General features: G+C 38.8%; 4 protein-coding genes and 1 pseudogene across 5 annotated transcripts; 4 read left to right on the top strand and 1 right to left on the bottom strand.

The window, feature by feature from the left end:
* Nucleotides 1-683: 683 nt before the first annotated feature.
* LOC122094820 (probable aspartic proteinase GIP2) lies at nucleotides 684-1,188 on the bottom strand. Its single transcript, XM_042665415.1, has 2 exons — nucleotides 1,058-1,188; nucleotides 684-1,011 (listed from the first exon to the last, which is right to left on the bottom strand). Exons 1-2 carry the CDS (start codon nucleotides 1,186-1,188, stop codon nucleotides 684-686), a joined length of 459 nt encoding a protein of 152 aa, XP_042521349.1.
* Nucleotides 1,189-5,753: 4,565 nt separating this feature from the next.
* On the top strand, nucleotides 5,754-7,322 carry LOC122057488 (probable aspartic proteinase GIP2). Its single transcript, XM_042619604.1, has one exon. The coding sequence runs from the start codon at nucleotides 5,879-5,881 to the stop codon at nucleotides 7,220-7,222; it is 1,344 nt and encodes a 447-aa protein (XP_042475538.1). The 5' UTR covers nucleotides 5,754-5,878; the 3' UTR covers nucleotides 7,223-7,322.
* Nucleotides 7,323-10,882: 3,560 nt separating this feature from the next.
* Nucleotides 10,883-13,427, top strand: LOC122057167 (transcription factor MUTE-like). The gene is made up of 3 exons (XM_042619179.1): nucleotides 10,883-11,024; nucleotides 11,113-11,577; nucleotides 13,033-13,427. The coding sequence occupies exons 1-3, from the start codon at nucleotides 10,929-10,931 to the stop codon at nucleotides 13,117-13,119; spliced, it is 648 nt and encodes a 215-aa protein (XP_042475113.1). The 5' UTR covers nucleotides 10,883-10,928; the 3' UTR covers nucleotides 13,120-13,427.
* A 5,875-nt stretch (nucleotides 13,428-19,302) lies between these two features.
* On the top strand, nucleotides 19,303-25,266 carry LOC122094821 (annotated as a pseudogene).
* A 13,197-nt stretch (nucleotides 25,267-38,463) lies between these two features.
* On the top strand, nucleotides 38,464-50,350 carry LOC122057279 (cytochrome P450 71B10-like). 2 transcript variants are annotated; one of them, XM_042619332.1, is made up of 3 exons: nucleotides 38,464-38,598; nucleotides 48,310-49,235; nucleotides 49,513-50,350. In XM_042619332.1, the coding sequence occupies exons 2-3, from the start codon at nucleotides 48,330-48,332 to the stop codon at nucleotides 50,137-50,139; spliced, it is 1,533 nt and encodes a 510-aa protein (XP_042475266.1). In that variant the 5' UTR covers nucleotides 38,464-38,598; nucleotides 48,310-48,329; the 3' UTR covers nucleotides 50,140-50,350. The 2 variants fall into 2 exon arrangements, with proteins under 2 accessions (XP_042475266.1, XP_042475265.1); XM_042619331.1 differs by having other exon boundaries at nucleotides 38,472-38,571; nucleotides 48,283-49,235.
* The last annotated feature ends 711 nt before the right edge of the window (nucleotides 50,351-51,061 follow it).

Below are 51,061 nucleotides of genomic sequence, written 5' to 3' on the forward strand. Positions count from 1 at the left end.
AATCTCTCACACTTCTACAAAAAAAAAAAAAATCTCACCCCATTTTTGTTTGACTAAGTCTTACAGTCGTTATTCTCTCTCTAGTCTTTCATGTGAACATGCATGGTGGGTGACGTGGGTTTAGCTGAATTTGTGCTCAATCCCACCTCTCAGTCTCTCTTTTTCTGATTCAATTATTTGAGTAATAGGAAATGAATTTAGAAAAATAAAAAGAACTAAATATTATATTTTTATCTTTAAAATTAAAATTTTTAATTTTTATATCATTTGTATGTTATATACATATAATAATTGATAGATAATATCAAACAAGTATTACAAATATTAAAAATAACATCCGAACTTTTTATTTTTGTAAATGGATAATTCCCGAATCCGAATCTAAAGTCAAATTTTATTATCACTGCTATTTTTACTGATATTTTGATCGAATCGTTGAATTAATGAAACGAATTAATCTGGATCATTCTCAAATCCGAATTTATTAACTATGCATGAGAACGACAAAATGAAAAAAGTGTGAAAAAAAAAAAAAAGTTACCTTTGATGTGAGGACCCTCCGGGAGGACTTAGAACAAGTCGATTGTCTGCTCAATAGCGAGGAAGAGAAGCCTAAACTAGAACTGGCCATATCAATCTGTAGAAGATTATTCTCCAATTGATATCCCCCAACCATAATCGAGCTAATGGGTCTCCATCCCCCATCTAGCATCGCCAAGCACAGCACATCCTCGTTTTCCCTTACCATAGAATTTGAGCCCCAAATTCTCCAAAACACCATCTCTCTCTGCTAACACCAGATCAATGGTAGGCACTTCCGGCCCAGTTCTGGCTCTACCTATATTGTTTGAACTGAAACATAACTGGAAAGGTGGCACAGATTCTACTCTAGTCATGTTAAAGATGTTGATCGCTGCTTCACTGAAAGCTTCTGTAAGGCTATCAAAGATTGAGGTTTCCATTTTGGTGTAAGGAACAACTGTGCTTATCTTCGTTCCTCCTATTCCTTCACTGTCGATCAATAGCAAAGATGCATTCAGAGGTAAAGATTTTCCACTTGATTGATTTCACTCCGACGAAGTGGTCGGCGGAGGAATCACGACCTGCAACTCCCTGTTCAATGGAAACTGCCCTGGTCACCGGATTTTCGATCAGTGGAGTGTACATAAAATACTTTGAGGCATCCATGTCAGGATGCAACATATAAGGTCCATCACCGAAAAAAATAACACCTTGTGATGCTTTCGCCGGCAAGCAGATGGCGAATTTCCGGTGAAGCCAAAGGTTGCAGAGATCTGTGATGGAAGGGAGATTCGGCTGTTTCCAAGGCTATTTCCAAGGCCTAGCATTCCTTTGGCACCGATGGGTAGGCTTCTCAACAACAATGTTGGGGCACAAGAGAAGAGGAATCTTGTGTGGGTGATAGATTTGGAACCCACTTGTGTGAATGGGAGTGGAAGGGTGAGGATATCTTCCACGAGCTCCCCTGCGGCGGCCTTGTGGGATATGGTATTTTGTGGATACAGACGACATATATATCGTTGTTGCAGTCGCAGGTTCCACCTCCGGTGGGTCTGGCGGCGGAGCATTGGATGGCACCGGACGGGGATAGAGGATGGGGAATAGTAGCCGGAGTGGCAGTCAAGCCATAAGAAAAGGCCTCCAAGATCTATGACCAGCCTGAGGGAGATGGGCAGAGTACCTTGATTAATGTGGGTTCCATACTGGAGGGTTCTAGCATCTTTCCAGACAGGAATGGGTAGAGTCTGGTGTGGAGAGAGAGAATTGCGAGAAGAAAAGGAGGCCGGAGAAGAAGAAGAAGAGAAGGAATTGAAGAGTAGTGATACTATTAGGTCTGGCAATAGAAGCCATGGAATTGAGGAATCGAAGGAAGTGTCTGAGTCTGAAGGAAAGAATGAGATGTGAAGTGAAGAACCGAAGACGAAGGATAAAGAGCAGATGGAGTTCGTGAAGTTAGGCGGTGGCCCGCCACGTACGGCTGAGACTTTCAAAAGAGATGATGATATATGAAATAGGAGTGTAGGACAAAGGAACTTTCCACCTCAACATCAGATCAATATCACAATGAACGGATAAGATCAAAAGACCTAAACCTGAGTTTTTTTTTTTTTTTGATAAAACTAATCTGTTTTTTCCAACTTGACTTTGACGCTTTTCCCATTTTCCATTCCCCACAGCTCCACTCAGAAACTGTGCTTTGAAGTTTGACCAACTTGCTTTTTTAATTTAAATATTTTAAACAAAAAAGAATTTAAATGTTTTAAATGTTCACCAAGATGTAAGGGTGTCAATTTTAACTTGAAAGCAAATACTGAAATTGAAATTGAAATTGAAACCAAATCGAATTAATTGGATCGAAGCTGAACCAAATTTATTCAGTTTAAATTTCAGTTTGATTATGTGAGCATGTTATTTGGTTCGACTCAATTTTGGTTTAGGTTGTCAGAATCATCGATTCGAATTAAAATCGAACCGAAACCAAATCGAATTACTCTTATCATTCAAGAGTTTTTTTTTTTTTTAATGTGATAAGTGTTTTTTACAATTTATCATTACATATTTACAAGCTAAGATAATTTTGGAGTTAGCAATGGCCATAAAGCTTATAACTTGGGCCCATTATGGCTTTTGGTTAATCATAGTCATGGTTCAAAAGTGAAACCGTTTTTATAACCGAATTTAAATCGAGGTATAAAACTGAATTAAAATTATATATCGAAACTGAATTGGAATCGAGTTGAATTGAATAGATTTGAATATCTAAATATAGAACCGTGTTGGTTTTCGATTCGGTTATGATCTACCGTATTATCATTTGGAATAGAACTGAAACCAAACCAAATAATTCGAAACCGAACCATTTGACACTCTTACCAAGATGATACCTAATTCTAACGTTGACATCCTCCCAACTCCCAAGGTAAGTTGATAAGTGATCGTTTATCCGGTTCTTTCTTACAAAAAAAAAAAAAAAATCCGATTCAAATGTTCAAATTGGGATGGTATTTAAAAAACTTGAGAGAATATTTGCGGATTGAAAGGGGGAGTGAATTATTCTATGAGCCTAGATTGCGGGAAAGTTATTGCAATTGAAGAGTAACAAAATTTTTTCCATGACAACCATATATTTTGATGAGACTTTCTTAGTTGATTATAAGGCCCACCTACTCATTGAAAGAGTTGACCTATTAACCAGCTTTTCCTTCGTCTTCAAGACTATATAAATGGTGATCTTCTGCGATGAGTATTCCGGAAGATAAGCTTGTGATCGAAGAGGTTTAAAAATTCTAATTGGGGAGACTTGTAGAGGGAATGAAATGTCATCTTCAGGGGATGGAAAGATCCTTATGGGTTGGAACTGTTGGGGGTTCCATGTGGATGACAACATAATAATTACACATTGAAAGTAGGTGGTCTGATGTGGAAATTTATTGACCTTTAACATCTTTTTTTTGATGGCTAAGGTTTGGGATTGGAATCCTCTCCTGAACAGTAATCACCTGGGCTTGTCCATAATTACTTGGGTGATCGACACATGTCTAAGAGGTGATCCAATGACTTTAGGTGCGATGCCTTTGTTCTGATCAATAGAAGCACAACTTTTAAATCACCGTTTGGACACATGGTTCAAATAACTTCGGACTAACCTAGACAGTCAACGCTTAAAAGAAGAGCCGGATTCTAACTTTTGAGAATAAATTATACTTAAGTGCCTGTCTACTAATTTTAAAGCCAAGGTTTAAAAGGGCGCTCTCCTTAATGACTTTTTTTTTTTTTTTTTTATAATGCGCGTCTATATTGCTGCTCTTGCGAAGTTGAAGGCTAGCTTTGATCTTCTTCAATCCATCTGGGTTTAAACTTTTCATACATCACACTTCATCAATTAATTGGTAAGATTAGTAAAAGTATCTCAACCAGCTGGGTTTTATCCAAAGGTTATAGATTGCAACTCAATCTTCGCTTGAACTCCCTTTGGGAATGGGAGGTGAAAACTATGAACCAATTTTTCTGCCAACCCAATATCTAGAAGATTTCTGATTTGAAGTTGAAGGATTGTTTATTCTAGAAGGACAACCAATCTCCAAATTCAATGTAAGCACACGGATTAATGATAACACATACAAGTTGGGACTTTCACAACTGGGCTCATACTTAATGTAATGAAAGTCAAAATTCTAAAATATTTTGTCTGGTTATTAATAAAGAAGAGTCAAATTTCGGACTAAATTTTTCTTGGTTGTAACATTCATGTTTAGATTATGCATGGATTCGTCATTAACTTTCATCTCCTTATTATTTATATTTTGAAATACTTTTCTTTGGTTCAATCAGAAAATGGTTAGACGATGAGATTCTCCTTCTAACTTGGGTCGCAAAACTGCGATATTAAAATTGAGGAAACTTATTCTATTTATTAAAACCCAAAAGACTTGAAGTTTTCCATTGGATTTGCCTCCTGCCTTCAAATATGTTATGTCTTGGATTAGTTACCTTAGCAATCATCACTAAGGATTGCCACTATTTTCCAATCTACACTAAAAATTTTAATTATATACAAAAAATTAGTGTACTAAAGATGATTGATGAAGTGATATGCATGCAATCGTTTGCATGTCTTGAAATGTTTTAGGAAATTTATTTATATACTATTTTGGAAATAAAAAAAAAAAAAAAAATAATAATAATAGTAATAATAATAATAAAAAAAATAAATAATAATGATAATGATTACTTTTAGGCTATGTTTGGCAGCCAAGAGAAGAAAAGAAAAAGAAAAAAGAATCTAGAAAAGAAAAGAAAAGAAAAGAAAAGAGAAGAAATGGTGAGAAAATAAAAAGAGTATGTATGTTTGGTTACCAAGAGAAGAATGGAAAAGAAAAGAAAAAATTCAAAAAATTTTGAATTTTAATAGAGAGATAGACACATAGGAAATCATTTGTGTAATCATTCATTTTTTGTTTTATTATCTTTTCATATTTTCTCATGTTTCTTGTGTTTTTAGCAAGAAAATTTTTGGGGAAACAAAAGAAAATTTCCCAATTCCCAAAAGCAATTTGGAATTTGAAAAGGGGAATCTTTTATTCGGTGAAAACATACCAAGTTCAAAAAAAAATTCTTAACCCAAAAAAATTGTACTTTTTTCACTCAGTATCCTAAATTTCCCTTAGGAGTACAAAAAATAAAGCTGGGCTGACTATTTTTTAAATCCCCAATCCAGTCCTTGTTTCCCTTGTATTGGTGTGTACATGTACTATTGGGTAGCATTATCTTGCCTTTTGTATACAAAAGCCCTGCTCGAACTCATGGCAGGCTTGGGTGGGCTCCGGTTTGCTGGGCCAATTCCCTTTATAAGATATATGATAAGCCTCTTAAATGTCTCTTCAATTCAGTCCAGTAAATGCCTCTTAAATTTTTTCTATCAAACTAAAAATGTCTCTTAAATCCGACTTTACTAAAAATGGGTCCAGTACTCATAATTTAAATCTTGGTGATGTGAAACTACTCTCCGATTCAAGCTGAATCATCTAAATCAGATTCAGGAAACCATGGGATATATAAATTTCCAAAATCTAAGCAACCATGCAAAATTAGAGTATATCCCACACACCCAGAACATTTCTGAAACTGCTAAAATATTATGCCCAACTGGCATTGAAAATTTGAAATATAAAAGGCTAGCTTTCCCAATTCGCATTTCGCTTTTTATTTTTCTGTTGGCTTTGGATTAAGACACTAGCTCCTTTAACTGGCTTTATTCTATTTATTACGAGCTAACCAGCTTCACCGGCCTCCCAAGCAGAATCATTATTATCAGAATTCAAAAAGCTAGTGAAGTCATTCTCAATCATCGTCTCCCATGGCAGTCCTCTCTAGCTCCTACCTCTTCTGCTTACTGTTCTTCTTCCTTCCCTGCTTATACTCATCAGCCTCTTTACCCAAAGCCCTTCTCATACCCATCACGAAAGACCACTCCACCCTCCAGTACACAACCAAAATCAAGCAGAGAACTCCCCTGCAACCCACAAATCTAGTCGTCGACCTGGGTGCTTCTTTCAATTGGGTCAACTGCGAGAAGAACTATCAATCCTCTACTTACAAACCCATCTCCTGCAACTCCTCTCTCTGCGCCTCCCTCAAATCCTTGGCTTGCTCCAACTGCTACGAACCCCCTCACCCTGGCTGCGCAAACAACTCCTGCGCCCTCTTCCCCGAGAATTCCGTGACTCGGAAGTCCACCATAGGCGACGCTCTCATCGATGCCATTGCCTTACCCACCACCGACGGAAGCAAACCTGGTCCACTCGCTCTGATCTCCGATTTCGTCTTCTCCTGTTCTCGAACTTTCCTCCTCAAAGGCCTGGCCAAGGGCGTTGCCGGAGTTGCCGCGTTGGGTCGTTCAAATTTCTCCCTCCCAGCTCAGATTAGCACCTCTTGCTCTTCTCCGTACTTGTTTGCGCTTTGCCTGTCCGGTTCACCCACGGCTCCGGGTGTTGCTTTCTTAGGCACCGGTGGGCCCTACGTGTTCGTCCCACAACAGGTGGACCTTTCCAACTCCCTGATGTACACACCTCTCATCCTTAACCCTGTCGGTGACACCGTCATCACCTATTATCGCCAGCCGTCTGATGAGTACTTCATAGGGGTCACAGCCGTTAAAGTAAACGGAAAGGCCGTGAATTTGAACGAGACGCTCCTGGCCATCGATGATGAGACCGGCTTCGGTGGGACCAAGATCAGCACCGTAGTACCGTACACCACCATGGAAAGTTCCATCTACAAGGTCTTCACGGAGGCTTTCATCAGCGAAGCCGCGGCACTGAACCTTACCCTGACCAAATCCGTGAAGCCGTTCGATGTGTGTTATCCGGTGGATGAGGTGGGGAGCACGAGGGTGGGACCAGCGGTGCCGACCGTAGATCTGGTGATGGAGCAGAAGGAGTATGTGTTTTGGAGGATATTTGGTGCTAATTCGATGGTGAGCATGTTGGGGGAAGAGGGAGAGGAGACATGGTGTTTGGCTTTCGTGGATGGTGGGATTGGCCCAAGGACATCGATCGTGATAGGTGCTCATCAGATGGAGGACAATCTCCTACAATTTGATGTTGGGTCCAAGAGGCTTGGGTTTAGCTCTTCGCTCCTACTCAAGCAAACTACCTGCTCTAACTTCAACTTCACATCCTCCTACAACAACAACCGTTAATAAAGCACCTGGGGTTGTTCACTTTGTTTGCCAGTCGTTGGATTTTTTTGTTTACAGCCATTTTCCCATAAATCAAACATGAATTTATTACCGAGGGAAACTTGTGAACTCACTTCTTTGATGGCCTGATAGATATCACAGGCTTGGCCCAAATTAGGGCTAAGATGGGCTCTATCTTCAGCACAAAATTTAGACTTGGCCAACTCCTGGCCTGGGCTTGGATAACTTCAAAGTTGCCTGACCCATTTTCTTCGGCCACTTATTAATACTGGCCTTTCTTGTTAGAAGCTTGACTTTTCTCCAGGCCCAGGCAAACCCCGAGCGTTAGTCTAGATTTTTAGATGTAAAAATTCATTAGGACGTACAGGTCATCCTCAAAGCTTAATAGGGTGGCCCACCAAATTTTAGCCACGTTGTGGGATGATGTGGCAATCTTGATTATTGGATAGATAGGTTAAGGGGTTAGATTAGCCACATATCTAAATTTCAAGAACTAATTCAATCAAAAACCCTTGTGTGCTGGTATGGATCCTTGTATTTTTTCAGTCATCCATGTATGCTCATGCACTCTCTTGCAATACCGAGTTTTTTTTGGAGTTTCATTAAGCCACATGGAAATCTCTATAGAGACTGAAACTTGACATGTAGGTTGAGGAACTTGAGGTCTACATGTATATAGAATTTGGGTCCATCCCATACCGATATTTGTAACCATGATTGCTACTCCTAACTTGATGGTGCCAATCTGCAACTCTGTAATCAAGTGGCAAGGAACTCGTAACTTCTACAGATATTATATATATATATATATACTTTTTTTTTTTCCAAGGAAGAACTTTTCCATGACGACCACTCCATCCAAGGGTTCACAAACCCCTTTCGAGTTTTAGAATCTCCCAAAAATACCCCCGATAGCACCCTCATGCTCGTGGATCTTCCACGGTGATTGGATTCCCATGCCGAATGGATTCCCATTGGTCATGGGTGTTGAGAAACTTGGTCCTTCACTCCTTCCAACAATAAACAGTCTAACTTTAATATTTGACAGAGCATCCAACCATAGCCTTTAACTTTTGTTAATTTACATTGCAAGGCATGAGCAGCCTTATTAATTGCTGAGAACCAGCCCTCCTTCAAAGGGTCTCTGATTCATCTCTTCAAGGGTAATTCAGATGAGCAATTAAGCACTTGTACTTCTATATAAGATCTTACACTACAGAATAAAAAGGTTCCAGCTTTTGCCTGTGAGTGGGTGTGAAGGAGTTTGTGTTTGTCCTTCCCAACCCAATGGGAGTATTCATTTCCTCACGGGCATTACCTCGTTTGGCTTACTATTATACTATATGGTTGCAGTCACCTAGTCTCTGTGTGTTTATTTCCCCCACAATAAATATATAAATAAAGCCTATGTGCCTAACAAGCATCTCTTCCCCTAACAACCTTGGCAAACAACACCCTATGGTTTCAATTGTGTATGACACTTGGCCATTTTGGAGATTAAATGTGAATATCATCCATACTCCATCATCCTCTAGGCATGCACCGATTAGTGGTTCCCATATAAAAGATCTTTCACTAAAGCCGCAGAGCGAGAAGATTTTTTTTTTTTTGGGGGGGGGGGTTACTACATTTATCAAAAGGCAAAGATTTCATTCATTTAGGTTCACCCATGAATCTAAGGTCATTATTCTTATTTTTTTTTTCTTTTTTCTTTTTCTATATTTTTGGTTTTCTGTTTCTATATTTTTGGTTTTCTGTCATTGATTCAAGTTTCAGTACCTTAATTCGGGATTACTTATCGTACCTTAATTTTGTTAGAGAATGTTAATAAATTCCACAACACATTTCATCGTCTTGTAGCTACAACCGTCTTTTTGATCAGTACTACAATAGCTCTTTGGTCGGTATTGGAGCAATATTATCTATTGATAAATCTTTAACTTTGAAGTCTTTTTCAAATTGGTTCAACTATAAAGAAAGATATGTAATAAGTCATTGGTGAAGAAATTATGTGGTTTGAGGAAAACTCTATCCTTTACGGAAATGGGTAAGATAGGGACCCACAAGGGTCTAGCAAGGGGGTTCACTGAGCTACACTTATTATCACTATGATACTACTATTATTTTAAGAAAGTTGGTGGGTGGGAGGGGGAGGGGTTGGAGGGTCGAAGTCTCGACCTTCCCTAGGCTTACGTTAGACCCAACTACCTAGCCACCCGCCACTTAGCTAGAAGCTCAACCAGGATTTCTGCCATAATCTATGAACCCCATAAATGAGTATTAATATTGGGCGTAGATTCCCTCTGACGCCGTGTGGAATTTCAGGTGTTGGAGGGGGAGTATTACGGGAAACTCATCAAATAGGGGAATATTTAGATCATTTCCTCGGGGAGGTGCAGTAATGTACATGGGTGGGGGTGTATAATTTTAATTTTGTTCTGGAGTCGTGGGATCGATCTTTTCCCATTAATATTTTTGGTATTTGGATATGCTTGTGTTCTCAAACGCTTGCATTCATATAAGCACCTAGATTTGCATGGGATGAAAAGAACTGTGAAAGGTATAGATGATGAATGATAGAAATAAGAAAGAAAAATAAGGTGATTTTTTTTTTCGAAGGGGGAAGACAGAATCTCTTTATATATAGTGATTTGAGCTACAATTAGGACAGTGATTCTCATCGTTAATTTTCACCCTTATTGAAGTAGGTACGAAATATACTTCTTTAATTATATCATAAGGTTAGATCCAAATCCTAGAACCCTGACCAAAGAGATTCTCTCTTCATGAATTTCCCTACCATGAGTGGAGATACTAAGTCAAAAAAAAAAAGAATTCAAAAATGATAGTGGGGCGAAAGGCAATGTGGTCGTTTTGCTTAGACACTAGACGCATAGGGGGCAAAATGACCACCTCACCCCTCATGAAAATAGAAGGTCCCACCCTTATTGATACTTTCGCACACTTCCATCGACACTCATGCTAGTGTAGGGACCATGCTGCCCTCGTGGATCCCTTTCCCAATAATAGTTGATTTGTAGTAGTAGTCTCATCAGCCTATAATTTAAAACCTTTCTCCCACTTCTCATTCCATGGGGCCAGCAAAAGCGACCTTGCGATCGGTTCTCTCTCAACTTTCCTACACAGGTTCAGAGAAAATGATTAACCGAAAAAGAGAGAGAAGGACGAAACTGGGAGTACTGAACAATGCAGAATAAACCTAATTGATCAGTTGGAGTTGAGGATGCAATGTACAGTGGATGGTCGAGACAATTAAGGAAGAACAGTGGATGAGCGACTGCATGAGACAGACAAGAAATTTTCTTCCTCCATGTTGTGCATTTTTATGATCTCACATGGCCACGTAATGAGCCCATAATATTAAACGTGAGATGTAATATATACACGAGTGAACGAGAAAGAGAGAGAGAGAGAGAGAGAGAGAGAGAGAGAGAGAGAGAGAGAGAGAGAGAGAGAGAGAGAGAGAGTCAGAGAGTCACGAGAGTGCAGCATAAGCATTTAATGAGGACCTAGATGAGTCTCGACCTAGACATGGTTCTCCTCGAGAGGAGTAGAGAGGAGTTTAGTTGCACCGTCTCTGTTCTCTTATCTTGTTGTATATAAATAGACGAAACCATGATTTGGAAGAAAAAGGCCCAACAAGAACACAAAAGTGAATAACACTTGGGAATTTTAATACCTGAAGATGTCTCACATAGCTGTGGAGAGGAACAGGAGAAGGCAAATGAACGAGCATCTCAAGGTTTTACGCGATTTGACACCATGCTTCTATATTAAGAGGGTAATCTCTCTCTCTCTCTCTCTCTCTCTCTCTCTCTCTCTCTCTTTTCTGTGTATAAACCCTAAACCTTCTACTTGTCTCTATCAAGGGCGACCAAGCATCCATCGTAGGAGGAGTAATAGAATTCATCAAGGAGTTGGACCAGGTCCTTCAATCTTTGGAGTCCAAGAAGCGCAGGAAGAGCTTAAGCCCTAGCCCTAGTCCTAGCCCAAGGCAACTCCCTACTCCTAGTCCAAGACAAGTATTCCAACGACCTCCTCCCTCTCTTCCTCTTCTTCTTCCTCCTCCTCCACCTCCTACTCCTACTCCCACTCCTGAGAGTACCTTTGGGCTTGAAAATATTGAAGACCTGGGGGCGGCGTGCTTCAATTCTCAGGTTGCAGAAGTTGAGGCCAAGATCTCTGGTTCCAATGTCATTCTCAGAACAATATCTAAGAGAATCCCGGGACAAATTGTGAAAATTATAAGCCTCTTAGAGAAACTTGCCTTCGAGATCCTCCATATCAGCATCAGTAGCATGGAAGACACTGTTTTATGCTCATTCGTTATTAAGGTATGTTAATTATTTCCTAAAATATATACTCTTATTATCTTAGCCATTAGAAACAACTAACAGTTCTCTTCTTCTTCCTCTAAGGTGCAAACTAGTCTGTGGACGAACATATACATTATTTCAAGACAAGTAATAACTTTTATTAGTTGAAAACAAAGACCCTCAAACATGCAGAAACATTTTTTTTTTTAATGATTCCACATGGGTTAATCCTTATGTCTGTTCAAGGGAAGTGCAATTTGATCAAGTGATATGGACTTTGTATTTCTATATTGTAGGTGGTGTCAAAGGTTTTTTTTCATATGCAGACAATATATATATATATATATATTTTTTTTTTCTTGTCAACCAAGGTGTTCGGGTCAGCTTACGATCACCTCAAGTAATCCTCAGGGAGACTAGCGCACCAACCCACCAGACAATATGCTTATCCATGAAATTTTCAACCTTAAGGACTGAGTATAGAATAGGTCAATGATTTAGGAGGGTTTCCTCTCAGTCACAGGATCAATCTTTCCTTCCCCTCCCCTTTTTTTTTTTTATAGATGATACTGAAATTTCATTAAAGATAAGCAAGTTTACAATCTTTTACAAATATAACGATTAGCATGATTTTGAACAAGAATAGCCAAATATGATGAGAAAGCATTAGGAAAAATAAACAATTCTTCACCTCCATAAGAGAGAGAAACAATATAGTCTGATGGCTGGTTCACCTCTCTCCAAATATGTCATAGAAACCAACATAGAACTCAAATGAGAAATAGCGGCTCCTTAGGTATAAGAACCCACGAGGGCAATGATCCTCTTCCCTTTGTTTTTCTTCTGTCTTTTGGCCCTAGTATGGTGGGCAGTACTCTCAGTGATTTAGAAAGAAAGGGCCTCATCTTACCAGTGAATTTGGAAGCTCATTGTTGTCCTTTCAATGGGCATTAGCTAATAGTGCTTCTTAGCCAAACATGGATTTAACATGTAGGGGGAGAGCTTGACAAACTCTTAGAAACCAGATAACCAAATATGTTTTTTGAAAATGCAGAATCATTAGAAGAAAAGTGATCATCACACAATTATAATAGAGAATAAAAATGATTCATGAGTTTATAAAGTCACAATATGAATTTACCTTAAAATAAATTTTGTGACCACAAGTGAAATCAAATGCCCTCGACTGGGACTTTCTATGTCCTTAATAGAAAATTCTTTAACTTATCCCAAAAAAAAAAAAAAAAAAAGAAATGTAGGATTGGCATGCAAAAAGGGGAAAAAAAAGATGATATGAAGAAAATATCGAGTTCTATTTTTTTTTTTTTTTTAAAGTTAAATGCTCATGTGTTTCCTAGTGAACAAATTGCATTAGATAATGTAACACATTATCAATAAAAAGGTATCCATTTAACTCTAATGTCAATTTGGTTCACCTCCCTATCCCCTTTGTATCTTCTTATTTATGGGCAGATTGGGCTCGAATGCCAGCTAAGTTTGGAGGATCTAGCTGCTGAAGTTCAACAGAGTTTTTGCCAAGATGTTAGTTTTGTCAATTAGACAGGTTTGTAAGATTGATCAGACATATTTTCTAATAAGAATGTTGTAATTATGTAAAGTAGAACAATTTATTTCTTTTGCATACTTGAGCTGCTGAGTGGTGACAATTCTTTCTACTCTTTGAAGTTATCCGATAAAGATAGAGAAGGAAAGCGTGGCCCTTGTGCATGGAATGATAAGCATAAAAGAGAAATGCAGATTGCTAACCTCTCCTCATCCTCATTTTTCCATGAAAAATATTTATTGTAGTTGAAGTTGGTGAAAAAAAAAAAATTTGTAACCTTACTTTTTTTGCAATTTAATATTAACAGATATATATATATATATATATATATTTCAATAAGCGTAATCTTATAATTTAATATGGATACTGATAGTTTTAAAAGTAACAAAATGATAAGTCATTTTCAAATTAATTTGAAAATCCTTCTTCACTCATGCTTAGAAAAAGGTTATAAATTCTCCCTTCAACATTTCGGTGACAGCAAGGTGCACCCTTTCTTTTATTCTAATTGTCAGGGGACTGAAATTTTTTTACTGAAAGAAAGTCTCTATCTCTTCTTTTCAGGCCTCAATATCTTAAAGATAATCATAGCTGGTAGCTAAATGTATTTGTTGATTAGGGCTCCTTTGACAAAGATATATAGCTACAGACTTGAAGATAGAGTAATATTTGTTTTTTGATCTATAAATATAATTATACAAATGAAAAGAAAGAAAATATATCTAGAGTGATTCAGTAAAGGGGAGATTTGTTAAACACGTATTCTCAAACTCAGCTAAGCCTTATACCAACTAAAAGATGATGGCTACATGGATTCTATTTTACCATTCAACTCTATTTATAGCCATGCATGATGCATGCAAAGGCTGCATGGATTCCTTTATATAATTAGGCTTTCACATTGCTACTAGATGCCCAAATCGTGTAGAAGATTCAGGTCATCTCTTGATGATATCTTGCTTGCCTTGTTTCATGGGATTTGGTTGTTGTTTATCAAATTGTTTTGCATCTTAAGACCAATTAATTCCAAGATATATATTTCAAAGGGATGTTGGGTGTTAAAAAAACAAATAGACTGATACCTCATTCTATTGGTTATTTTATTTTATTTTTTTTTGCTTAAGGTCAACAATGAATGTATAAAGAAAATAAAAGAATGGAATAAGAGGCCTAAGCCATACAGAGCGAAGAAAAAAGAAAAGCAAAAAAACTCAGCACCCTTTTCCACCTTCGGCATTTCCATCAGCAGAAAAGGGGCCAAGATAGAGAACCGAAATCTTGATTTTCCAGTAGCATCCCAATCTATGTAATATAGAGAGAACCTTGGGGGAGAATTCCACACTTCAAATGATCTTGTAGATGCAGCGTGCTTAGCAAGGCCATCAGCAACTGTATTAACTTCTCTGAAGCAATGATGAATGGACCATTGAATTGGATATTAAGAATAGAGAGGAAATCTTGTGTATCTGTTTGGGCCATTCTAACTTTCTAGCTAGTGCCCAGTTGAACAATTTGTTTGAAGGGTGTTCAGCAAGATTTCTAACTGTCATAGCTAAATTTGGGTTTAATGTTTTTCTGTTGTGATTTACCAAAAGTTCTTTAAGTCATAGGTAATAAAAGGATTTACGAAGATATTTGGAAGTGACTTAAGATCATGCCATCCTCAAGAATTGTTGTTGTCATTTCGAGTGCACGTGTGAAATGACAAGGTTTTAACCTCTTTGGAGGGGAAAAAAAATATGTTGCTAAAAAAAAAAGTTACAGATTATTTGGCATCAAAAGTGTGTCAATAAGAAAATCAACTACAATGAAACAGGACTTTTGGGACATAAAATTACCACCTCAAATGCTCAGAAAAATATATTTGTAGACACAAGGTTTAAGTCCAAACAAGTGGCATGAGTGATTTTTTCCCTTGAAGAAAACAAAACCATGATAAAGGATTAGATAGGATAAACTCATTCTGATACACGTAGAAATACCATAAGCCATAATATGCAAAAAAAAAAAAAAAAAAAAATTGCGCAAAAGATTTGAGTCTCTGAACTTAATTGGTGTTTGAAGCTTTTTTTAACAATGCAATAATAAGAAATTGAGGAGAAGATTACAGAAAATTAAATGAAATGAAGTCTCATGCAATCACAGTACCGGTCCAAAAGGGCTCTAATGTGGGTTCTCCACTCAACTGGAATGGACCCTTCTCCCATTAAAGGGTCAAACAAACTCATTTTCATACCAGACATTAGCATGACAAAATAATATATCATTTGGATACTAACGAACTTTGGAGCAAACATCCTTGTTTCATCATAGTTTACCTTCTAGGCGTATCGGTCATTTTTGTCTGACCGAGCATTGGACGTGTCAAAGGACGTAGAGAAAATCCATAAATCCATAGATATAAAATTACTCAGTCCTCAAGAAACACCCACCATCATTGGTAAAATGAGATGTCTAAACCTAGAAACCAAAAACAATACGTTGAATGTTGTGAAGTTATACAACTATTAAAAATTAATATTGAAAATTTTGCTTGAATTTTTTTATAGGAAAAGGAATTACTATTGGAGTCATTTTATTTACACAGATTTTAGTTGACCTTTTGATCTATTATATACCAACTAAGGGTGTAAGTTTGGCCCTGAGAATTTGCGCCCACACAAGCCATCCAGAGCCCAGTCCGGCCCAATCTGACCATAATTTTATATGACCATATATACATCATTACATATTACCTTCAAGGATTCAAGCCTGTTGGATTGATTTTAATAATGGTTGATGGTGATGATGTTCCATTTCAACCTGTTAAGGCTTGTATCAAATTATAAATCAATAAGGGCTTATATTGGCTACACTATTCTGATATGTTCAACCTTAAAATCTTTAACCCAAAAAAAAAAAAAAATCCCTTCAAATCTATATTATGCAGCGAAACAAAATCCATCATTTCAAGCTAAATATATGCATGTTGGAAATGTTTTACAATAGTAAGTTTATCAAATTATCAATACAAGTGACCAAAAATGGCATGCATGTTGGGAATGATTTCTATTTTTCTTCTCCTAAAAAGATTGAAAACCTATTCTACGAGTCCAACATGTAACTGCATTGGTGATTGGAATTTTAGTGTCATTTTAGCCTTTTTAGATATTGAGAAGCAACTTTAAGTGGTGAACAAAAAATACATTAAGCTATAAATAATTTTTTTGAATCAACGTAAGCCCTTCATTCAGTTTGGTTTTATTTGATTTCTATTTAATTTTTATTTTGTGAATAAAAAATATATTAAAATGGAAAAGATAAACTTCAAGGCAAGATACCATCAAGAGGCACTAGACTCCAACAAACAAAAAGAACAAAAAAATATCAAAATATGAAACTTGAGAATGAAAACTAGCTCAACTCAAAAGGAGCAATAATGAGTTTGGTTTTGTTTTAATTTTGATTTTTTTCAATTTCCAGTACAATTCAATCTGATTTTAGGGACATAGTATCCCAAATTAAAACCACCCCAATAAAACTTTGGTTGGATTCAGGCTATTTGCAGATTAGGTTTTGACACTCCTTGGAAGAAATTCCATATAAGAAGGGTCATACACCTCCGTGAGGGTTGCATTCCAATTTTTCCTTTCTTGGGCTTGTCACGATTTAGGCTGTTCCAGCCCAAGTCACATATGTACATTCTGGTGCTATCTATCTTTTTAGGAGTCAGCGTATCAATTATAATTAGGCTGCGCTTGGTAGTCATCTAGAAAAACGTTTCTGACGTTTATTTATTTATTTATTTATTTATTTATTTATTTATTTTTATATTCTATTGAAAGAAAAAAAGGGAATAAGCTTTGATGTCAACTTGGTGTTTTTCGGTTTTTTTGGATTGGAAAAAAAAAAAAAAAAAAAAAAAAGAAGAAGAAGAAGAAGAAGAAGTTAGAATCACAAAATGATGGAATGAAAAAACCTTGTTCCGTCATTTCAGTTTCGTTCCAAATACAAAAAAAGTGAACAACTAGGGCAATCATTCCTTAAACAGGTTCACCAAACACCTTTTTTATTTTGTTTTTTTAAATAACATTTTGACACATAAACTAAAAATTCTGTTTTTAACGCAACACGTTGTTTCTGAAACTCAATGACTACCAAAAGCAACCTTAGAATAATCATTTAGAATCCAAATTATCAGAATCAAAACAAATCAATGGAACAGTGATCAACCTGGACATGTGGGCCACACGAATGGGATAAAATATTGATAGAGACAATATAATTTTGGCTAGAATCATTAAAATATGGCTCAAATTAATTGAAATGGTGGCACATCTTAGAATCTACAAATACCATGTTGAATGCTGTGAAGTTATATGACAAGTATTACAAGGGGAGAATGAATCTTGTTGATTTGGTGTTGTCTACCTCGATGGCTTGATGTATGGGAATGGGAGGAAGTGCGGAAGCATCTTTAACAAATGGGGTGAGGATAGTGTGATTTTTTCACTTCCGCTTGTGTTTGGGTATAGGCAACATCAGAGTGGCATAGTTCTTTCTCCCCATTAAAAATTAACATTGGAATTTCTTGCCCAAATTTTATATAGGCTTTGAGTCCTGACTGTTGCCAAATAGGACCACTTGGAATACGGTTTCTTCTTTTCTGCTTTGTCCAATGGGAATATTTTTATGGAAAAATCAATTCTAAAAAATATTCAAATTTTTTAGTTTCGAACCATCCTGTATGTAATAGTTTATATATTATTTAAAGAGAATAATTAGAGATATTAATATTTTAATTAAGGAAAAAGGCTGGATATGTTAGCGGTATATCCAAATCTATGTCTATCTCTTTCTTCATTCCCTAGAAAAAATCCCCTATACCCCTCTCATCCCAATTTTTTCATTGATTGAACCACTAGCTCCAGAAAAACCGTCGACATACTCCTCTGAGTCCTACCTCAATTTTTAATTAAAAGAAAGTAGCAAGTGGGATATGTTTACAATAAAGTAAAAAACTTAAGGACATAGATATGGATCGTGTTGCATAGCGTAGACCAAAAGGACGGTCTACTGACTCCTAACCATGACTTTGGAATAATAGATGTGGTGCAAGGGTGACCATGGGTTCCTTTCAAAGAACCGAGTGAGTGACTCATAAGCTTGGAAGAGTTTCAGTCTCATCGTTGAACAAGGTTCTAAGGTCAAGGTATATCGTTTCAAGTGAAAACATCCTTTGCCACGGGTGCGGCGGTGCAGTGAGTATCTTATGACTGAAATGACATCAAGACTTATGTTGATGTCATCTTGACCATCCGATGCTCACTGCACCACTGCACCACTGCACCACTGCACCCGCAATAAACAATCATCACTCTCATTTCAATACCATTTTGGTTCCGTATTCCGTTCAATTTTTAAGAACCTTTTGTTAGAACCATGTCCTTGAAAGAATTGGATTGGAAAGTGATATGGTTATGTGGGTCAGTCATTCGAGTCACAATCATGAAAGTTGGATATGGACAGGCCTGGGATGGGTCCTTCCACCACTTAAGCTGAGCGCGGTGCTTGTAAGGAACAATATGATATATTTATTTTTGGTAAGGTCGTACATATTGATATATTTATATTTGAAAAGTTTTACCTATTTAATTTTCTATACTGAAATACCCTTTATTTTATCTTTAGCTTTTCATGATTAACCCTACTGTTAGTCAATGGTTTGAACCGTATTTTGGCTCAAATTGTTTTCTACCCAATAGCAGGTCAGGAGAACTGTGGCTGACCTGCCCATATGGTGGGGGATTGAGGGTGAGAGATGGGTTGGACAGGTGACCATATGGAGGGTGAGAAGACAATGCCTCCTCTGAGGTGGGAAAGCATGGGATAGCCTTCTACTACAAATGAAGTGCACCTGTGTTTCATGCATCAAAATAGTTTAGTGGTGAGGTGGTGAGGTGTAGTAAGTATCCAATGATTAGAGTACAGGGTTAGGGCCTCTCAACCGTTGAATGCTCACTGCAGACAATTTGGACTGATCAATATGATACCTAGATCAATTTGATCAGTATTTTTTCTATTTAAGGAAAAGAGGTAAGAGAATCCTGGTCATAAATCAAGCCATACTGATCACAGAGATCATTCATAGAGGTATAGCTAGAAATCTCATAATGATTTCTCTTACCTCCATCACAACCATGCCACAGTGGCTTCTCATCCCCCTTGTAGCTCTCCTTCTTCCATTGATACTAATTCTGAAGAGCAAACAAGCGAGGAGAACCAACCTTCCTCCTGGCCTTCCTAAGCTTCCCATCATAGGTAATCTGCACCAACTTGGTGAGCTTCCATTCCGCTCTCTATGGAAACTGTCCAAGGAATATGATCCAATCATGCAATTACAACTTGGGAGAATGCCTACATTAGTTGTCTCATCTGCTGAATTGGCAAGTGAGATCCTGAAGTCTCATGATCTTGAAAGTTGCAGCAGACCTGACTTGAAGGGAACTAGGAGGCTCTCATACAACTTAGACACTGCTTTTGGGCCTTACACTGAGTACTGGAGGGAGATGAGGAAGCTCACAGTTCTAGAGCTCTTCAGTGTCAAGAGGGTGCAATCTTTTCGTTTCATTAGAGAAGAACAAGTTTCTGAAATGATGAGCTTAATTTCGAAATCTTCTTCTTCTGCAACTCCAATTAATCTGAGTAAGATGTTCTTTAACCTTACTGATGAAATAATTTGTAGGGTTGCTTTTGGTAAGAGTTACAAAGGGAGGGATTTTGATGATGGGAGACTTGGAGATGCTATTAATGAAGCTTTTTTTTTTTATGTTGGGTAGCTTCGCTGGCGCAGATTTTTTCCCTTACGTAGGGTGGATCTTGGACAGCTTCACTGGCCTCAATAAAAGGCGTGAGAAGTGCTTCCTTGAATTTGATCATTTCTACCAATCTGTGATTGATGAACATCTCAAGAATAAGAGAGATGGATCAGAGCAGGAAGACGTCATTGATGTCTTGCTAAAAGTAAGAAAGGATCAAAAAGGTAGAGGTTCTCTTTCCCATGACCATATCAAAGGAATGCTCATGGTAAGCCACCTTCCTCCTATTCTTATCTCCTTCAACTTAGGTCCTAAGATTCTATTTATGTTTTGGATTCCCTCGTCATTATAAAAGAGGGGCTCTCATTATCTTTATAACGTGGATAGAAGCCATATTATTGTTAGCCTTCCCTAACTAATTAAAATATCTTATATGTTAACCCATTTTGAGGTATTTCTTTGCTTATCGTAGCACAATGGTAAGGTTGCTTCATTTTGATGTAGTGATTTCAGCTAAGAATGCATCATTGTAGTCTTTCACAGACCCACAGTGGAGGGACCCTTTGGGTACACCCTCAAGTCTTCCGTTAGTCCATTCGCTTTGCCCGGAAGTCAAAAAATAAGGTAAAGTTTGCACCCAAAATTGATTGATTCATGCAAAGCTTTCCACTTCTTGAAGTGTTTGCTACCTTGTCGAGTGGCTCTTGTGCCAATGCATGGGCATCGACCCAAGAGGGCTGGGTAGTCATTTCACCAACCCTTGTATCTGGGCCTAGGCATACAACTGGGTAGCTTTCTTTTCCCATATTCTAGTTAGCAACCTTTTGTTGGTGTATGGTAGATTGGATCTCATATGATACTGCCCAAAAATTTTACTTTTTATACATCATTCAAAATTTTCCCCTTCTCTGAAAACATTTGTATTCTTAATCCTTTTATTATTAATTTTTTTTTTGGGTGGGGGGGGGTGAGAATTTTTGTGGGGTGAGTTTACCCTTGTGCCCAAACACATGAGGAGAAAAATGAGCAGCCTAGCCCCATGAAAATGAAAGTTACTCTTCTATGGATACTTCCTCATATGCTCTCGTTGGCCCTCGTGCATATGCAAGAATTGCAATCCACAAGAAGTTATTCCTTTTTTTTTTTTTTTCAGAATATATTCATAGGTGCAATAGACACTAGTGCTGTTGTGTTAGAGTGGGCAATGACAGAGCTTGCTAAGAACCCAGAAGTGATGAAGAAATTACAGGATGAGGTTAGACGCACTGTCGGAAACAAAGGAAAGGTTGTTGAAGCAGATATTGAAAAGCTTAAACTCCTTAAAATGGTGGTAAAAGAGACACTAAGTGTCACACCCCATTCACACTGAACCGGGCCAGTGACCGAGTTAACACCGGTTAACCCAAACCTGCCAGGATCATCAGATACTGTATTCCACCACAGCATACACACAACTAATATAAACTCATAAGATCAGTGGAAGACTAAGTTTTACCTGTGAATAATCCCATAATACTTGATACCCGGATTGTGATACAATAATTATATACATGTGGGCTCGAAGGCATGATATTTACACAATAAAAATAAAATTCAAATATCAAGTACATAAGGGAATCCACCAAAACAATCAGAGTACACAGCTCGGCTCGGTATCAAGGCTAGAGCTTAGCTCGTCATCAAGGGTTGAGCCCAGCTCGGCATCACATAGAAGAGCTCAGCTCATCCTCAGAAATGGAGCTTAGCACGGCCTCAGAACTGCTGTCCCGCAGCACAGCTCTCGCACGAGCAGTTAGTGCCATGCTCTAACTCCTCAGGAGTCCACCAGTCCTCTTCAAGAAACTCGACTGTGGGTCCCACCCCATGCTCCTCAGATGTATAACCTGCAAAATCATCTAAAAAGGGGCGTACACGTGGGATGAGCTCACTAGCTCAGTAAGTGGTAAGATGGACCACATAGCAGTCCACACATCAAAACACATCATATGCACTACATGCCATGCTATACATTTTAAATCACATCCACCTAAGCAACATTACTAAGTCCTTGGTTTTAGTGCTACTACAACCACAGTGCACGTATACTTCGGGTACGAGCCGCGAACTCCCTCCCGCGATACGCCCATAGGGCTGTCGGAGAAGGCCCACCGTGAGTACTCGGAAAAGTAAAGACAATATCATCCACCGGCTCTCAACAGAAATGTAAATGACTAAAAATAAAGGTGCTGACTCCAGCAATTTAAAAGCAGTATGATTGGCCCTCTTGAATGTACCACCGGGGTTGCCGACTGTCCTACATGACCCGTCGGGCGTTATGTCTAACCGCCACAGTGACCCGACGACCGCGACCACTGCTTCCCCCCAAATGATAACCCAACACCTTAACCCCTGTTGGGAAGGGTCGTAGCACGGGATGGTGAAAATCCTAATACCGTATGCTCCTATATGACAATAGTACGATTGCATAGTGCCTCCGTGTCCCATTCCACGGGCCACCGATGCACTCGTCTCCAAGCCAACTATGGCATCTAGTCTATCAATGCAACATGCACCATGATGTCCACATTCAACATATAAACATCTCATTCAATTGGCATTTGGAAAGTAAACATATCACATATGCACATCAATGTGTGGAATGACTAATCTACATAGCATATTCATGATGGTATGACTAGTCTAGATATAATTAAATGAATGCCAAATAATGCCTTGAAACAAGGCCAAACGTCCTCTTCCCACTTACTTGTAGTGTACAAGGATTCCCGTTTGGGACGGGTGAGATCCGGTGCGAATCGGGTAGGATTTGGTGAACCTAACATAATTGAGTGGGGTTAGCACTTCACCCTTTTAGGATCAAAATTAATGAAATCCGATGACAAAATCATGTTTAGAACGTCAAAAGAAGGTCACACGTCCGATTTGGGTCCAATCGGACATAAGGATCACCCTCGGGGCCACACGGGTGAGTCAGACAGGTGGGCTGTCTGGCCCACCGGTCCTACCCACCGGTTGGGACCGGCAGGTAGGGGCCCGTCGGTTCCACCCACCGGTTAGGCCAGGGGCCCCTGCTAGGACCGGCGAGTAGGATGGCCCGCCGATTGGCCCGCTGGTTGGGCCCGTCGGTTGGGCCCGAAGGCCCCCCTGCCTTCTCAGGTGGGTGCCCACAGGCGGGTAGGGGCCCACCGGTTGCACCCACCGGTCTTGACGGGAAACACCCTGTTTCTTCTCAACTTTCTCCATTCTTTGGGGATTCAAATGGGGCTTTTCCCAACTCATTCCTCACACCCTCAAGGTCCTATAGGATGGTTCTAACTTAGATCTAGGTTAGATTCAAGTAATGGGAAACCATCTTACCTTCTTTGCTCAAGAACGACTTCAAACCCTCCAAATCACTTCAAACCCACCATGCTTCTTCCACCTTGTCAATATCTCTTCAAATCCTTCAAGATCAACACATAAATCATCTATTAAACCTTAGATTCATCATTTCAAAGGGGATTTACAAGATCTCAAGAAACCATACTCGAATCAAGGGTTTAAAGCTTGGGTACGGTGAATGTTCACAAAACCCAACTTTGCTTACCTCTAACTGTAGATCTAGAGTTGAAGATCACTCTCCCGGCGCCGGAATGGGAAGATCAAGCTTCGGCACCGCTGAAATCCCTCTTTTCTTCCTCTTCCTTCTCTTCCTTTCTTCTTCCCTTTCTTTTTTCTCTCTCCTCTTTACTATTCTCACCAACGTACGGGTGTCATAAATGAAAAGAAAATAAAGTCATAAAGCTATATATATAATTCCTCATTATGTGAACAGTGCACATGGATGGGTCACTCAGGTGGGTGGGTGCACCCACCTGTCCACCCACCTGAGGGCCAAAACTTGAGATTTTGACAGAGTCCGGGCTTCGGCACGAACCCCACCCCTGGAATACGATGTAGTATGCGTATATACCTTAAAATACGGCTATAATACCTGCTTTATCCGTACATGGCCTTATGGTAGGTGCATGTACACGGCTTGGGCACTCCGGTCTCTTCTGGCACTGGCTCGGACTTGTCGGGCCAGCCGGTGTTTAAGGTCACCCGTGCCATCATAGCCCATAAGGAACCCGCTCTAATTTCCTCTGGCTCGGTTCCTGCATGGTCAAACCGGTTCAACCGCGAAATCAGACCGGGTTTAAGAAGCGGGGTATTACACTAAGATTGCATTCTCCAGTCCCTCTATTAATCCCACAAGAAACCATGCAACATTTTACCACCAAAGGATATGGCATTTACCCCAAAACAAGGTTACAAGTGAATGCATAGGCAATCGGGGGAGATCCAAAATATTGGAATAAACCAGAAGAGTTCATGTTGGAGTTTTAAGTTTCAAAACAACTAGTCTCTTCCTTTGTTCAAGTTCTTTGGTATTAGTAAATGAATGTGAACTAAAGTTGACTATACATGTACTTACCTATCAGTACATGTATAGTGTTAAGGGGCACACCCATACATGTATATCATGCAAAGGTCACACCTATACATATAGATACAGATAAGGGACACACCTATACGTGTGGATACATACAAGGGACACACCTACATGTACATACATTGACACCTATAGGGAATAGGTGCACCCTTTGTATGAAGGGACACATACCTGTACATACAGGTACCTGTAGAAGTACAGGTACACCTGTTCACGTACAGCTACGTTTTGGTCTATAAATATCCACTGCCTACATGCCAGAAATTTCTTCTTCTCTTCTCCCTATCTTTGAGTTTCTTAGTATAGCTTACGGACTCCCTATATGAATCACACTTAGGAGTGTAACCCTTGTCATTAGGGGGTGATTTTATCTTGAAGCTAAAAGAGTAGGTCGACCCTTTATGCACAAATAAGGGGCTCTTTAAAACCTTAAGAAAAGTATCTTATACGACTTCACCCTATTGTACCTGCATACGGAACTTTCTGTTGCTTCAACTTTTGTACCTGATATGAGGACTACATCTCAAAGGTTAGTGCATCATCTATGTACATTTTAGATAAGTCTAACACTACCCTTTTAATATTCTAAGAATAACAGTTCATTCCAAAGAGGTTCATGGGATAGCTCAATTGATTTTAAGGGAACACATTTTATGTTACTACCATTTCGAGCAGGTCGAAGAATTTGTCCTGGGATGCACATGGGTATTGCAATTGTTGAACTAACACTTGCAAATCTTATGCATGCCTTTGATTGGAGTCTTCCTAATGGGATGAAGAAAGAAGGTATAGACGTGGATGAGACATCAGGTCTTCTTGCTCATAAGAAATCTCCTATTTACCTTTTGTCAATTGAACAAAATATATATTAACTCAACTAGTATTTGATGGATTGTCAACCCCATTTATTTGGAATAAGGCTGAGTCGTTGACAAGAATCCGATTTGCATTATTTAACAGAATAAGTGTTATATTTCCACCACCGCCTTTGTTGTACACTAGCTTGCTTGTGTTGTTACCGTGTCTTTGTGTATGTAACTTACAAATAAATAAATAAATGTTTTCTTTTTAAGATCTTTTTATTTTTTGAAAAATTGCCTTGGATCTACTAGAAAAGAAGAAAGAACTACAAAACAAGTAGATCTGTCTTCGTTTTATTTTTTGTGATGTCACCTCACTTATGTTGAACAGATCGAGAGAAAGAAGGGAAGGACATGATGATGTGCCAGCTATTTTCATTTTATTTTCTGCCTACAGACATAATCTCCCATAATGTTTTCATACAAAACCAATAGAAAAACCAACAAGGGAATTAATATTTTCTGCATCGACTGTTTATCGAAGTCTCCAGTATTATGCATAGGTTGAACAATAGGCTTCACTTGGAACTCATAGTTTCATTCCAGCCAATCAGAAGAGGTAAAGAAACTCAATCTTCTTTCGAAATACGAGACTGATCTAAATTGGATCAATACATATTGGTCACCTTTGCCCTTACTTGAAAAGAAAAAAAAGTATACTGTTTTACCCCTGAAATGATAGGATAATCGATCCAGATCAGTCAGGTATTGGGTATTGATCTCAGCTGATACCGACACAATACGACCGATAAGATACCTATACTTCGAAGCATGGTTTGATCACACCAAGTTCTTGCTACCTAGCTAGGTTCACAATCAAAGAAATGGAATCTTGGAAAATACTAAAGCCTAACAAGATGTTTGTGAAACCAAAGGAAAGTCTTATTCTATTTCTTTGACTGATCCGAAGTAGATGTGCAAAACCACCTTTCTTTTTTCCGGACACTCTTGCGAACCCATGTTGATTAACCATGCCATGTTGTCAGGATTCAGCTCCTCTCCAGTGACTGCACCCTCTAATGATCTTTCGAGGGCTGGGAGGCCTTGGCCATGCATACGAACACTTGCCAACACCTAGGGATGCGTGTTCAAGCCCTCCCATCCCTTGGATGGATCATTAGAGGGTCGATGGTGTTAGAGATGATCTATTCCATATTGCCAACCATGACTACATTAAAGATACTTATTGCCATTAAAAAAGTTATAATAGAAGGCATTGGGAGGTTGTTGAGTTGTAACCATATATATCTAGGAAACAAATCCTGCCGTCATATATTTTTTTTTTTTTAGTATACTCTACCACATTACGTAAGTACAATTTCTGAGTCTCGATCTTTCCATGTGGTGACTTCCTGATACTGGAGCATTTTCAAATGGACCAACAACCCAGTCCAATAAGCACACAAGTCCACGCCAAAGGATAGAAGCTGAAAATAAAAGTTGCTATCCAGGATTCTGGGGTAACTTCACGGTAACACCTATACCAAGTCAGAAGGAACTAGAAGTCATGCCATATATGGATGGAAAGATCTAGAAGTATATTTTGCAACAAAAAAAAATGGTGCCTCATTTGCTATTTTTTAGAAGAAGTTATGACAATTTTAGCAAAGTGTGTCTGGATTGACTGCAGACACTTAGAATTCCAGAATTCATCTTTTTAGTCCAACTTCTATACAAATTCGGTTCTAGAACTTCTTAGGCACTTCAATCATTATATTTCTAGACTCTTCAAGATATGAAAAATGCCTCTCAAAGTTTCCAAGGTCCTTTTCTTTTGGATAGTTGTTTGTCTTCCCCATGTTTGTTTTTTCTAATTAGCCTTAGTTTCATTCTTGGAAATTGCCTATGTTTGGAAGGTTGTTCAATGCTCATCTATTTTGGAGTTTATTCATAATTTGAGCCTTTGGCCTTTGAGAAGAAGTAGTTCTTCTTGAGTTCTCTTATCCTTTAGGTAGATTTCTTTTTCCTTTTAAATTGATCACTTGTTTCACCTCCTAATCCTTTATAATTTTTCGGCGTTAAGTTGGTATCAGAGCCTAGGGTCAGTGGCGGGTCGTCGAAAACGTGGACCAAACATTGAATCAACAACAACTCGAGAAAGAGACTTAAGAGACGTGGAGATGGATAACTTAAGGAGACAAATGCAACAATTGCAGGAGCAATTGCAACCCTTTGAATCTCTAGAATATGATGATTTACATCATGATTTAGAGTATGATTCTTCTTTTTATGCCGACTACCTAGCTAGAGATGAGGCGAAGACAAGGATATTAGCCACAAATATCGATTTTCCTGGTAACATTAAGGATTTCATCAGAAGGGATGCCGAGGCAGGCCAAACTATAGATTTGATTAGTGCGATTCTCTTTCCTCTGCTGATGGCAATGCCGAAGGTGGGGGTCAGGGAACCGATTTTATTTTTGCTTCAATCTATTTTATTAGTTTGATCTAGCTCTGTAATTTTTCCCCATTTTCTTCCATTTTAATATAATGATTTTCTCGCGAAAAAAAAAAAGAGTATGATTCTTCTAATGAAGAGAATGTTAACCCCTTTGGTCGTGCTCAAAGTGAAGGCTCAAACAGAGGAAGTTTCCCTCGACGTCGTTATCAAGAACCTCATTAAGTTCAACATGATAATTTTATAAAGATTGGTATTTTCGAATTTAAGGGGAAAATACAACTGGAAGTGTTCTTGGATTGGCTAAATACGGTGGAAAGAGTCTTTGATTACAAATACATATCTAATGATCAAAAGGTGAAGGTAGTTGCTATAAAATTGAAATAGCATGCTTCCATTTGGTGGGAGCACTTGAAGCAATAAAGAGTTCATGAAGGGAGGAGTCGAATCGCAACATGGAAAAAAATGAAGAAAGAACTAAAATGAAGTTCTTACCTGAGAACTACCGTCAAGATGCATTCCTTAAGTTTCACAATTTCAGACAAAAAGAGTTGTCCATAGAGGAGTATATAATAGAGTTTGATCATCTCATGATGTATTATGACATCTTCGAACCGGAGGAGCAAATCATTGCTCGTTATCTTGGTGGAATTCGACTAGAAATTAGTAATGTTGTCCAATTGCAACCTTATTGGACTTATAATGATGTTTTCAACTTGCAATTAAGGTGGAAATATAACTCAAAGAAGCACGTGGTATGGGCTCTCAATCTTGGAATAAAGAAGTTTATCCCAACCGTAGAAGTGCTTCTACTTCCAAACTCAAGGTAGGCCCTTTAAAGCCACCCCCTAAGAATGTTGAAGCATCAAGTTCCAACCGTCCTACCTCTTTCAATTCACAAAAATGTTTCAAGTGTCAAGGATTCGGATACATTGCTTCCGATTGTCCAAACCGCAAGATTGTTTTTTTAGTTGAAGAAGATTTTGAAGAAAAACAACAAAAGAACTCATCTAGTTCCAATGAAGGATCGAAAAAGGAAGAGGGAGTTGTCTATGAAGATCAAGGAGAATCTCTAATCTTTCGTTGAATTTTGAATGCAACCCCTACTAAAGAAGAGACATGACTACGTAATAATATATTTCACACTAGATGCACCTCTCATGGAAAAGTGTGTGATGACAAGTTTGGAAACGCTAGCGGTATATTGAAATCTATGTCAATCTATTTTTTCTTTCCTTAGAAAAAGTCTCTTGCTGTAGGATGGGATTCCTCTCCATAGAGCCCATGGATCATAGAGTGATCTCACAGCTGGGGTGAACTCCAGAAGTGTGCCCGGGTTCTCCCAACCATGGGGTCACTCTATGGTCCATGGGCTCTATGGAGAAGATCCGGATCCCTTGTTGTACTTCTCTTATCTCACTCCTTTCACTGGTTGAACAACTAGCTCCAGAAAGGCCCGCAGCATATCCAACCTCTTCCCATATTTTTTAATTAAAAGAAGGTAACCCGTGGGACTTGTTTACAGAAAAAGAAAAAAAAAAACTTAGGATATAGCGATGGATCGTGCTACCTAGCGTAGACCATAAGGACTATTTACTGACTCTTAACCATGGCTATGGAATATTGGATGTGGAGTGTGAGTGACTGTGGGTCCCTTGCAAAGAACCAAGTGAGTTACCTCGGTTCTTGAACAAGAATAAGGTTGGAAAAGACAGAACGATCATGGGATAGGTCAAGATTGATACTGTTTTGATACTATTTTGAATTGGTTTAAATCAAACACATTTACCCTTATTTATTTATTTTTTTTAATAAAATTAATTTTTTATTATAATTTTATCCTTACACTATGCATGTGAATTGTGATAGAAAAGATCAGGATTAATGATCGATGAAGGCCGATGCCATTCTTATCACCGTTCCATTCCATTTTCCAGAACCATTTCCTCGAAAGCATGGGATTGGGAAGTGATAAGGTTAAGTGGATCAGTCATTCGGGTCACAATCATTCCCGTTTCCTTCTTTGAAATGTCAGTGGGAAAAGGGTTAATATTATTAGATGACGACATAAGCTCCCATCAAAACATGAACTATTTTTAGTTAATAATTGGATTAATTTTTATTATTTTCCTATTAAATAATGTTAATCATTGCCTCCAATTATAATCCTAATTGTTGCAACTTCTAAGCAACAGCTTGGAAGTTTTATATAATTAATATTTTCTTAATTATGTAACCCCCACGTTAATTATTATGTCTCTAGGAAAGGGACGTCCGTTTACTTATCGGCAGACTCTTTGACAAAGGTTGGAGGTTGTCGGTGGCACTTAGTGCCTCTGGTGCTGACGGTCACTGGCTCAAGTGGATGCTGTCCTGGTGGGTGATGGGGAATTTCAGTCCCTGAGGTGGGCCCACATGACTTATAAAAAATCAATGACATTTAGTTTATCTAGACCGTGGGAATAAAGATTGATTAGGAAGAGAGTTGGGATGTAAATGGATAATCAAAAGGGGATTAGGGGAATTTATTATCACTCCCTTACACTTGGTCAATATTTATTAAAATTTCCTTACATTTTACTTTTTTACTAATGGGAGAGGGATAGGTATGCTACTGATATCAAGTATGCTAGCGGATAGTACCAATAGGAACACATGATGGGAGTATCGATCTGGAAGGATATGGGGGTCATTTCAGAAAAAGAGAAGAGAGAGATAGACACAATAGGTGCTAGCATACTTGATATCGGCGGCATACTCAACCTTTTCCCTTTTTTTCATTTTGACATTTATTTCTCTCTGCTCTTTTAAAATATTCAAATTATCCCTCATTTTCACCTGTAATCTATTACACCTTTTAAAAGTAATTGGTTCAAAACATTGGTTTGAACCAAACCACTGACTTTAGCCAAAACAAGGGGCAATTACAAAAAAAAAAAAAAAAAAAAAAAAAAAAAGAAGAAGAAGAAAGAAAGAAAGAAAAGAAAAAGAAAAAAAAAAGGCTTGGATCCCTTGTTGGTTGAGAAGAAGACCTCTCTTTTCCTTCAAATTTCATTCTCGACAAGGGGGGAAGACAACTCAAGGTTCTCTCTCTCTCTCTCTTTGTATGGTAATGGGGTTTGGGATCTAGTTTAACCTATTTTTCTTTTCTTGCGGTCTCGGTCTCTATCTCTGTTTGCGTTAATGGGGTTTGGGTAGTTCTCTCTGTGTGTGTGTGTATGTTAATGGGGTTTGGGATCTAGCTTAACCTATTTTGCTTTTCTTACGGTCTCGGTCTTGGTCTCTATCATTGTCTGCGTTAATGGGTTTGGGTAGTTCTCTCTCTCTCTCTCTCTCTCTGTATGTTAATGGGGTTTGAGATCTAGTTTAACCTATTTTGCTTTTCTTGCGATCTCGGTCTCGATCTCTATCTCTGTCTGCGTTAATGGGGTTTGGGTAGTCCCCTCTCTCTCTCTCTCTCTCTATCTATGTGTGAGTGTGTTAATGGGGTTTGGGATTCTATTTTTAACTATTGTTTATTGGGGTTCACGTGCTTGGGTTACACTTGCATGTTGGGATAATAAATGGATTGGGAATGGACCGTTGTAATCCCAGGAAAGGTCTGATGCTCAAATGGATTGGGAATGCCATGATACCTTAACATTTAACACTGTTTTTTTTCTTTTTTATAAACCTTAAATGTGAAAGGAAGAAAAATAGAAGAAAATTTTCAGTATTCCATACATTCAGAATTTTAGGTGAATGAGAGATGTGGGTATTATGATAATGGAAGATTTAAGAAAACAAAAAAAATTCTTTCTCTACTTTACTTTGATTTGGGAGTTTGCACAACTATGGAAGATTAGGAGTAAAGCTAATGGTTCTGAAAAGTTTATTGTATTGGTCAGTTTAAAGTCCAATTGGGTATTGCATGTTTTTTTTTTTTAATCCCTAAAACCATGTGTCGCAACCCTAACGGGGAATGTAACATTGAGATTACTCACCCGAATTAGTATTAATTGAGACCAATACCAATCCAATACCGATAAAAGAAATAGATTGCTAAAACTTGTGATTAAGGATGAGGAAAAAAAAAATTAATAAATAAACAATATCCTTGATGATTGGATGAGACAAAAAATAAATAAATAACAATATCTATGTTTAAGTGACTCAATATTAAAGCATTTAAAAAAAAATCAAAAAAGATAAAATAGAGGAGTTTGAGTTTCAGCCAACAAAGCGACATTTGAACCCTTGTTTATTTTGTTTGGCTAAACTAAGTGATTTGGTTCAAACCAATGTTTTGAACCAGTCAATTTTAAAAAGGTGTATTAGGTTACAGGTGAAAAGGAGGGGTAATCTAGGTATTTTAAAAGAGCAGGGGAGAAAGAGATGTAAAAATCGAAAAGCAGTGGAGTATCAATAAAAAAGTAAAGTATAGGGGCGTTTTAGTAACTATAGGTCAAGTGAAGGGGAGTGATCGTAAATTTTCCTAATTGAAAATTCTGACTTCGATTTGTATTTGTATCTATTTAGAGGAAATTATATTCCCCTCCCTTGGATTATGGCCTAACAGCATGTTTCCTCCACGTACTTTCATAAATGCCAATCCCCTCCCCTCTAATTTGAAGATTCTTTCAATCGTACCTTTTCTGTTAGATAGCCCCGTTAAGTGATGATCTCATGCTTAAGATATTACATTTCATACCGAAATTACCCGTGACCGACTTGGTAGTTATAGGGGCGTCAATTCCTCTGGCTTGAACGCATCACCTCCTTATCGACCTTAATTCAAAACTTAGGAACACGCAGACTCTCTCTTTCTCTGCTTCTGGTTTCATAGTCTAAACCTGGGTTTTTGTGGGCACTCATGAAACCAGAAGGAATCAACGAAGCATAGGTACAAAGCTCAACCTTTGCTACAATTAAAAGCAGTCACCATGGTGAGACAAGCTCCAGAAGAACTAGAAGCGGTGGGGGGTCTTCGAGGTTTGGTGGTGGGCAATTATTGCCATGATGTCCTAATCCGCAATGGAAGAGTTGTGGGTGAGAGGCTTAGTGGTGCTGTGTCCTTCCTCTCTAACGTCCTTGATAACGTCTTCGTCCCCTACCATTACTGTTGGATTTATGGGCTAAATTAATTATTCGGGTTGATTAAATGGGTGAGAGTTAAATTGCATGAACCGGTTCGGTCCACTCTTAAGTTTAGGGATATGCTGGCTCAACCCATTGTGGTTTAGGATTTTGGGTGCAGGACAGTATTATAAATACTAGGTTTTGGGTCCCTATAGTCATTATTCACTCTTCCCCACTTTACTACTAAAGTGAGAGAACCAAGGAAGTTTAAGGGGTTGTAGAAGATCCATAGCCAAGCCAAGAGAGCGAAAGTGGGAGTAACCAATATCAATCTTCTTCAACATACTTGGTGAAAGGTACAATTAGATCCTCTATAATTTTATTAAATTCGTGTTCTTGTTTCTCTGTGTGGTTTCTTCAATTGGGGTTTTGGATTTGTACCCAATGAGATCTAACAAGTGGTATCAAAGCAGACCACATGGGACAAGAATCGATTGAATTTTTCTTTTATATGAGGATTTTGATTATTACTTAAAACCAGATATTCAAAAAAAAAAAAAAACTATAAAACAGTTGCAAGTCGACGGCGACGGCGGCTAATTTGTTTTGACAAAAAAAAAAAACCTTAAAGGCTTGTTTGGTTTTTTGTTCATTTTGGGTTTTTATTAAACTACTTTAAATTTCATTTTAAGGTTCGTTTTAAGGCCAAATTGAAATCTGTTTTTTACGTTGGATTCCTTGTTTCGGGCCACATTTAATGATCTAATTTTTAATATGACATATTTATTTGAAATTTTATGTTGTTTTTAGTTTCAATCATTGAAATAAGAGGGCATAAATCAATGTTTTGAAAAATGTATATGTTATTGGTTACCATGAAATTAGGAAAAGGGTGTAAGCTTCTGCTCATTCTTAGCTGCAAAGTAATTTTTTAGGAATCCATGAAAGGATGAGGTGGAATCCATTAAAATATTACATCTTATTATTCCATGATTTTCCACAGGTTAGCAATGTATGTGACATTTGCCCAAAGGTAATGTCACCAAAGTTAAGAAAATGATAATAACCTAGAGGTTCCTATGCCCAAAGGTAAGGGGATTTTAAAAGTTATTGTTCTTTTCACAGTAATTATGGATTTACAAGAGGACCAGTGCATTCTTAACCCAAAGAATATGAATGTAGTTGCGATTGTGACTCTTGTATGGTTATTGTTGTCCTAGTGACATATTTATATGTATGTTTTGAACATAAAGATATACATTTCCAATGAGAAAGATATGATAGAACTGAGTGAAATCCACCAAAGTGGTACATTCAGTTCGATTGTATATTCCCCAACAGTAAAGGTGATACTTTCCCAAAGGTTATGTCATTAAGGTTTAAGGATAATTATCCACATTTTAGAAAGGGACATTGAATTGGGAGTTCTTTTGCCCAAAGGTGATTGAATTCCGCAGTTAGTGTTGTTTTCACAGTTAAAAGAAAAATATAAGAGCATCAGCTAATTCCTGTCCCAAAGGATATGGATACATTTTTAGTTGTAACTCTTATTTAAAATATATTGATGGTATTACATGCTTTTTATATTATGATTTATATTTTGATATTTGACATGTATTGTGTTGTTGTTACTACTGTAGTAGGATGGCCATTGCCTCAAGTTATATATCTTTCATCCCAATGCTCACTGGTAACAACTATCAAAAGTGGGTGGAGGAATTATAATTGCATTTAAGTCTTCTTGACTTAAACTTGGCACTTAGGGAGCATAGACCTGAGCCTCTCACAGATTCGAGTAGAAGTGCTGAAAGGACCAAGTTTAAGAAATGGACTAAAGCAAATAGAAAGTGCATACTGATTTTAAAAAAGGTAGTTCCTGAAATTATACGTGGGAACATAGAGATCAAAGACACTGCAAAATAATTCCTGGATGCTATTAAAGCTAGATTTCAACAAACAAGAAAGCTGAGAAAACTATATTGATGACCAGGCTAATAAATACAAGGTATGATGGATGTGGGAGTGTTAGAGAATACATTTTTGGTGTAGCTACTGATGCTGGTAAACTTAAGGATCTTGGAATACAGATCGATGAAGAATATATTGTACACATTGCACTGAATACCCTCCCTAGTCAGTATAAGGCTATCCAATATACCTACATTGCACTGAAAGACGATTGGAGCCTAAATGAGCTCAGTTCCATTTGCACTCAAGAGGAAGAAAAATTGAAACAAACTAAGTTTGAGAGTGCATATTCAACTTTCCACAAGGGATCTTCTTGTGGACCAAGCAGAAGGAACAAACATTTTTTCGACAGAGGAAGTGTCAAGCCATATGGCAGGACTAATAGCTCTCAAGAACTTGACACATCTCAAAAGGCTTAGGATGAAGAGAAGACCAACAACGTAGAGTGTTTTTGGTGCCATAAGAAAGGACATGTGAAGAAGGACTGCTTTATTTTCAAGAAATGGTTAGAGAAGAGGAAGAATTCTGGGGCTGATAAGCAGGATGATACCAAGAAAGGGTGAGGTAGACTGATCACTAGCAATTGAGAGCAAGTAAAAATTGGTCCTATCAAGTAGTTAGGATTTCTTTACATATAATTATTTGAAATGCTTGATTAATGGGAGCTCTGGTTTTGTTTAGTATTTGTTTATGTTTTGAACCTTAGCCCGTATGTCTTGGGGTACAGTCTGATGAATTATGGTTAAGTTTTAGCATTTACATTATGCACAATTATTTATTTTATTATTTGGTTTATGATTTCATTTGAGAATGTTTTTATAGGCAGTAATTATCTTAGTTATAGGCAATATTTTACCACAGTTCAAAATGTAATGTTTGCCACATTTTAAGATAGTATTTGTCACAGTTCATAGGCAATATTTGTCACAGTTTATAAGCGGAAAGCCACAGTTAGATATTAACCACAGATCAAAGGCGATTTGTCACAGTGAAGGTTAATATCCCAGTTAAGGACCTACATGGAATGACAACAGTGTAATTTGAGGATATGTCAATGTTTCTATGATGGTATCCCACATAGATTCATGTTAAGAAACTTACTTATGTTTGTAAAAACAGAAAGTTGTATGCCGTATATTGAGGTGTATCTTCTACTGTTATTCGATGTGAGTGATTTTTCAACTGAATCACAGTAAGAGTGATTAATGTAATAAGATTCTATGATCACACCAATTTAAAAGACATCATTATAATTAATGTAGCCCAAGTGGGAGATTGTTGGATTTATGGGCTAAATTAATTATTCGAGTTGATTAAATGGGTGAGAGTCAAATTGCATGAACCGGTTCGATCCACTCTCAAGTTTAAGGATATGCTGGCTTAACCCATTGTGGTTTAAGATTTTGGGTGAATGACAGTATTATAAATACTAGGTTTTGGGTCCCTACAGCCATTATTCACTCGTTCACACTTTACCACTAAAGTGATAGAACCAAGGGGTTTAAGGGGCTGTAGAAGATCCATAGCCAAGCCAAGAGAGCGAAAGTAGGAGTAACCAATATCAAGCTTCTTCAATATACTTGGTGAAAGGTACAATTATATCCTATATAATTTTATTAGATTCATGTTCTTGTTTTTCAGTGTGGTTTCTTCAATTGGGGTTTTGGATTTGTACCCAATGAGATCTAACAATTATGTCTCCAAGGTAGGCCTTGATTTTTGTTACTCTGTTTCCCACGAACCCATTTCCTCTCCTTTCTCCATGACCACTCTCTTCCATGCCGATTTCACCTCCCACCCAGATTCAAATGGGAATCAAAGTGCAGGAAATCAACAGTCTGATTAGGAGATAGGGAAATATCCTGCTAAAATCAGGAATCTGAAATTGCAGATTAAGAACAAAATTCGATGGTAGGAATTTTTTGGGTCCTAACAATCACCAAACAGTGATTTGATTTAATAAATACCATTGGTTTGAAACTGTAACAACAGTTAGAAAAACAGAATGCAAAATCAAATTCCTCAGACCTTCCAGAGTCCCAATTTGATTTCAGGCTAGCCGTGGTATTGCAGGGGAGATCCTGCTTGAAACCCTTGCACGCATGCTTAATATCCAAGTCAGATTCTAGGTTCTCCATGTTCACCTTTCTTTCTAACCTAATGATTTCCAAATATTCTCTAGCCCGGTCAAGGATTATTGAAAGATTACAATCAATGCAGAATTTGAGATGGGGTTTTGGGCTAAGAAATCGATGAGTTGCAGGGTTTTAGAGATGAGAAGGTAAGATTTAATAATATTAGAGCATGAGTTATAGAGAACAGAGTCTAGTGAGAAGGTGGAGAAAAGAGAGAACAGGAAGCTTCCATTATAGTTTGCTTTTCCTAGGGTTTGGAAGATCTCCATTGCTTTCCAGAACGAATTTTCAAAGCCCTTTCTCCCACAAGGTTGCGAAGAGGGAGGAGAAGGACCGTGCTGCACTCTCTTCTTCTCTACACTTTAGTGGATGTCCAAATACATAGCAGATGAAGAAAAAGGGAGAGAAAAAGCTCTCACATTAGAGACATGGGTAAACCGGTCTTTTTACATGGCATTTTAATACCGTCAATCACTAATGGAATGATTAATAGAATTTTTAAATGATTGATAGAATCTTTAAACTATATAGGTGGAAAATGGTGTTTATAAAAACACGTGGGGGAAACTGCTATTAGACCATAGTCAGAGGGAGGAGAATGTAATTTTCTCATCTTTTTAAATTACCGTTCTTCCACTACCCACACCTTGCACATGAGGCTTGTAAAAATCAATATGTTGTATTTATTTTTGGTAAAGGTTGTATGTATTGATATATCTATTTTGGTAAGGTTGTACATATTTAATTATCTATATTGAAATACCCTTTTTTTTTATTTTTAGCTTTTCATGATTAACTCGACTGTTAGTCCATGGTTTGAACCGTATTTTGGCCTAAATTGTTTTCTACCCAATAGAAGGTCAGGAGGAGTGTGGCTAACCTACCCATATGGAGGAGGATGGAGGGTGAGGGATGGGTTGGACAGGTGATCCGGGCTCAGAAGACAATGCCTCGTCTGACCTGGGAAGGATCGAACGAGACAGCCTTATAGTACAAATGTAGTGCACCTGTGCTTCATGCGTCAAAATCATCTGCAGTGTGATGGTGAAGAGCAATGAGCATCCAATGGCTGGGATGCATGGCGGGGTTTTTCCAGTCATTGGATATTCACTACACCTCACTGCTCGTTGGAGACAATTTGAACTCAACATGGCACTTAGATCAATTTAATCAGTATTTTTTCTATTTAAGGGAGAAGGGGAGGAGCATCTAGTCATAAATCAATCCATACTGATCCTAGAGATCATAGTATATAGAGGTATAGTGATACACTTGGACCACCTGTGGATGGACCACCACTTATACAAGAAGAGGATGGGGCTGATCAAGAAGGAATCTCAACCGGGGGACCACAGACTTTTGTATGAAGAAGGACAAGGACCACCTGTGGACCACTTGTGGATGGACCACCACTTATACAAGAAGAGGATGGGGCTGATCAAGAAGGAATCTCAATCAGGGGACCACAGACTTTTGTATCAAGAAGGACAAGGAAGGTTCCTCATTGGCTAAAAGATTATGTGTTTATCCATTAGGAGAGTAATTAGTTTAAAAGATGGTTAGTTAGTTAGACAAGTGGGTGTTAGTATGTTAAACAACCCAGCTTATCTTTCTCTATAACTAAATATAAAACAAGTAGTACTCTTTGTATTGGGTAATGAAAAATAAATTCCTTTTCTTGTCTTCTTCCCCAATCCCCTGTTCTTGAGCTCTGTTCTTCTTCTTCCTTCCTTAATCTCTCATTTCTTTCCTCCCAAACTTGGAACTATAGAATCTGGTTCTAACATTGGTGCTTTCATTGAGAGGAAATTCTGATATAAGTTTGTAGGATTCCAGCATGTCCACCTAATGGGGAAGAATGAAATTCATTGATGATAGAGTCCCACAACTGAGATTGAGAACTGATTATGATTTTGCCTTTGTAAAATAGTAATCCATCCTTAATAGAGTAATGGGAATCAATATAAGTGCCTTCCCATAACGCCTTATGAATTGCCATCAACTCCGGATCAATTTCATTGCCTAAGATGAAATAAGGTATCATCAGATATGTCCAACACTACCTCATTTGTCAGCAGGTTAAGTACTCTACATCCAATCCTTGGGGATTGTTGCATCCTTTGTCTATTCCAGTTCAAGTTTGGGAAGATGTGGCAATGGATTTTATTACTGGTCTACCCATGTCTGAAGGAGCTACCATTGTTTTGGTTGTAGTTGATCGCTTAACCGAATATGCTCATTTTGGTTCTTTGCCTTCCAACTTCAATGCATTCAAAGTTTCTCTATTATTCTCTGAGATGGTGGTTAAGCTACATGGTATACCAAAGTTCATTGTTTCAGATCGCGATCTGATTTTTCTCAGCAAATTTTGGACTAACTTGTTCAAACTCAGTGGCACTACATTAAGTATGAGCTCTGCATACCACCCGCAGTCTGATGGGCAAATTGAGGTTCTCAATAGATGTTTGGAACAATATCTAAGGGCTTTTGTGATGGACAGACCTCAATCATGGATCACTTTTCTTCCTTGGGCTGAGTTATGCTACAACACTTCTTTCCATTCGATAGCACAAATGACACCCTTTCAAGCTCTCCATGGGAGATCTCCACCAACTATTCAGTGATGCATCAAGGGATCTTCACCTATTGAAGTTGTCGATCATGAGCTTTGCACTCGCTCCCAATTGTTACAAAAATTGAAACTCAACCTGTAGAGGGCTTAACATCGAATGAAAGACATGGCTGATCGACATCGGATTGATAGAGCTTTTGAGGTTGGTACTTGGGTTCTTGTCAAGCTCTAACCTTATAAGCAACAATCATTAGCGGCTCGATCCAGCAACAAATTATGCAGGTGTTATTATAGGCCTTTTCAGATAATCCAAAAGCTGAGTTCTGTTTTTGTAAGATCAAACACCAAGAAACACGAATAGTAAAGAGACAATAGATCCGTACGACACAGAGATTTAACGAGGTTCACACACCAGGGTGGTGTGCTACGTCCTCGAGTGAAGAAGAAGATGATTCACTATGCAGAAGAGAAATTACACCCTAGTAGCGGTGAGGAAAAACTCACCCTAAAACCCTAGCTGCGTGAAAACCCTGGAATACTATGACTTTCTCAATAAGCAACAGTACATTATATATACTCCAAATCACGGGTCGATCCATTGGGTCGCGGTCGATCCGGTAGAACCATACCGTGGGGGCTATGCCCCAGCACCCCCATACAAGATTAGTGATGGGCTCCAGGCTTGGGCCTATCGGCCCAATCCTCTACTTCCATCACAGATCTCAAAAATTTTTTCATTCAGGTCGCCACCAAAATATGTCGGGATCGGGTTAATCTTCAAAACATGTCAAGAATTCGAGACAAACTTAACAAATCTCCACCTTGGCTTGAATTCTCCTCCAACAAATAAACAAATAGCTAATATATTCATCTTCTCCAATGGCCCTCCAAAGGGCTAAACTCAAACACGACAAACACCAAGTAAGTTCAAGCAATGTTCGAACTTACCAACACATAAAGGCTTAGTCAACATATCAGCTGGATTGTCTTCAGTACCAATCTTTAACACTTGAATATTACCTTGAGCAATTATCTCTTTTATGAAATGATACCGAACATCAATGTGCTTTGTCCTCTCATGATACATTGGATCTTTAGTCAAGTAAATAACACTCTGGCTATCACAATAGATAATAGTCACCCCATGATCCATGCTGAGTTCTCCCAACAAACCTCTAAGCCAAATAGCTTCTTTAATTGCCTCAGTCATTGCCATATACTCTGCTTCAGTAGTAGATAATGCAACTATAGCCTGTAAAGTAGTTTTCCAACTAATCGTACTTCCTCCAAGAGTAAATACATAGCCTGTGAGTGACCTCCTCTTGTCAAGATCACCTGCATAATCTGAATCAACATAACCAGATAAACTATCACCATTCCTCCCAAACTCCAAACAAACACCAGAGGTCCCTTTCAAGTACCTAAGTATCCACTTCATTGCTTCCCAATGAGCTTTACCTAGACATGACAAATATCTACTCACCACACTGAAAACTTGTGAAATGTCAGGACGAGTGCAAATCATAGCATACATAACAGAGCCAACTGCACTAGAGTATGAAACACGTAACATGTATTCCACCTCTTCATCTGTCTTAGGTGATAGAGCAGTTGAAAGTCTAAAATGAGATGCAAGAGGAGTAGTTACAGGTTTGGCATCTTTCATGCCAAAACGATTCAATACCTTCTCAGTGTACTTTTGTTGAGATAGCCACAACTTCCCTGCTTTTCTATCCCTCTTGATCTCCATACCAAAAATCTTCCTTGCTGCCCCCAAATCTTTCATCTCAAATTCAGAACTTAATTGTTCCTTCAACCTATTGACCTCATTCCTATCTTTTACTGCAATCAACATATCATCAGCATAAAGCAACAAATATATGAATGACCCATCAGAGAGTTTTCTGAAATAAACACAACAGTCATATTGACACCTGGTGTCACACCCCGTTCACACTGAACCGGAGCGGTGACCGAGTTAACACCGGTTAACCCAAACCTGCCAGGATCATCAGATACTGTATTCCACCACAACATACACACACTAACATAAGTTCATCAGATCAGCGGAAGACTAAGTTTTACCTGTGAATAAATCCCATATACTTGATACCCGAATTGTGATACAATAATTATATACATTTGGGCCCGAAGGCATGATATATACACAAAAAGAATATGATTCAAATCCCAAGTATATACAGGAAATCGTCAAAACCATCAGAGTACACAGCTCGGCTCGGTATCAAGGCTGGAGCTCAGCTCGGCATCAAGGGTTGTGCCCAGCTCGGCATCACATAGAAGAGCTCAGCTCAGCCTCAGAAGTGGAGCTCAGCACGGCCTCCAAGGTGGAGCTCAGCTCGGCCTTAGAACTACTGTCCCGCAGCACAACTCTCGCACAAGCAGTCAGCGCCGTGCTCTAACTCCTCAAGGGTCCACCAGTCCTCTTTAGGATACTCGACTATGGGACCCACCCCATGCTCCTCAGATGTATGACCTGTAAAATCATCTAAAAATGGGTGTACACGTGGGATGATCTCACTAGCTCAGTAAGTAGAAAGATGGACCACACAGCAGTCCACACATCACAACACATCATATGCACTACATGCCATGCTATACATTTTAAATCACATCCCCCTGAGCAACATTACTAAGTCTTTGGTTTTAGTGCTACTACAACCACAGTGCGCGTATACTCCGGGTACGAGCTGCAAACTCCCTCCCGCGATACGCCCATAAGGCTGTCGGAGAAGGCCCACCGTGAGTACTCGGAAAAGTAAAGACAATGCCGTCCACCGGCTCTCAACAGAAATGTAAATGACTGAAAATAAAGGTGCTGACTCCAGCAATTTAAAAGCAGTACGATTGGCCCTCTTGAATGTACCACCGGGGTTGCCGACTGTCCTACATGACTCGTCGGGCGTAATGCCTAACCGCCACAGTGTCCGACAACCGTGACCCCTGCTTCCCCCCAAATGGCAACCCAACACCTTAACCCCTGTTGGGAAGGGTCGTAGCACGGGATGGTGAGAATCCTAATAACGCATGCTCCTATATGACAATAGTACGACTGCATAGTGCCTTCGTGTCCCATTCCACGGGCCACCAATGCATTCGTTTCCAAGCCGACTACGGCATCTAGTCTATCAATGCATTATGCACCATGATGTCCACATTCAATATATAAACATCTCATTCAATTGGCATTTGAAAAGTAAACATAGCACATATGCACATCAATGTGTGGAATGACTAATCTATATAGCATATTCATGATGACATGACTAGATTAGATATAATTAAATGAATGCCAAACAAATTCCTTGAAACAAGGCCAAACGTCCTCTCCCCACTTACTTGTAGCGTACAAGGATTCTCGTTCGGTACGGGTGAGATCCGAAGCGAATCGGGTAGGATTTGGTGAACCTAACATAATTGAGCGGGGTTAGTACTTCACCATTTTAGAATCAAAATTAATGAAATCCGATGTCAAAATCGTGTTTAGAACATCAAAAAAAGGTCACACGTCCGATTTGGGTTCGATCGGACATAAGGATCACCTTCGGGGCCACACGGGTGGGTCAGACAGGTGGGTTGTCTACCCACCGGTCTTACCCACCGGTTGGGACCGGCGGGTAGGGGCCCGCCGATTGTACCCGCCGGTGGTACCCACCGGTTGGGCCCGAAGGCCCCCCTGCCTTCTCTGGTGGGTACCCACAGGCGGGTAGGAGCCCACCGGTTGTACCCACCGGTCTTGGCGGAAAAGACACTGTTTCTTCCCCATTTTCTCCATTATTTGGGGAATCAAATGGGGGCTTTTACCCACCCGTTCTTCACACCTTCAAGGTCCTATAGGATGGTTCTAACCTAGATCTAGGTTAGATTCAAGTGAGGGAAAACCATCTTACCTTCTTTGCTCAAGAACGACTTCAAACCCTCCAACCACTTCAAACCCTCCAACCACTTCAAACCCACAATGTTCCTTCCACCTTGTCAATATCTCTTCAAATCCTTCAAGATCAACACATAAATCATCTATTAAACCTTAGATTCATCATTTCAAAGGGGTTTTACAAGATCTCAAGAAACCATACTCGAATCAAGGGTTTAAAGCTTGGGTATGGTGAATGTTCACAAAACCCAACTTTTCTTACCTCCAACTGTAGATCTAGAGTTGAAGATCACTCTCCCGGCACCGGAATGGGAAGACCGAGCTTCGGCGCCGCTGAAATCCCCCTTTTCTTCCTCTTCCTTCTCTTCCTTTCTTCTTCCCTTTCTTTTCTCTCTCCTCTTTACTTTTCTCACCAACGTACGAGGGTAATAAATGGAAAGAAAAGAAAATCATAAAGCCTTATATACCATTCCTAATTAAGTGAATAGTGCACTTGGATGGGTCACTCAGGTGGGTGCACCCACCTGTCCTACCCACCTGAGAGCCAAAACTTGGGATTTTGACCGGGTTCGGACCTCGGCGCGAACCCCACCCCAAGCATACGATGTAGCATACGTATATACCTTAAAATACAGATATAATACCTGTTTTATCCATACATAGCCTTATGGTAGGTGCACGTACACTGTTTGGGCACTCCCGTCTCTTCTGACACTGGCTCGGACTTATCGGGCCAGCCGGTGTTTAAGGTCACCCGTGCCATCATAGTCCATAAGGAACCCGCTCTAATTTCCTTTGGCTCGATTCCTGCATGGTTAAACCGGTTCAACCGCGAAATCAGACCGGGTTTAAGAAGCGCGGTATTACACCTGGAGTATCCAAAACTAGCCATAACTGAATCAAACCTTTTATACCATTGTCTAGGAGACTGTTTCAAACCATATAGGGACTTCTTCAACAAGCATACATGGTCCTCCTTACCTTCAATAACAAACCCTTCAAGTTGATGCATATAAATCTGTTCTTCTAGTTTACCATGTAAGAATGTTGTTTTCACATCAAGTTGCTCCAACTTCAAATCATGCATAACAACTAAAGCAAGTAGGACACGAATAGAACTATGCTTAACAACAGGTGAGAAAACATCATTAAAATCAATTCCTTGTACTTGACTGTATCCCTTTGCAACCAAACGTGCCTTATACCTAGCATCTTCAACACCTGAGGCAAATTCCTTCTTCTTGAAGACCCATTTGCAACTAACAATTTTCTTCCCTGTTCTCGGCTTCACAAGCTCCCAAGACTGATTTTTATGAAGAGATTCCATCTCCTCATTCATGGCAATCAACCATTTTGTAGAATCAATTGAAACAATAGTTTCAGAATATATTGCAGGCGCACTATTTTCAATTGTATCTGCAACAGACAATGCATAAGCAACAAATTCAGCATGCCCATACTTTTGTGGTTATCTAATATTCCTCCATGGTCTATCCTTGGCAATGCTGTACCGCTCTTCTTCTTGATTCTCTTGAGCATCATCTCCTTGAGTAAAAGTAGGCAGCTGGACTAAAGTAGATTGTGTTTTGTTTGAAGATGAACCACTAATTTCAAACTCCACCTTCTCTTTAGATTTTTCTTGACCTTCATCACAATTAATAGGAGCTTCTTTCTTAGGATGCAACATGGCAGATTCATCAAAAGTAATATCTCTGCTAATAAGAAATTTTGGAGACTTTGGATCAAGATACCACAACCTGTATCCTTTCACTCCAGATCCATACCCAAGAAAAATGCATTTCTTAGCCCTAGGTTCTAACTTCCCTTCATTTATATGTGCATAAGCAGGATATCCAAATACTTTTAAATTTGAGTAGTTTGCAGGTTTACCTGACCAAACTTCTTCTGGAGTCTTGCACTCAATAGCAATGCAAGGAGATCGATTCACCAACAAGTTAACTGCTTCTGCCCAGAACTCGCTCAATCCTGTATTTGATAACATACACTTCGCCTTTTCTAACAAGGTTCTATTTATACGCTCTGCCACTCCATTCTGCTGGGGTGTTTTAACAACTGTATGGTGTCTTGCAATACCTTCATTTTTGCAGAACTCATTAAAGTCACCTTCACAAAACTCTGGGCCATTATCGGTTTTCAACCTTTTAATTTGTTTCCCGATCTGCTTCTCAAGCAAAGTCTTCCACTGTTTGAAAGTGACAAATACTTCATTTTTGTGCTTCAAGACCCAAACCTTCCTAGAGAAGTCATCAATAAAAGTAAGCAAGTATCTTGCACCAACCCCCTTTGAAGCAACCCTGGAGGGCCCCCATAGGTCTGAATGAATGTAATCCAAAGTTCCCTTGGTCCTCTGAATAGCAGTACTGAAACTAACTCTTTTCTGCTTCCCAAACACACAATGCTCACAGAACTCCATTGCTCCTGTACTCTGACCACAAAACAAGCCCCTTTTACTTAATGATGCCATCCCTCTTTCACTCATATGGCCTAACCTCATGTACCATAAATTTGTGACATCTGATTCAGACATAGATGATGAAGCTACTGCAACAGACCCAGTGACTGTAGTACCCTGCAACACATACAAACTATCAACCTTGATTCCTTTCATTAATAAGAGAACACCCTTGCTGATCTTCATGACTCCACCTTCAGCTATATACTTGCACCCATTTGAATCAATAGTGCCTAAACTGATGAGATTCTTCTTCAAATCAGGGACATGCCTAACATTAGACAAGGTTCTGATTATGCCATCATACATCTTGAAATTGATCATTCCCATTCCAATAGTCTTACAAGAAGCATTATTTCCCATCAACACAACTCCACCTCGAACTAATTCGTATGTGGAGAACCATTTACGATTGAGACACATATGGTAGGAACAACCAGAGTCAAGAATCCATTCATCCTGTGATCTAACTTTATCATCAGTCATCAAAAGTATATATGACTCACTGTCATCTTCAGCAATACTAGCTTCTGCAGAATCATCTCTTTTCTGTTGATTTTGAGCACCACCACCTGCATTCTTCTTATTTAAAAGCTTATAGAATTCAGATTTAATATGTCCATTTTTCTTACAGTAATTGCAGGTTAAATTCTTGTACTTAGATTTTGATCTAACCTTCTTTTTGTCACCATCTGAACCCCTTTCATCCGTTCTCCCTCTAGCTACCAAACCAACACCATCAGATTTATTGGTAGATGTCAAATCATCATCAATCTTTAGCTTGCTTTGCAGATTCATTTTGACATCCTCAATAGAGATTGTCTCTCTACCATAAATCATGGTATCCCTAAAATGCTTATAAGATGGAGGCAGAGAACATAACAATAATAGGGCCAAATCTTCATCATCTATTTTAACATCTATCATTTTCAAATCAGTAATAATAGAATTGAACTCAGATATGTGGGATTTAATAGAAGTATTTTCACCCATATGAAGGGTATACAGTTGTTGCTTCAATCTCAACCTATTGGTGAGGGATTTGGTAAGGTAGAGGTTCTCTAACTTCACCCATAACTCTGCAGCCGTTTTCTCTGAGAGAACTTCCTGTAGAACATCATTCGAAAGACACAATTGAATAGATGAAAGGGCTTTATCATCCAAATCGTTCCAATCGGACATAGTTGCAGGTTTCTTCGCCTTCCCAAATAGGGTTTTCTTCAAACCCTGCTGCTTGAGAATAGCCATCATTCGAACCTGCCATAAACTAAAACTAATATTGCCGTCGAACCTATCAATATCGTATTTCGTTGAAGCCATGGATCGAAGTAACCCAGAGCTCTGATACCAGTTTGTAAGATCAAACACCAAGAAACACGAATAATAAAGAGATAATAGATCCGTACGACACAGAAATTTAACGAGGTTCACACACCAGGGTGGTGTGCTACGTCCTCGGGCGAAGAAGAAGATGATTCACTATGCAGAAGAGAAATTACACCCTAGTAGCGGCGAGAAAAAACTCGCCCTGAAACCCTAGCTACGTGAAAACCCTGGAATACTATGATTTTCTCTACAAGCAACAGTACATTATATATACTCCAAATTGTGGCCCAACCCCTCTGCTTCCATGACAGATCTCAAAAAATTTTTCATTCGGGTCGCCACAAAAATATGTCGAGATCGGGTCAATCTTCAAAACGGGTCAAGAATTCGAGACAAACTTAACAATTGCTTATAAGTTACAACTACCAGCTGAGAGTAAGATTCACCCAGTATTCCATATTTCGCTTTTGAAACCATTCAACGGGAATGTCAACACATCATACAACCCTCTCCCAGTTCATAGTGTGGGTAATCGCCCTGTTGTTCTTCCCTTGGCCATTGTAGACAAGCGTCAAGTTTGGGTGCGTGGGGAATTGGTGCCTCAAGTGCTGGTTCATTGGACAGGCTTGGCTCCCGAGGACACTTATTGGGAGAATTTCAGAACTCTTCAAGCTGCTTATCCACAGTTGCACCTTGAGGACAAGGTGTCTTTTGAAGAGGGTGGGAATGATACACTTGGACCACCTGTGGATGGACCACCACTTATACAAGAAGAGGATACAGCTGATCAAGAAGTAATCTCAACCAGGGGACCACAGACTTTTGTATCAAGAAGGACAAGGACCACCTGTGGATGGACCACCACCCATCCACCACTTAAACAAGAAGAGAATGGGACTGATCAAGAAGGAATCTCAACCAGGGGGCCACAAACTTTTGTATCAAGAAGGACAAGGAAGGTTTCTCATTGGCTAAAAGATTATGCGGTTAACCATTAGGAGAGTAATTAGTTTAAAAGATGGTTAGTTAGTCAGACAAGTGGGTGTTAGTATGTTAAACAACCCAGCCTATCTTTCTCTGTAACTGAGTATAAAACAAGTAGTACACTTTGTACTGGGTAATGAAAAATAAATTCCTTTTCTTGTCTTCTTCCCCAATCCCCTGTTCTTGAGCTCTGTTCTTCTTCTTCCTTCCTTAATCTCTCATGCAACTATAGAATCTGGTTCTAACATATAGCTAGAAATTTCATAATGATTTCTCTTACCTCCACCACCATGCCACAGTGGCTTCTCATCCCCCTCGTAGCTCTCCTTCCATTGATACTAATTCTGAAGAGCAAACAAGTGAGGAGAACCAACCTTCCTCCTGGCCCTTCTAAGCTTCCCATCATAGGTAACCTGCACCAACTTGGTGAGCTTCCATTCCGTTCTCTAAGGGAACTGTCCAAGGAATATGGTCCAATCATGCAATTACAACTTGGGAGAATGCCTACGTTAGTTGTCTCATCTGCTGAATTGGCAAGTGAGATCCTGAAGTCTCATGATCTTGAAAGTTGCAGTAGACCTGACTTGAAGGGAACTAGGAGGCTCTCATACAACTTCTTAGACATTGCTTTTGGGCCTTACACTGAGTACTGGAGAGAGATGAGGAAGCTCACAGTTCTAGAGCTCTTCAGTGTCAAGAGGGTGCAATCTTTTCGTTTCATTAGAGAAGAAGAAGTTTCTGAAATGATGAGCTTAATTTCGAAATCTTCTTCTTCTGCAACTCCTATTAATCTGAATGAGATGTTCTTTAACCTAACTGATGAAATAATTTGTAGGGTTGCTTTTGGTAGAAGTTACAAAGGGAGGGGTTTTGATGATGGGAGATTTGGAGATGCTATTAAAGAAGCCGTTGCTATTTTGGGTAGCTTCTCTGCTACCGATTTTTTCCCTTATGTAGGGTGGATCTTGGATAGGTTCACTGGCCTCCATGGAAGGCAGGAGAAGTGCTTCCTTGAATTTGATCATTTCTACCAAAACGTGATTGATGAACATCTCAAGAATGAGAGAGATGGATCAGAGCAGGAAGACATCATTGATGTCTTGCTCAAAGTAGGACAAGATCAAAAAGGTGGAGGTTCTCTCTCCAATGACCATATCAAAGGAATGCTCATGGTAAGCCATCCATCTCGATCCAATTCTTATCTCCTTCAACTTAGTTCCTAGCTAAGTTCCTATTTCTTTTTTGGATTCCCATTCTAAACTACTAGAAGGGCCCTCATAATCTGGATAACGTGGATATATATAAGCCAGCCTTCCCTAGCTAATTAAAATACCTCATATGTCAACCCCTTTTAAGGTATTTCTTTGCTAACCATGGCACCCCTTAAAAGAACTACAACACCCACAGGAAGCACTTTTTTTTATTAATTGTTGTTATTATTTTTTTCAGAATATATTCTTAGGTGCAGTAGACACTAGCGCTGTTGTGTTAGCATGGGCAATGACAGAGCTTGCTAAGAACCCAGAAGTGATGATGAAATTACAGGATGAGATTAGAAGCACTGTCAGAAAGAAAGGAAAAGTTGTTGAAGAAGATATCGAACAACTTAAATTCCTCAAAATGGTGGTAAAGGAGACTCTAAGATTGCATTCTCCAATCCCTCTATTAATCCCACGAGAAACCAGGCAACATTTTACCATTAAAGGATATGACATTTACCCCAAAACAAGGGTACTAGTGAATGTATGGGCAATCGGTAGAGATCCAAAATATTGGAATAAACCAGAAGAGTTCATGCCAGAGAGGTTCATGGATAGCTCAATCGATTTTAAGGGAACACATTTTATGTTACTACCATTTGGAGCAGGTCGAAGAATTTGTCCTGGGATGCACATGGGTATTGCAACTGTTGAACTAACACTTGCAAATCTTATGTATGCCTTTGATTGGGGTCTTCCTAATGGGATGAAGAAGGAAGATATAGACGTGGATGAGACATCAGGTCTTCTTGCTCATAAGAAATCTCCTATTTACCTTGTGCCAATTGAACAGAATATTAACTTAATTAGTATTTGATGGATTGCCAACCCCCTTTAGTTGGAATAAGGCTGAGTCGAGTTGAGTATTTGATGGACCCTTGACAAGTATTCGATTTGCATTATTTGACAGCATAAGTGTTATATTTTCACCACCGCCTTTATTGTACACTAGCTTATGTGTGTTTTTACTCTTTCATTGTGTATCTAACTGACAAATAAATAAATAAATAATTGCCTTTTTTTTTTTCTGTGGGTTGTGTGTCTAGCTTACAAATACATAAATAAATAAATAATTGCCTTTTTATTGTGTGGACTGATTATTGAAGTCTCTACTATTATGCATAGGTTGAAAAATGGGCTTGATCCTAACCAAGTCATAGAGTCAAAGAAACTCAGCCTTCTTTAGAAAATTCCCATTCCGAAATTATTGTCCAATCACACTAAGTTCCTACTGTTCAGCCTCACAGTCAAAGAAATAGAATCTTCAAGGATAATTTAAAAAATACTAAAAGCTAGGAGAGTATTTGTGAACCGAAAGGAAAGTATTATTTCATTTCATTTTGGCTGCGAGCCTGAGTAGATGTGTGAGACCTCCTCTCCTCTTTCTTGACACTCTCTCTTCTCTTTCAGATGCCATGTTTGCCTACCGTGCCAACATTAAAAATATTTATTGCTATTAAAGAAGTTTTAAAAGGCATTGGTTGGTCGTTGAGTTGTAAATCTCACCTTCACGTTTTCTATCAAGTAGTATAGCCCAGACATTCAAGGGTTCGGAAAAACCATGTTGCCTTACTCCATCATGCGTTGAAGATGCTCCCACACTCCCTTTCATAGACCCCACGCTAGCGTGCGTCTCCACCAGGAGGTTAGCATTCTTTTTCCTCTTAAATTATTACATGTCGCATTTAAGGCTTTAAGTCATTTGGATTATGTTAAATGATATTCTTTTTTTTTTTTTT

Source organism: Macadamia integrifolia, chromosome 12 (assembly GCF_013358625.1).
Source record: "Macadamia integrifolia cultivar HAES 741 chromosome 12, SCU_Mint_v3, whole genome shotgun sequence".
In the NCBI taxonomy this organism is placed as follows: Eukaryota; Viridiplantae; Streptophyta; class Magnoliopsida; order Proteales; family Proteaceae; genus Macadamia; species Macadamia integrifolia.

Excerpts from the sequence above, each read along its gene's own strand:
- LOC122094820 (XM_042665415.1), bottom strand. The coding sequence starts at position 1,188 with ATGGATGCCTCAAAGTATTTTATGTACACTCCACTGATCGAAAATCCG. Across the intron at positions 1,012-1,057 it reads GTCGGAGTGAAATCAATCAA|TGAAGGAATAGGAGGAACGA; the intron begins GTGGAAAATCTT and ends ATTGATCGACAG.
- LOC122057488 (XM_042619604.1), top strand. The coding sequence starts at position 5,879 with ATGGCAGTCCTCTCTAGCTCCTACCTCTTCTGCTTACTGTTCTTCTTC.
- LOC122057167 (XM_042619179.1), top strand. The coding sequence starts at position 10,929 with ATGTCTCACATAGCTGTGGAGAGGAACAGGAGAAGGCAAATGAACGAG. Across the intron at positions 11,025-11,112 it reads CATGCTTCTATATTAAGAGG|GGCGACCAAGCATCCATCGT; the intron begins GTAATCTCTCTC and ends GTCTCTATCAAG. Across the intron at positions 11,578-13,032 it reads TATGCTCATTCGTTATTAAG|ATTGGGCTCGAATGCCAGCT; the intron begins GTATGTTAATTA and ends ATTTATGGGCAG.
- LOC122057279 (XM_042619332.1), top strand. The coding sequence starts at position 48,330 with ATGATTTCTCTTACCTCCACCACCATGCCACAGTGGCTTCTCATCCCC. Across the intron at positions 49,236-49,512 it reads ATATCAAAGGAATGCTCATG|AATATATTCTTAGGTGCAGT; the intron begins GTAAGCCATCCA and ends TATTTTTTTCAG.